A 60948-nucleotide genomic window follows, 5' to 3' on the forward strand; every position below is an offset into this window, starting at 1 on the left:
TGGGTAAGGGTACTTTAGGTACATGCGCCATATATTTTGTCCCGACCTCGTGGCCCTCTTGGCCTGAGGTGTGTGCTGCCTTTCTCTATGTCTCGAACCAGCTGGCCAGAGGCTTTGTAACTGAAAGGGTGGGCCCAAAAGTCTAGGGGTGGTCCTGTGCTGTCTTGCCTACGGGGAGAAGCCAAGCTACTGGAGAATCCAGGGGAGGACTTTTTCAGGAGAGGACCGAGCAACAAGGCTGGTATCTCTGTAAGAGCCTGGAGATTCAGTTGGAGGACACATCCCGGGTCACCTACCACACAGTACCACCGGACTGGCTGAAAGAAACTAGTACTGTGTGATAGTTATTTAATTTCTCAACAAGCTGATGATTGTACCTTCCTGTGTCAAAGGAACAATTTTGTTGAATTGACAAGTCTGTGGTAGAGACTTTGTTCGAGCATCTCACCGGCTGCTAGGTCTGTGAGAGAGGCTTATCCGGTGGTTTCTAGATCCAGCCTGTGGAAGCTGTTTGTCCTCTGGGTCAAGGAAATAGCCCCAAACCCGCAATTACAATGTACCTGAACCCCCTTAACCCTCTATCCCTCTATTGCAAAACTTCATGTTCTTTCAAATAAATCTTTGGAAAAAAGGACTGAGTGTTGGAGCTAACATTCTTTAATCCACTCTACAACGGGACCCCTAAGATGGACACAGTGAGCAGGGGAGGTAACGGTAAGCCCAACAAAAACCAGCAACTCCTTCGGGGGTTAGTGCTACAGGAATAAGCATGTTATGGCCTCTTTATTGAGAGATCAAAACGATCTCAGATTCTATATTTACATTTAAAAGCACTCGGGTTCCTGCCCAGCCCCGTATCAGATTGGCTCCGGTCTAACCGACAGGTCTGGTAAGGCTGGAGAAAATGGGAAGCGACAGGAGGGGGGCACTATCCCGCCACCAATAAAAGTTATCCCATGTCAAGTCCACTGCCGGTGTCTTGCCAAAATATCCAACTCGTCAGAAACTCCAACTACTTAACTTCTGGTTTCTTTAAACCATCAGTAAATGGAGATTTTGCTGAATTAACACATTCGGACTAACAATATCCACTCATAATATCATGTACCGGAGTGTATACCGCTTGCCGGTGTTGTGTCAAAGCAGCAAGTCGTCGAAATCTCCAATTACTGACAGTTTACCGTAAATGGAAGGGACATAATTGGAGATCTTGGTAAATTGGCTATTTTGAGAAAACACCAGCAGAAAGAAAGGTTGGAACAAGAAAGGCTAAAATTATCCAGACATGATAATATAACATCTTCGTCATGTATGAAAATTCTCATCAGTACATCCAGACATTTGACAAATGTCATTCCAAAGTACTTCAAAATATCATTTTCTATTTACACTGATTTCAGAATGAATGGAATTTTCCAAATGGAAAATACAGTAACTGTGGGAAATTGATTCATTTGAGGAAAAAAATTTGATCCTGCCCCTTCAATTTTTCTTGTGATTGCGGATGACGATTTGACTCCACTAATGATTTAAACAATGAAGGAAATTAAATGAAAACTTTTGAACAAAGTAAGTCTAGTCTATAGTCAGCTTAGGCTTCTATTCAATAAATACATGAACCACATATTTAGGTAGGATGTGGATTTAACCACTCCAGCCCCAGAAGATTTTACCACCTTCCTGACCAGAGCACTTTTTACAATTTTCCACTGCGTCGCTTTAACTAACAATTGCGCGGTCATGCGACACTGTAACCAAACAAAATTGATGTCCTTTTTTCCCTCAAAAATAGAGCTTTCTTTTGGTGGTATTTGATCACCTCTGCATTTTTTATTTTTTGTGCTATAAACAAGAAAAGACCGACAATTATGAAAAAAAAAAAAATGTTTTTTTACTTTCTACTATAATACATATCAAAAAAACAAAAAAACAAAAAACAAATGTATTCAACAGTTTAGGCTGATATATATAAAGGAAAATCACAATAGGCGTATATTGATTGGTTTGTGCAAAATTTATAGAGTTTACAAACTAGGGCAGGGATATGCAGTTAGCGGACCTCCAGCTGTTGCAGAACTACAATTCCCATGAGGCACAGCAAGACTCTGACAGCCACAAGCAGGACACCCAGAGGCAGAGGTATGATGGGACTTGTAGTTTTGCAACAGCTGGAGGTCCGCTAATTGCATATCCCTGAACTAGGGGATTGATTTAGAGACTTTTATTTATTTTTTATTGTTTTTACTGATAATGGCGATGATCTGGGAATTTTTAGTGGGACTGCGACATTGTGCCAGACAAATCTGACCCCAAATGTCACTTTTTGGGGACTAGTGACATTATTACATTGATCGGTGCTATAAAAATGCACTAATCAATGTAAAAATGACACTGGAAGGGAAGGGGTTAAGACTAGGGGGCGATCAAGGGGTCCAGTGTGTTCCGTCAGCGTGTTTTAACTTGAAACATGACAGAGATCATCACTGTTACCGATCACTGGGAGCAGTAGATCCCTGTCATGTCACTAGGCAGAAGGGGAAAATGCCTTGCTTACATTGGCGTTCTGTGTCTCCTCACTGTAATCACGGGCCGCTAGTGGACATCAAGTCCGTGGGACCTGCAGACACACACCCGTGGCACCCACGTGCCCACTATCATACTTTTGTGGACTCACATACAGATAGTCAGTTTGCCCAGGTGAGCCATTCTGCAGACATATATCGATGTGAGCAGGTCAGCAAGTGGTTAAACCGAGCATCAGAATGGGTAAGAAAAGTGATTTTATGGGCTTTGAACGGGGTTGTTGTTGCCAGACAGGCTAGTCTGAGTATTTCAAAAACTGCCGATCTACTGGGATTTTCATGCACAACCATCTCTCGGGGTTTACAGAGAATGGTCTGAAAAAGAGAAAATATCCAGTGAGCAGCAGTTGTGTGCAGGAGAATGCCTTGTTGAAGCCAGAGGTGAATGTGCAGACTGCTTCCAGATAATAGAAAGGCAATAGTAACTCAAATAACCACTTATTACATCCAAGTTATGCAGATCACCATCTCTGAACTCACAACACATCGAACCTTGAAGCAGATGGGCTAGGGCAGCAGACGACCACACCGGATGCCTGTCAGCTAAGAACAGAAAACTGAGGCTACAATTCACACAGGCTCACCAAAATTGGACAATAGAAGATTGGAAAAGTTGCCTGGTCTGATGAGTTTCGATTTCAGCTGCGACATTCAGATAGTGGGGTCAGAATTTGGCATAAACAACATGAAAGCATGGATCCATCCTGCCTTGTATCAATAGTTCAGGCTGGTGTTGGTGGTGTAATGGCATGGAGGGATATTTTATTGGCACACTTTGGTCCCCTTAGTACAAATTGAGCATCGTTTAAACATCGCGGCCTACCTGAGTATTGTTGCTGACCATGTCCATCCCTTTATGACTACAGTGTACCCATCTTCTGATGGATCCTTTCAGCAGGATAATGCACCACAAAGTATGTCACAAACCTCAAATCATCTCATCGCTGGATTCTTGAACATGACAATGAGGTCACTGTACTCCAATGGCCTCCAAAGTCACCAGATCTCAATCCAATAGAGCACCTTTGGGATGTGGAAAGGGATATTCGCATCATGGATGTGCAGCCGACAAATCTGCAGCAACTGTGTGATGCTTTCATGTCACTATGGAACCACAATTTCTGAGGAATGTTTCTAACACTTTGTTGAATCTATGCCATAAAGAATTAAGACAGTTCTGAAGGCAAAAGGGGATCCAACCCGGTACTGACAAGGTGTACCTAATAAAGTAATCGGTTAGTGTATACTCATATTCAAAAAATAAATATGTTTAAGTGAGGTGCATGTTTGTACCAGGCACTCACAAGCATGCACTCAGTAGTTGTCTTCTGCTGTAACTTCAGGCTCCCTAAGAATGATATTTGGTGTTAAGAGAGACAACAAAATTTTGTTTGTGTAATTGTGTAAAGTTGATTGAATATAAAAAAAATAAAAAAAATAAAAAGGACTAGGTCATCTCTTTATCAATACAACATCCCCCCTCCTCATGGTCAACCAAATACTCAATAGCCAATATTGGATGTATAAAATGTAATAAGTCATTTAAGAGAGTCAATAAGTCAAGTTTAAGTCAAAGAGTATAATTAAATAGATAACTAATATACAATAACCTCAGAACCTTAAACACATTTGACAATCTTAATCATTAAAATATGCCATTTTGGTTCATCAACTGGGTTAAAATAAGAATAATACATCCTAAATAAAATAAGAATAATACATCCTAAATAAAATAAGAATAATACATCCTAAATAAAATAAGAAAAATACATTCTAAATAAAATAAGAATAATACATCCTAAATAAAATAAGAATATTACATCCTAAATAAAATAAGAATAATACATCCTAAATAAAATAAGAATAATACATCCTAAATAAAATAAGAATAATACATCCTAAATAAAATAAGAATAATACATTCTAAATAAAATAAGAATAATACATCCTAAATAAAATAAGAATAATACATTCTAAATAAAATAAGAATAATGCATCAAAAATAAAATAATAACATAATGGGAACAAGAATAAACTATGGGTCAAATAAAAATACAGTATGCTCCTAAACAGAATGAATAAAAAAAAAAAAAATCAAAAGCTGGTGGCAATTGACAGCACTGAGTGAGGAAAAACACATGGATGAAAAAAAGATAAAAACAGTATTTTATGAAAACAAAAAAAAATAAATAAATAAACATTCCGATCGTGCATGATATAGTGCAGGTGTCTCCAAACTTTCAAAATAAAGGGCCAGTATACTGCCCTTCAAATATTAGGGGGGGGGCAGACTGTGACCAGTGGAAATAAACAATATCATAGGCTTGGCCAGTGGGAATAAAATAAAAATACATTATTTACGCCAGTGGGATGAATGGCACCCCATCACTGGTGTCAGTGGGAGGAATGGTGCCCCATATTTGATGCCAGTTAGAGAATTCATTTCCCATCTCGGGTTGTCACTGGGAGAAATAGTACCCCAATGTTGGTGTCAATGGGAGGAATAGTACCCCATTGTTGGTGTCAATGGGAGGAATAGTGCACTATCCTTGGCGTCAGTGATGGTAAGGTGCCTCACGTCAAGGGAAGGAATAGTGCCCAAAGGCCAGATAAAGGAAAGCAAAGGGCCACATCTGGCCCCCTGGGCCACAGTTTGGAGACCCCTGATATAGTGTTTAGGAAACCTAAAGGTAATGCAATGGGAGGGTTGTTTCTACATCAATGCCTTTGTAACAATTCTGTAAAGTCAATCTGTTAATATTTTCTTTTTTTCTCTTCTTTTTGGGGTGGGTGAATGTTAGAAGTAAGATCGTGTATCTGGAATAAAATGTATGTATAAATGTATAAATTGTACTGTTATGAAAAGAATGAAAAAAAAAAAAAAATACTGAATCAAAAAAAAAAATAAGTACACATATAAAATAAATATCAAATCAGATTCAGGTACTGCTTTCACTGCCTGAGTTAAAAAAAAAATATAATGATGTATTAATAAATACAGAATTGCAATAATGTGTGCATTTTATAGCTCCATGAAATTCTAATTCATTTGCTATCTGCCTGGTTGGTATAAAGCTGTGCAGAGCTATTTACCTTCTTGGCTTAATGGAAACAAATGATTATCGGCAAAAGGATCCGCACTCTACTGTCTGAAATGTTGTTAGTTGCTTTGATATTTTTATAGTTAAGGAATAAATGATGGCGTCCTATGGGATTACTATCAAAGGTTCTTCTGTGCATGACATTCTCAGCTGGGACTTCATCTCTAAAGCCGTGCAATTACCAGTAATGAGTAAAAGACAATTCCAAGGAAGTCAATGGAGTTTTAGGATAAAAAACAATGGGGTTGATTTACTAAAACCGGACTGTGCAAAATCTGGTGTAGCTCAGCACAGTAGCCAATCAGCTTTCAGGTTAATTTTTTTTTTGGTCAAAGCTCAATTAACCACCTTCAGACCGGACCATTTTGCTGGCTTAAGACCAGACCACTTTTTGCGATTCGGCACTGCGTCGCTTTAACTGACAATTGCGCGGTCGTGCGACGTGGCTCCCAAACAAAATTGGCATCCTTTTTTTCCCACAAATAGAGATTTCTTTTGTCCTTTTGACAATTTTGAAAAAAAACATTCTTTTTTACATTTTGTTATAATAAATATCCCCTCAAAAATATATAAAAAAATATTTTTTCCATCAGTTTAGACCGATACATATACTTCTACCTATTTTTGGTAAAAAAAAATCCAATAAGCGATTATTGATTGGTTTGCGCAAAAGTTATAGCGTTTACAAAATAGGGGATAGTTTTATGGCATTTTTATTAATACATTTTTTTACTAGTAATGGCGTCGATCAGCGATTTTTATTGTAACTCGACATTATGGCGGACACATCGGAGAATTTTGACCATTGTCATTTATACAGCAATCAGTGCTACAAAAATGCAGTGATTCCTGTGTAAATGACGCTGGCAGTGAAGGGGTTAATCAGGAGGTGGCAGTGTAGGGGTTAAGTGTTCCTAGGGGCGTGTTACTAACTGTGGGGGGCTGGGCTTTGTGTTAGTGAACACTGATCTCTGCTCCAATCACATGGAGCAGAGATCAGTGTCATTTGTTGCTAGGCATGAATTTGATGTGGTAAAAGCAGAAAAAAGTGGGAATCGCAGTTTGTTATGAAGCCCACAGTTACCTGTGTCCACAGCCAAAAGCTTCTACAATGGTCACATGAACATCAGAACTGGACTACGGAGCAATTGAAGAAGGTGGCCTGGTCTGATGAATTGAGTTTTCTTTTACATTATGTGGATGGCTGGGTGTGTGTGCCACACTTACCTGGGGATGCTAGAGATGTCACCAGGATGCGGTATAGGAAGGTAAGTCGACAGAGTGATGCTTCGGGCAATGTTCTGCTGTGAAACCATGGGTCTTGCCATTCATGTGGATGTTAATTTGGTGTCCATACCTCAATGGGTCAGGGCTGTTTTAGCAAAAGGGGCCATACTCAATATTAGTTGGGTGGTCATAATATTACGACTGATCAGTGTGTAGTCCCTGGATCAACAATCTCTGGTGTTATTACCAATAAAAGTTAATACCAATTATATTTTGTGCATTTAGGAAGCTTAAGGGAGCCCATTCCCCATGGTCTATTCCATAGTTGGCCTACTGTGGTTTTGCGATAACAGTGCCCTGCTGCTCTGTGAGGTGCAAACATTCACATTGACATTTTCCCACTTTAGGGTTGAGCACCCCATGGACAAATTAACCCATGGAGGTTAGAGCACCCCATAGACAAAGCAACCCATGGAGGTTAGAGCACCCCATAGACAAAGCAACCAATGGAGGTTTGAGTGTGTAATGTCTGATCTATCCACTGGGAGCTCAGTCATCTCCACTATCTCCATAACACGTTGATGATGTCACAGTCACATCACCTGACTCCTCCTTAATTCCTATTTAAACGGCTGCCGCCAATTACTCATCGTTCATGCTAGGAACCTGTTACCAGATGAAGATCGCGATCCGCTTGTTAAAGGTTACTATACTATGTTTGGGCCAGACAGAGCCCCCTCTCTCTACTCTTCATTTGGGCCAGACAGAGCCTCGCTTCCTACTCTTCATTTTGGCAGGACAGAGCACCGCTTCTGACTCTTCGTTTGGGCCGGACAGAGCCCTGCTCCTCCTCTCCATTTGGGCCGGACAGAGTCCCCACTCACTACCCTTCATTTGGGCCAGACAGAGCCCCCACTCACTACTCTTCATTTGGGCTGGACAGAGCCCCCTCTTCCTACACCTAATTTGTTTGGGCCAGTGAATGCCTCACCAACCTCTCTCCACGTAGGCTACCAGGACATCTCTTTGGAAAGCACTGAGTGTCCCCATCATTGTATTTCTTCTCACTGCAAGTATACCTGTTCTGCATAAACTTTATACCTTTGAACTGCTTCTGCCTATTAGTTTCTCTCAAATACCCACATTACCACTGTATATAATCACACTGAATAAAAACAAATCAATCCTAACAACATTAATTTGTACCTGTATGTTATACTTGCCAATATGGTGTAACCAATTAGCAGTATAATATGCATGTACGTCCGAAGCTGTGATCCACACTAATCACTCCTGGCACACTGCCTGAAGCATTACAGAGTTCCTCATATACAAAGCAACCCATGAAGGTTAGAGCACCCAATATACAAAGCAACCCATGAAGGTTAGAGCACCCCATATACAAAGCAACCCATGGAGGTTAGAGCACCCCATAGACAAAGCAACCCTTGGATGTTAGAGCTCCCCCATAGATGTTAAAGCACTCCATGGATGCCAGAGTGACCTATAGACATTAGGGCAGTAAATAGAAAGGGCTCCCCAAATTTTACTACTTGTCTGTGGTGAGCAGCGCTCTCTAACCCTTTTGGGATGTGTCTTTCCCTTTTTTTAGACATTAGAACATTCCATAAACAAAGCAACCCATGGAGCTTAGAGAGCCCCATAACCTTTAGAGCACCCTGTGGATGCTACAGTGATCCAATAGACAGAGTACCCTATGGATGTTAGAGCACTCCAAGGACACACCCCATGGAGGTTAGAGTGCCCCATAGGCAGAGTACCCCATGAATATCAGAGGGACCCATGAAGGTTAGAGTGTCCCAATAAACTGAGCAACTCATGGATATTAGAGCGACACCAGAACACCATATAGAATCCCTCTCCCTGGGATTCGCCCAGACAGTCCAAGTTTTGAATTATGTTTCTTGGTTTCAGTCTGCCTGAAACCAGGAAAACATTTTTCAGACTGGACTGTGGCTCCCTAAGTAAATGAGATAGTCACACACAAATCTGTTGCCATCTGATAGCACTATTTGATCACACCCACTGTTTGCCTTGGCGCACTAAGCGTGCCACATTTCTATTCTCCCTGGGACACCCAAAGGTGTGCCAGGTCTTTATGAATCCTATAGTTTATACTACAAAAAAATTGCAGCGTGTCTCTAAAGTGTTTGGGTTTGGCATGAAGAAAAGGTGGCAACCCTAGGGGAGTCCTGGACAGCCGAGTCTCTCGTGCAATATCGCTGGATAGAGATGGGGTTCAGGTATGTATTAGTGGGGCTGAGGAGGGCTGCTGAACACCAAAGGTGTTTTATTTTAGTCCATAGAATGCATTAAAATATATTAAAAAATTGAATTAAAAAAATGAAAATAAAAAATAAAATAAAAAATCAGCCTTTACAACCACTTTATCCACTTCAGCCCCAGAAGAATTTGCCCCCTTCCTGACCAGGCCATTTTTTTGCGATATGGTACTGCATTGCTTTAACTGACAATTGCGCAGTCGTGTTGATGTCCTTTTTTCCCCACAAATAGAGATTTCTTTTGGTGGTATTTCGATCACATCTGCGGTTTTTATTTTCTGCGCTATAAACAAAAAAAGAGTAACAATTTTGAAAAAAACACAATATTTTGTACTTTTTGCTATAATAAATATAAAAAAAAAAAAATTCTTCATCAGTTTAGGCCGATATGTATTCTTATACATATTTTTGGTAAGTTATAGTGATTTATGGCATTTTTATTATAATCTTTTTACTAGTAATGGCAGTGATCTGTGATTTTTATCAGGACTGCGACATTGCGACGGACACATCAGACACTTTTTTGGGATTAGTGATATTTATACAGTGGACAGAGCTAAAAATAGCCACTGATTACTGTATAAATGTCATTGGCAGGGAAGGGGTTAACACTATAGGGCGATCAAGGGGTTAACTGTGTTCCCTCAGTGTGTTTCTAACTGGGGGGGGGGGATATGGCTGGCTAGATGAGGAGAGAGATCATTGTTCCTACTTAGTAGGAGCACACAATCTTTCTCCTATCCCCTTATACACACAAATCCCAGTTCTCGCTCTGTCACAAGTGATTGCGGGTGTCCAGCGGTCATTGCACCCGCCCATCACATGCATTGGCTCCGGGAACATGATGCGGGTGTGCACGCGTGCCTCTGACAGCGCACGCGCGCCTGCTACATCATCTTAGAGAACCGGGGGAGGGGTCATGAAGAAGGGGGTCATAAGAGGGCCAATGAGAGCTGCAGAGCTAGAGGTGTGTCTGTGTAAATCTAGGAAGTGAACAGGCAGCCGCTTCAGCTGCCCAAAGGCCACAACTAGGGATGAGCCAAACACCCCCCGGTTCGGTTCGCACCAGAAATTTCGAACGGACCCCAAATTCGTACAAACTTTAGAACCCCATTGAAGTCTACGGGACTCGAACGTTCGAAATTAAAAGTGCTAATTTTAATGGCTAATATGCAAGATGCTGTCCTAAAAAGGGTTTGGGGACCTGGCTCCTGCCCCAGGGGACATGGGTCAATGCCTAAAATGTTTTTAAAAATGGCGGGAGCACTGATTTTAATGACGATTAAAGTGAAAAAAGTGAAATATTCCTTTAAATATCGTGCCTGAGGGGTGTCTGTAGTATGCCTGTGAAGTGCCACGTGTTTCCCGTGTTTAGAAGAGTCCCTGCACAAAATGACATTTAACGGAAATAACATAATTTAAAACTGCTTGCTGTTTTAATGTTATATCTGGTTCCTGCAATATGGTTGAAAATCATTGAGAAAAATGGCATGGGTAGCCCTCCCTTCCCTTCCCTTTGGGTCTTGTACGCATATTAAGGGGAACCCCGTACCCATATTAAAAAAAGGAAATGCGTGTGGCCCCCAGGCCCTATATACTCAGAACAGCAGTATACAGGCGGTGCAAACAAGACAGGGACGGTGTAGGTTTGTTGTGTTAAGTTGAATCTGTTTGTAATTTTCAACTGGTACATTTTTAAAGTGTAGCTCCAGTCAAAAAAACAATTTTTAAGCTTTTTGGAAAACATAGGGAAGGGTTATCACCCCTGTATAATTTGTTTTGTCGTACATCTTTTTTCATCTCACTTGCTGTTGTCTCCTCCCGTTTGCAAGTAGGAGATGTTTGTAAGTTGAATGTTTGAAAGTAGGGGCCTGCCCTATATGCTCTGCAGAAATGGCGGAACAAGGTGTTGGTTTTGCCACAACATTGTAAGCCCTGAAAGTGACTCTTGGTGGGCGCTGGAGCACCCTGCTGTGAACAATTATATCAAGAATTGTAATTACATGCCATTGTTAAACAGTAGTAGAAAAATTGACCTTTGGTGGTTGTGGTGCTGGTGCCACAACACTTTAAGTCCTCACAGTTACTCTGGGTGGGCACAGGAACGGGCCCTGCTGTGAAATATTATATCAAGAATTGTAATTACATGTCCCTGTTAAACAGGGGCAGAAAAATTGGGCCTTAGGCACTGGTGCTGGTGCCACGACACTGCAACCTCTTCCATATACTCTAGTTTTAGTGCAGGAATTAGACCTGCTGCAAAGCATAGCATCAAAAATTGTAATTAAATTCCCCTGTTAAACAGGGGCAGAAAAATTGGGCCTTAGGCACTGGTGCTGGTGCCACCACACTGCAACCTCTCCCATATACTCTAGTTTTAGTGCAGGAATAAGCCCTGCTGCAAAGCATTGCATCAAAAATTGTAATTAAATGCCCCTGTTAAACAGGGGCAGAAAAATTGGGCTGATGGCATCACCCAGAACCAGAAATGTTCTTCCAACATATCAGTGGAGGAAGAAGAGGATAGACAATCAACATAACAGGACAGTAAAAACAGGACAGAGAAAATTTGAGGGGACTCGGACGTCTGTTTCCCCCCCCTTTTTTTTTCCTTTGTTCTTCGTAACAAATTCCCCTACAATCCCTTCTTTTTTGTAAATTTAATTGTATATTTCTTTTGATCTTGCTTATTTTGCGATATATATCTATATGACTGTATAAGTATATGAATAGGTATGAATTTTCTAATGTATATTTTAATTCTCAGACTACCTCCAGATGAAGCAGATAAATTCCGCGAAACTAGTCGAGGAATCTCCAAAATGTACTCCTAGAACGGAACTCGATTATGAGTAACTGTACACAAGAAATCTGGGATACACTAGCTTTTTAAATATAATATGTTTCGCTGTATCAATATATTGTTTTTTGTTTGTGAAAAAATTCTTTCCTTGTATTAAAATTTGTACTATTTTATTATATATTTTCTGAGTTTTATGTATTGAATTAAGTACCGGTATAGTCCAACATGCTTTTGGTATGATTGAATTTGGAATTGGTATAGTCTTTATCACATCTCCCCTACCTTCACAATTTTCAATCTACCTCCTTTCCCCTTGAATAACAGGACAGTCATTCAGCATCAGCATAGGCAGTCTTTAAGGGATGTGATATTTCCAAAAAAAAATTTTGGTTACATCAGCTTCAGGTGCTTGGTAGCTGTGGGTGATCCAAGACTGATTCATCTTGATGAAGGTCAGTCGATCAACTGATTCGGTGGACAGGCGCACCCTGTGATTGGTAACAAAGCCACCAGCAGCACTGAAGGTGCGTTCCGAAAGAACGCTGGATGCAGGACAGGCCAGTAGCTCAATTGCATACTGTGCAAGCTCTGGCCAGTGATCCATCCTCAAGACCCAGTAAGCCAGAGGATTTTCGGTGGGAAAGGTGTCCAAGTCTGACCTTGCCCCTAGGTATTCCTGCACCATGTAAATCAGACGCTGGCGATGGGTGCTGGAACCGATCATACCTTGGGGCTGCGGACTAAAAAATTGTCTGAAAGCATCAGTCAGATGGCCACCTTCTCCGCTGCTCCTTCTGACCGATGCCTCAGCAACACGTTGTCCAGGACCAGGAGTTTGTAACCTCCCAGTCTCTGAGAACGCGTTGCACAGACCTTTCTGCAAGGCCTCCCGGAGATGTCTCATCCTCTGCTCCCTCTGCGATCGCAAGATAAGGTCGGCAACCTTACCCTTGTACCATGGATCAAGGAGAGTGACCAGCCAGTAATGATCCCTCTACTTGATCCGAAGAATATGAGGATCCTTCCGCAGGCTTTGCAAGATCATGGAGGCCATGCAGCGTAGGTTAGCTGAGGCATTCGGTCCAGAGGCCTCTGGGTCACTAAGGACAACATGATCCGCAGCTACCTCCTCCCAGCCACGTACAAGTCCACGGGTTTCTTGGGACTGTAAATCATCCCTACAAGATTGCTGCTGCTGCTGATGCTGAGTGCCAGCCTCCACCTCCATGCTGACACAATCATCCTCCTCCTCCTCTTCCTCCTCCTCATCCTCTTGCTGTGTGATGGGTGGCACAGCAGGAACACTGTCTGGATAAAGGGGGCCTTGAGAGGAAAGGAAGTCCTCCTCTTCCTGCCTCTGTTCTGCCTCAAGTGCCCTGTCCATTATTGCACGCAGCGTATGCTCCAAGAGGTGGACAAGAGGTACAGTGTCACTGATGCATGCACTGTCACTGCTCACCATCCTTGTGGCCTCCTCAAATGGTGACAGGACAGTGCATGCATCCCTGATCATGCGACACTGGCGTGATGAAAAAAAAACGAGCTCCCCTGACCCTGTCCTGGTGCCGTAGTTGCAAAGGTACTCATTTGCTGGCCCTCTGCTGCGTGTGCAGCCGCTGCAGCATGGCCAACGTTGAGTTCCACCTGGTGGGCATGTCACATATAAGGCGGTTCTTGGGCAGGTTCAACTCCTTTTGGAGCTCAGCCAGTCGAGCACAGGCATTAAATGGTTGGCGGAAATGCACACAGACTTTTCTGGCCTGCTTCAGGACATCCTGTAAGCCCGGGTACCTGCCCAAGAACCGCTGCACCATCAGGTTAAGGACGTGAGCTACACAGGGCACATGGATCAGTTGTCCCTGTCGGAGGGCGGAGAGGAGGTTGGTGCCATTGTCGCAAACCACCATTCCTGGCTTAAGCTGGCATGGCGTCAACCACCTCTCGGCCTGCCCCTGCAGAGCTGACAAAGCATCCACCCCAGTGTGGCTCCTGTCCCCCAAACAAACCAGCGCAAGCACGGCATGGCATCGTTTTGCCTGTGTACTTGCGTAGCCCCTGGAACGCCTATGAAGCACCGCTGGTTCTGAGGACAGAGCACTGGAAGAGGCCATGGAGGAAGAAGAAGAGGAGGGGGTGGAGGAGAGAGGTGTGTCACAACCAATAGTAGCATTTTTGAGGCATGGTGATGGAACAACCTCCAACATTACTGCACCTTTTCTTGCATCCTTCCCAGCTGCCAGAAGAGTGACCCAATGGGCCGTGAAAGACAGGTAACGTCCCTGTCCATGCCTGCTGGACCATGAGTCAGCGGTAATATGCACCTTACCGCTGACCACCCTGTCCAGCAAGGCAAGGACATTGTTTTCCACATGCTGGTAGAGAGCCGGAATCGCCTTCCGTGAGAAAAAGTGGCGTTTGAGGACCTGCCACTGAGGAACCGCACATTGTACAAACTCACGGAAGGGGGCCGAGTCTACCAACTGAAAAGGCAGCAGTTGTAGTGCTAGCAATTTAGCCAAGCTAGCAACCGCTGGGCATGTGGATGGCTGGGAGTGAACTTCTTTCGCTGGTCCAGCAGCTGGGGCAGGGACATTTGCCTGCTATAATGGGACATGGGTGTACTGCTAGCAGAGTGTCCGGAAGCACTTGGCTGTGACACGCAAAGTGGTTGGAGGGAAGTTTCAGAATGGCAAAGATGTTTTTATCACAAATTATGTGAGCAGACCGCAGTTCCTCTTTAACTACAGGACCTCAGGACGATTTGCCCCCTTTATGACCAGGCCATTTTTTGTGATACAGCACTGCGTTACTTTAACTGACAATTACGCGGTCATGCAACGTTGTACCCAAATAAAATTGATGTCCTTTTTTTTTCCTTTTCCCTTGTGGTGGTATTTGCTCACCTCTGTGCTTTTTATTTTTAGCACCCTAAACAAAAACAAAAAAAACATAATGAAAATAAAACAATATTTTTTACTTTTTGCTATGAAACATATCCAATAAATTTTTATTTAAAAATCTAATTTTTTCATCAATTTAGGCCAATATATATTCTGCTACATATTTTTGATAAAATAAAAAAATCACAATAAGCGTATATTAATTGGTTTGCGCAAAAGTTATAGCGTGTATAAAGTATGGGATATTTTTTTTTTATTCATTTTTTTACTAGTACCACAGATCAGCTCCCGCAGTGTATAATCACAGCGGGAGCGAGCCAATTGGATTGCATATATATATATATATATATATATATATATATATATATATATATATAAGCGATTCGGTGCACAGGTGCCACCCTGAGGCAGTATAACTGCTATGGGGCAGACCTTAAGTGGTTAAAGGCCTTTATTTAATTACTACACAACTTTTCTATGCTGTATATCAGAAATATAACTTCTGGGTCAATATTAAGGGTGCGAAATCTATACTTTTTTTCACCTACACTCATTGTTTTTATAGTAACACTGGTGTATTGTTTTGTTTTGACCTGACAGTGGGCGGTTTAACACACAATCCGGTTGCAGCCACTGGGATTGTGTTTGAAACTGAGATGGTATAATATAGAGTCACCAGACCAACTCTATGACTAAAGCTTCGTACACACGATCGGATTTACACATAATTGGATTTTCCGCAGACAAAACTGCAGACTTTTATTCGAAGGGCGTTGGCCCCAAACTTGTCTTGCATATAAACTGGATACACTTGTCAGCCAACAAACAAAAACATATTGACTTACTATGTGTTTTTTCAGCTCTTTAGAGTCACCCTTTAGTCTGCTTCTGCTAATTTCATGTTAGTAGAAGTTTGGTGAGTGTTGATTCGTGGTTTTCATTTCACAATTTAATTTCACGCTTTTCATTTCGCACGTTTCAGTTAATTTCTGAACGGCCGTTGGTCAACCAGCCATGTTGCAGAATCTGAGGTGATAATGTGTTATTTATTATTGGCCTTGGAGTTAATGCTTTGACCCAAGCCCAGTCCAGGGACCGGAGGAGGAGGATTTCTTGGACCAAAAATTGATTGCTTTATTAATCGTGACCAATTATGACATATGCCTTTGCTGTGGGAGCTCCAGGAGAATAATCCGGATGATTTTCGGCATTATCCCCAGATGATGGACCCCTGCTTTCACCAACTCTTGGCATGGTTGATCCCCTATATTAAGAAGCAGATTTGATTTGATTTGGTATATTTTCTATATTTTTGGATGCATAGAATGTACTTTTTGGTTAAGTTCTATTGGCAGATATCATGTCTAAGTTTATTTGTTTTCTTTTTTTAATGCACAATAAAATAACAACATGTGGAGAATAATACTAGGCTATGCGTTTTACGTCAAATGACAGTTTGGAAGTAGGCAGTTACATTTAAAAAAATATAATGTAAAATTATCAAGGGACACCAACACAGTTGTATAGATAGCCACTGTCAGAAGTTTTCTGTCAGCTTAATGCATAGGATACATTAAGGTGAAAAAACACAAGAGTTTACAACCCCTTTAACAAGGCATGTCCGAATCCATGTTTTGAAGCCGGTGTAGACTAGCCCTTATACCAGTGGTCATCAACCCTGTCCTCAGGGCCTACTAACAGGCCAGGTTTTAAGTATTACCTTGGGGAGATACAGACTAGAATACTGCAATCACTGAGCAGCAAATTATATCAGCTGTGATGTATTTCAGTTATCTCACAAACCTGGCCTGTTACTGGGCCCTGAGGACAGGGTTGATGACCACTGCCTTACACCACTCAATAAATGACAGTAGGACCTTTTGTTAGATTCCACACACTGCAGTGAAGGCTGGGGGTGGGGGCAAATAAAAGTTCTGCGTTGTCAGATAATGGGGAGGACTGAACATGTTGACACGGGGGCATTGGTTTCTGAGCCCAGAACAAATAATATATGATGAACCGGTGATCCCAAAAGAAGATAAAACTTCATTCCAACCTTAATCGCTTCCCATCCCCCCAATGTCATATGATGTTGTTGACTTTGAGCGGTGATATCTGAATGATGGGTGCAGTAACAGGCATCATTCAGATATCTTCTTTTCCAGCCTCTTGACTATTCTTACAGGCGGCGGGATTGGATGCCCCCTCCTCCTGCCACCCTCCGGTGCTTCTCCCTGCGATTGGCGAACCAGAGAAAGAACCAACCACCGCCAGATGATGACCATAGAGATTTCCCATGGGCCAGATGGTCCCCAAAGTCTCTATGACCTTTTAGAGGCCGGGTCGCAATGTTATGACATCACACCCGGCCTCTGCATTTGAAAAATTCCTCTGCCTCGGCTAGGAAGCAAGGATCATTTTTTTATTTTTTTATTTCAGGCTTCTCAGCCTTGAGGTGAGATGCGGGAACTTATTGACCCCAGGTCTCACTGTAGAGAGGACCTGTCATACTTATTAGACATGTGCATTCGTTTTCGTCCGAATGCATTTTCATCCGAATTTCAGCTATTTTCGTTTTCGTTTTGACAAACGATAACGAAAGCACAAAATCCGAAAAACGAAAGATCCGACATAAATAAATGCTTTATTTTCGTTTTCATTGTTACAACAGTTCGATATAGAATAGGAGATTCGACATGACTCTGACAACAATCTGTGTCTATAGAACCTGTGGTCGAATGTGCTTAACCTTACCTCTATTAGTCCAAGATTATATAGAGAAAATATTCGTCAGAGAAAAAAGATTTGACAGAGAGAAAAGATTCTGCAAGTTACTGTCCTAAAAAGTGTTTGGGGACCCGGGTCCTGCCCCAGGGGACATGTATCAATGCAAAAAAAAGTTTTAAAAACGGCCGTTTTTTCAGGAGCAGTGATTTTAATAATGATTAAAGTGAAACAATAAAAGTGTAATATTCCTTTAAATTTCGTAGGGGGGGGGGGGGTTGTCTATAGTATGCCTGTGAAGGGGCGCATGTTTCCCGTGCTTAGAATTGTCCCTGCACAAAGTGTCATTTATGCAGGAAAAAAAGTCCTTTAAAATCACTCGCAGCTATTATGAATTGTCGGCTCCGTAATACAGAGAACACTCATTGAAAGTCATTGATAAAAAAATAAATAAATAAATTAAAAAAAAAAGCGTGGGGGTCCCCCAAATTCAATTACCAGGCCCTTCAGGTCTGGTATGGATATTAAGGGGAACCCCGCATCAAATTAAAAAAAAAATTGACGTGGGGTTCCCCCTAAAAATCCATACCAGACCCTTTATCCGAGCACGCAACCTGGCAGGCCGCAGGAAAAGAGGGGGGGACGAGAGAGCGGCCCCCCCTCCCTCCTGAACCGTACCAGGCCACATGCCCTCAACATTGGGAGGATGCTTTGGGGGTCTGTGACCCCTCAAAGCACCTTGTCCCCATGTTGATGAGGACAAGGGCCTCATCCCCACAACCCTGGCCGGTGGTTGTGGAGGTCTGCGGGCGGGGGGCTTATCAGAATATGGAAGCCCCCTTTAACAAGGGGACCCCCATATCCCGGCCCCCCCCCGTTTGAAATGGTAAGGGGGTACAAAAGTACCCCTACCATTTCACAAAGAAAGTGTAAAAAATGGTTAAATAAAACAAACACACTTTTGAAAAATTCCTTTATTAAAAATAAAAAAATAAAAAAAAGATTCCAGCGGCGGTAATCCACTCTTGCTATCCAGTGACGGACGGTCATCTCTCCAGCGATGTCTCATCTCATCCAGCGCAGCGAATACATCCTTCTTCTGTCTCCTCCACGGAGACACTGCAGGCATTCCGGCGGCTGACGTTTCTTATATACGGAGGGCGGGGCAACCCGTCACCTGACCCCGCCCCCCTCTGACGCAAGGGGAAACCCGGGGTTCCCTGTGACGTAGGGGTGACCCGCACCCCTCTGATGTAACACAGGCAGGTTTCCGTTACATCAGAGGGGGGCGGGGTCACCCATACGTCACGGGGAACCCCGGGTTTCCCCTTGCGTCAGAGGGGGGCGGGGTCAGGTGACGGGTGGCCCCGCCCTCCGTATATAAGAAACGTCAGCCGCCGGAATGCCTGCAGTGTCTCCGTGGAGGAGACAGAAGAAGGATGTATTCGCTGCGCTGGATGAGATGAGACATCGCTGGAGAGATGACCGTCCGTCACTGGATAGCAAGAGTGGATTACTGCTGCTGGAATCTTTTTTTTATTTTTTTATTTTTAATAAAGGAATTTTTCAAAAGTGTGTTTGTTTTATTTAACCATTTTTTACACTTTCTTTGTGAAATGGTAGGGGTAATTTTGTACCCCCTTACCATTTCAAACAGGGGGGGCGGGATCTGGGGGTCCCCTTGTTAAAGGGGGCTTCCAGATTCTGATAAGCCCCCGCCCGCAGACCTCCACAACCACCGGCCAGGGTTGTGGGGATGAGGCCCTTGTCCTCATCAACATGGGGACAAGGTGCTTTGAGGGGTCACGGACCCCCAAAGCATCCTCCCAATGTTGAGGGCATGTGGCCTGGTACGGTTCAGGAGGGAGGGGGGCCGCTCTCTCGTCCCGCCCTCTTTTCCTGCGGCCTGCCAGGTTGCGTGCTCGGATAAAGGGTCTGGGATGGATTTTTAGGGGGAACCCCACGTCAATTTTTTTTTAATTTGACGCGGGGTTCCCCTTAATATCCATACCAGACCTGAAGTGTCTGGTTATGGATATTTAGGGGGAACCCCACGTCAAATTTTTTCTTAAATTTGAGGCAGGGTTCCCCTTAATATCCATACCAGACCTGAAGGGCCTGGTAATTGAATTTGGGGGACCCCCACGCTTTTTTTAAAATGTATTTATTTATTTTTTTATCAATGACTTTCAATGAGTGTTCTCTGTATTACGGAGCCGACAATTCATAATAGCTGCGAGTGATTTTAAAGGACTTTTTTTCCTGCATAAATGACACTTTGTGCTGGGACAGTTCTAAGCACGGGAAACATGCGCCCCTTCACAGGCACACTATAGACAACCCCCCCCTACGAAATTTAAAGGAATATTACACTTTTATTGTTTCACTTTAATCATTATTAAAATAACTGCTCCCGAAAAAATGGCCGTTTTTAAAACTTTTTTTTGCATTGATACATGTCCCCTGGGGCAGGACCCGGGTCCCCAAACACTTTTTAGGACAGTAACTTGCAAATTAGCCTTTAAAAGGAGCACTTTAGATTTTGAACGTTGGAGTCCCATAGACTTTAATAGGGTTCTAAAGTATGCTATTTAGTTAGCTCCGTCGAATCTTCTTTATACATTCGACAGACACCATAAGCCTTCCAAGACAGATTCGACCGTAATTCATGTGGATTTTCGGACGAATGCAATTTTTGAACGAAAAACGAAATAAATAAAAATGAATTTTGGGAGTAACTAAATAAATTAAGTTTTCGGACGAAAACGAAATTCCGAAACGAAATATTTTACTCTGCACATGTCTAATACTTATGCATATTACAAGGGATGTTTCCATAAAAGTTAACAACAACAAAAAATAAATAAAAAGAAAGCAGCTAACTATAAAAATAAAAATAAAATTAACAATAAAAAAAAATATGAAAGCTCCCCTGTCCCAGAGTGCTTGCATGCAGAAGCAAACTTATACGTAAGTCGTGCCCACATATATAAACGGCGTTCAAACCACACATATGAGGTATCAATGCGAACGTTAGTGCGAGAGCAATAATTTTAGTCTAATACCATGTACATACATAGCCGATTATCCGGCGGACTTCCGATCGGGCTACTTGCCCACACAAGGCACTTTTTCAGTGGACTAATAAGGCGTTCTAATTTCGCCGGACTATCGGCCGTGCAGCCCCCCACTCCAAAGCACCTTGTCCCCATGTTGATGAGGACAAGGGCCTCTTCCCGACAACCCTGGCCGTTGGTTGTCGGGGTCTGTGGGCGGGGGGCTTATAGGAATCCGGGAGCCCCCTTTAATAAGGGGGCCCCCGAATACCGGCCCCCCACCCTATGTGAATGAGTATGGGGTACAATGTACCCCTACCCATTCACCTGTAAAAAAAAAGTAAAAAAAACACAACACACAAGGGTTAAAATCGTTTATTGCACAGCTCCGGGGGTCTTCTGTCCTCGGGGGTCTTCTCGCCGGACTCCTCTGCTATCTTCTGCTAGCTCTTTTGCTAGCAGAGGAGCCCGGCTTTCTTCCTCGCCGCCACCCTCTTCTTCCAACTTCGGGGGTCTTATCCCCCTCTTCAGGGGTCTTGTCCCCCTCTTCGGTTCTTCTTGCCAGGCCACCGCGCCTTCTTCTAGCTCTTTTACAGGCGGTGGCCCAGTCTTCTGTCGCCGCCGTCGCCGCCTTCTGTTCTTCTGTTCTTCTGTTCTTCTCTTCAGATGTTGCCTCGTCGCTCTCTCTGCTTACAATGACGGGGACAAGGTGTGCGGCGACTTATGTAGAGACATCACCGGATGATGTCCCCGCCTATTATGATGTGACACCATAATGGGCAGCGACATCATCCGGGGATGTCCCTATATAAGTCGCCGGGTGTCTTGTCCCCGTCATTGTGAGCAGAGAGAGCGACGAGGCAACATCTCAAGAGAAGAACAGAAGTACAGAAGGCGGTGGTGGCGGTGACAGCGGCAACAGAAGAACGGGCCACCGCCTGTAAAGTACAAGAAGAACCGAAGAGGGGGACAAGACCCCCGAAGTCGGAAGAAGAGGGCGGCGGCAAAGAAGAAAGCCGGGCTCCTCCGCTAGCAAAAGAGCTAGAAGAAGATAGCAGAGGAGTCCGGGGAGAAGACCCCCGTAGATGGAAGACCCCCGGAGCTGTGCAATAAACTATTTTAACCCTTGTGTGTTGTGTTTTTTTTTTTACTTTTTTTTACAGGTGAATGTAAATGTAAATGTCACTTCCGACTCCTCCGTCTAGCCTTCCCTCCACGCTTCGCTGGAGGCTGTGCCTCTGGTGGTGGACTTGTGGTAGGAGGAGGAGGAGGAGGAGGAGCAGTAGGGTCTGTGTTATACAGTCTGGTGGTCGGTGTTAGCTCACCCTTCAGACCCCGTTGAATGGCATAAAAAAAAATGGCTTTGCACAAGTTGCGCTGTGCTTTTTCCATTTCTAGTAACTTACTAGCCAAATAAGTACCGTAGGCCTCCTCAGGATTGGGGGGTTTGCTCAGCACTTGGGTGGCTTGGCGTATAAGTGCCAAGGACTCCTCCTCTGTCCGTGTCATCCTCCTGGGCCTTTTGCTGGCTAGGCGGAGGGGAGGGACCTGGCTTTCGGTCCGACTCCTGCTGGGCCCAGCTAGCTCCTGCGTGTGGCTGGTCTCCTCCTCCATACCACTGGTCCCGGCCTCCTCCTGGGTGAGCTCATCCTGTGTAAAAAAACAAAGAAATCAATAAATAAAATATGTCTATATTTTGAAATCATCAATCACTAACAATTTTACAGTTCTCACTTGCAAATACATTTGTCTTGAAATACAAAAGGCTATCATTTTGACACCATCATTTTTCCATCAGTTCACCAAGATTTGAGCCACATTTGTGTAAACTACTGTATCCTTCTATCTAATTTAATTTGTGATGAAATCCTAGATTTGGAAGCAATTCAAACATTGAACTTTACATCATTAATATTTGAGCAATCCAAACTTTAGAAACTAAAATATACCTGGCTCCAGCTGGGCGCATCAACTTCGTCCAGCAAGGAAGGGTCTGGATCTTCCAGGGATGGCTCACCTGAGGTGGAGGGAAGGGTAGACGGAAGAGTAGAAAGTGACTGCCTGGCTTCTGACGTGTCATCCAGAAAACGCAGCCTGTCGTAATACCACAGCCTAGGTACATAGACCTGACCTGCTGCTGATCCTGATGTTTGGGACTCTAGGATCTTTTTGCGCTCCCGCCTATACACGCTACGCAGGTTCTGAATTTTGTTGCTCACAAAGTCAATGTCTGCCTGGGGGAGTCGGGTTTTCACAAACGTCAAAACTGTCTCCAGTGTCTTCCTCCAGGCAGCACGGCAAGAATATTGTGGGTGTTTGGAATCCCAAAGGCTCCTGTGCGACTCTATTATATCAATAAATGTGGAGAGGAAGGCTTCCTCCTTAAAGGGGTCTGGGTTATACTTTTGCATTTCGATTTCTGAAAAACAAAAAAAAAAAATTAATTAAATAAATAAATACTAAAAAAAAAAAAAAAAATGTCAGACCAAATGCACACTATTTATATTGTGACAATGTAGGCGAGACACACACTACCACACACACTACCCCCCACACACACACACACTACCCTCCCACACACACACACTACCCCCACACACTACCCCACACACACACACACTACCCCCACACACTACCCACCCCCTCCCCACACACTACACCCCACACACACACTACCCCCCCACACACACACACTACCCCCACACACACTACCCCCCACACACACACACACACTACCCCCCCCCCCCATACACCCACCCCCACCCCCACACTAACACACAAAACACCAACCCCACTCAACCACCAACCCACAAAAAAATCAATTAACCGTCAATAAGGTGAAATTTCACTATACACATTCCTAACGCAGGCTTAAAATTAAAATAAAATAAAATGATAACTATCTTACCGTCGCGTGTAGCACTCGCTGCTTCCGTTCGGACAAGCGTACGGCCTCACGGTAACGCTTTATATACAGCGCATGCGTTCAAGCTCCGCCTGCGTCGCCCGCCCCTGACGTTCCGTGTGACCGTATTTCCCCGCCCCTTTTACCCTCGTTCCGCTGTGGGAGATTGATAGTTGAAAATGGCGGACGTAAATTCAATGAGCAGCGCGGAGGAAAGCCCTGAACCCCATGCTTCCGGAGCAAGGAAGAGATATAAGGCCACAAACATGGCCTTTGAAGAGATGGTGGAGATGGTGGCTATATTGAGAAGGGAGGATTATGATGGGGAAAATGGCCCGTACCCCCAACCCAATATCCGGAAAAGCGGCATCATGGATATGGTCGTAACAACTTTGCAGAGCAAATTTGGGGAACGAAGAGGCAAGGATCAGCTCCGGAAACGATGGACCGACATCAAGTCCAGGGAGCCGGACCAATATCATCGCATCAAAAAGGCCCTGAAAAAAAGTGAGTAAACTCCGCGTTTATCGTGACTGTCGGACATAATCGTTCGTATAGGTATTATATGTAAATCTGGCGAATTTGATCGTTTGTGTGGTTAATAGTTCATGCAATGAGCGAATATGCTTGTTCGTATATGTGGACGTAAATAGCATGAATTTGTATATGGTGTAAATTTATCTGGTGTTGGATTAGATTTTAATTAGTTATTAATTTTTTTGTATTGTTCATGATAAACTGAATTGTCACACTCAGTTTAGGATATAAATTTTTAATAAAGTTTCATAAATGTATTCAGTGTAATGTAGTCTCAATAAAAAAATGAGATAGATAGATAGATAGATAGATAGATAGATAGATAGATAGATAGATAGATAGATAGATAGATAGATAGATAGATAGATAGATAGATAGATAGAATGCTGGTTCAACATCTGTACTGGGAATCATTTAGTGTAGTTTGGGACATCATAGAACATTTTTTGACATAATCACACACAGGTACTCCAGGGGATGATTCGAGTGTGTCCGTCTGTGAAACTTGGACAAAAGATTTAAAGTATCACAGTTTGGTTAAAGGCTAGGTTCACATTGCTGCAATGTACGAGATCAAATGTGATTTGCACCGCACTGCAGTGCAAATCACATGTGATCTCTGTGTGATGCGATTTCAGCCATACATATAGTATGGCTGAATTTGCATCGCATCCGGCCCAAACTTGTACATGGCCCTTTTTTTAGTCCACAGCCGAATCGGATCACATGGGTGTTCACACCATGTGGTCCGATTCCTGTCCGAGTTTAAAGATTGCACTGTGATATGAGAACTAATTTGGAGGTGTCAATAAAACTTTACACTGACACTCCCAGCAGGTCACATAGGGCAGTGTGAACTGCCTCCGGGAGGCATGCGATGCGTGAAACCACAGTAGATTTGCAGCGTTCACACATCGCAGCAGTCTGAACACAGCCTAACTAAAAAAATGTAATTTTAATGATGTATTAAACTAGGAGCTTGTAATAACCAGCTAATAATTGTACACCACTTCAAACCAATGTTTCATATTCAAATTTCTGAACTCAAATATCACTATGCTTAAAAGTATCCCTTTTTTTTTTGTTTTTTCATTCTCATAGGGGAACAAAGACTCAGACAAGAGGCGGAGCAGCCCAGGACCCCCCGACCTCGCCAGCCTGATTGGGCAATTAGCCCCAGCCCCGTGTCGGTGATGGAGCTGCCCAGCCCTGTGTCTGTGAGGGAGCAGCCAAGCCCCGTGTCCATGAGGGAGCAGCCAAGCCCCGTGTCCGAGCTGGATCAGCCCAGCCCAGGGCTAGATGTGGAGGAGGAAGAGGTGGTGGAGATACACACCCCACAAAGTGAGTGTCTGACAACCAAGCTTAAGGTAAACAATTAATGGCTGTATATTTTAAACAATTTTTTATCTACACATGTTTTTAGGTGATGATCTGGTTGTGGAAGGACAAGCCGCGAAGCCATTTTCCACGGACAGTGCCCAGCGATTGATTGGTGAGATCATGGCCTGGAATGGCCAGATTGATCGAATGGAGAACCAAATTCGAAACATCCAACGAGAACTGGACACTATGAGGCAGGGAATGAAGAACATGATCGATGTTTTAGGGAGAATCTAAGCCCCTTTTCCCTAAAACCCAATCGATCATGTTCTTCATTCCCTTGTAAAAAAAGTTTTTAATGTTTGTATCACATTGTTTTTAGAGGCCAAATTTTGAAGAAGCACACGGTGTGTCAACATGTGCTATGTGCCATCAGAGGATCGCAATGGACGCATTTGGTGTTTGCAAACCCTTCCTCATTCTAGTATGTGAGAGGAAGGGATTGCACCCACCAAACACGTCCATTGATCACTCATGATGGTACATAGCACATGTTGACATTACCAATGTTACCAACTTCAAAATTTGGCTTTACCCCTTGTTTTCTGTAAATAGTTAAAAATATGATTTTATGTATTTTTTTGATAATTGTATTTTATATATAGATATATCTTTATATTTCTATGTTTCCAAAAAAAGAAAAAAAAAAGAAAAATTACAAAAAAAAAACAAAACAAAAAGAAAAATATCTAAAAAAGAGGCACTGGTTGGAATGTGCACTATTAAAAAATCCAAAAAAAAGATGTGTGTGTGTGTGTGTGTCTACTTCTTTCAATACTCAATACCAGTTTGGGAAGTCATTTTGTGTTTTCTGTCACAAAGGGCCTTATTTACTATTGGCAAAAACCACTTTGCTATACAAATGCACTAGGACAGGAATATGCAATTAGTGGAAATCCAGCTGTTGCAGAACTACAAGTCCCATGAAGCATAGCAAGACTGACAGCCACAAGCATGAGACCCAGAGGCATGATTGACTTGTAGTTTTGCACCAGCTGGAGGTTGGCCAATTGCATATCCCTGAATTAGGACAATGTAGGAGACAAGCACCGTGAAAAGCAAACAAGTACGAGTACGTCCACTCTCCATGGCTTTGAAACGGTCGGCTGGACAAACAAGCTCAACTGAACGCACTGAAGAACAGCCAGACCTATGAAGAACGACCTGAAACCCAGAAACGAGCGGACCAGAAGCACCTAATAACAGGTACAACTGATCCACGCGTACCAAAAGACAGATACAAACCTCACAGGTAGACTGCGCCGCAGTGAACGGACAAATTAAGCTGAAGTCTGAAAAGCGCGAATCGTCTCTAACCAAACTTCTACTAATGCAAAGTCAGCAGAAGGAGCCCAAAGGGTGCTTTGCTGTGTCTTGGACTTCCTATTTCTAGTCCCGTCGTACGTGCCGTACGTCATCGCGCACGCTTTAAGCGGACTGTCTGTTCATCGTGTGTGGTCAAGTCCGTTCATTCAAAATTTGGACGGACTGTCTGTCGGATTGTCTGACGAACTTAGTTGGCCAGACAATCCGCCCGTGTGTACGCGGCCTAAGAGTAAAATAACGGCAAATAAAATGCGGTAAAATAACGCTTGTGATAAATCAGCTGTGAAAGTTTTATTCATTAAGAATTTATGGATATCATTGTTCTCAACATGTTTCACGTAGTTCTACTGCTACATCTGTAATCAATTATTATGACAGTAGACATCAAATATCACAATATGTGAAAAAAATTCAACAACCAATAAACCAGTAGAAAAGAGGGGAGAAAGAGAGCAATGACACTTACCCAGGCCCCAAGCCTAGCCGGAGTCAAAGCACCACCAGCGTTCCCCCACTGCCACTATGGGGGACGTGCAAAAATGGATCGACTTCTATATTGGTTAATGACAATGTATGAGTGGAGAATATTAATAACACAGTCTTTTCCTTTCTAATTGGATGATGGTGCACCATACTTTGCCCTTGTACACACAGTCAGAGATTCCGACAACCAAATCCGTCGGATTTTGTCTGTCGGATTTTGTCCGAAACTGTTGTATACACAGTCGGATTATCCGACAAAACGGTCTGATCGAACACATTCCGTCGGAATCTCCGACCGTGTGTACAAGGGCTAAGTCTATATGTAAACTACACCAACAGAGGCTTTAGCTTCAAATATCAGCTGATGTTAGCATTTAATTTGCACTGCACGTCAGGCCTTTTGATTTAATAAAAAAAAAAAAAAACTTGTGTACTCGGGATGTATAATGCCACATTTTTTTGTGTCCACTGCTGGTGGAATAGTGACAACTTTCTGTGGGTCCTCTGTGGGTGGAATTAGACCCCTCTCTGAGGGTAGTGTTGCACCCCTTCCTGTGGGTGGAATTAGGCCCCTTTATGTGGGTCTGCTGTGGTTTGATTTAGGCACTCGGTGGGGGGAATGCCCCTTTCTGAGGGTTTGAATTGTCCCCTCTTTCTGGTAACTGCCACCAAAAGGGTGCTGTTAAACATTGCACCTTTTTTTAGTTCCTGTTTCGTTTGTGAATTGGATTTAACAGATTACTGCATGTTTTTTTTTTTTGCAATATTTACCGACAATTTTTTTTTTAGTTTACCGCAAAATCTGTATTTTTTTTGTTATTGAATTGGACTTTATTTACTGAATATGATAATTTATGCAAATGAGTAACATGATACCCTTACCGCATGCGGTAAAGTTTAGTGAATTGACCCCAAGATGTGTTACGCTCAAGGAAATGGGGGGGGGTGTCAATGTTTTACTTCTTGAGTTTTAATTTTGTTAAACTGTTATAGACATTAGTCCACGAAAATGCATCAACAATTTGGTTATTATATGCTTCATAGACCCTATTAAAAGTATAAATCTTGGGATGCTAAACAGTAATGCCGCGTACACGCGACCTGACTTTTCGATCGTGTGTGGGCTACATCGGACCTTTGCTTGCCAAAAATCCAGCGGACTTTAGAAATAGAACATGTTTTACATTTTTCCACCGGAACTCCGCCGGACCGAGAAATCCGTTCGTGTGTATGCTAGTCCGATGGACAAAAACCGACACTAGGGCATCTATTGGCTACTGGCTGTGAACTTCCTTATTCTAGTCTGGTCGTACGTCATCACGTTCAAATCCATCAGACTTTGGTGTGATTGTGTGTGTTTAAGTCCATTCATTCAGAAAGTCCGCCGGAACTCCGCCGAAAGTCCGTCGGAAAGATCGCCGGACCTAGTCCCTCGAAAAGTCCGGTCGTGTGTATTATTGATTTAGCTGATTTTTGGCTGATTAGAAGCTGATTAGTGGAATGTGACTTATCAATGATATTGATTATTGATTCAATTACCACTGCACATATGTGAATGTATTGTTCTCATTTTAGACTGAAATCTTTGGGGTTTGTCTTATACGAATGGAATCGTTTTTTTTTTTTGGCCCCTGTGCTACATTCTCTCTCCACCTTCTCTTTATCTCCTTTGTCTTTCATCTGATTTCTCTCTTTCCCTTTTCCCATTGCACTATTTTTGAGTTGGGCAATAGTGTCCTGGCCTCTACTGACCCCCAAAAGCACCATGCAACTCCACTGTTATGACCAACACATTTACTGCATATGTAACTCATTTGGAAATAAGCTGACACATGTGAAGTTTTAATTTCTATTGACATGTTTTAATCAAATCTAAGACAAATCTAAGAATGCTTCCTTTAAAAAAGAATTTGTCTCTCATGTTATAGCATGACTGAAAAAAAAATGTATTATGATTGCCGAAAAAAGAAGAAATAATACATTGACTTAGAAAAAGATAAAATAAGTGATATCTTGTGGTACACAGTAAAAAACCTGGACACATGCCTTGGGTGCCAAGGTCTGTTAACTGCCCTGGTCATCATTACTTATGTTTCTTCTATATTACCTTTCTTCTCAAAAGTTCTTCAACTATTTTATGAAGAGCTTGTCTAATTTCATGGTTTCTCAGGCTATATATGATAGGATTCACCAATGGGTTCACTACAGTGTACAATAAAGAACTGTACTTGTTTACGGAAGGTGACTTCTCATCCTCTGGAGTCACATAAATCGTAATTATGGACCCATAATATGCAGCCACAGAGATCAGATGGGTACTACATGTAGAAAAAGATTTTTTCCTGCCAGCGGAGGATGCAATTTTGAGAATGGTAATAAAAATGTAGAAGTATGTCCCAATGATAAATGTAAGAGCACCGAAAAAGAAAATTACAGAGCATGTAAGGTCAAACCATTGTAACACAGATGTATCTGATGTAGACAATTTCACAATTGGACCTACATCACAAAAGAAGTTATCAATGTCTCTGAGGCCACAAAATTCAAACTGAGCTATTAAAATAATTTCAGTTGTAGATAGAGTCCATGTTATTGCCCAAGAACTCAAACCCAACAGGAGGCAGATTCTGCGGTTCATGATTAAAATGTAATGTAAAGGATTAGAAATAGCGACATATCGATCATAAGACATTATAGCAAGGATGAAACATTGTACAAAACCAAAATTCAAAAAGGAGTACAGCTGCATAATACAGCCGTCAACAGACATTTCTCTCTTTGTCTTTAATATAACCTCGGCCATCAGTGGTATGACACACGTGGCAAGGAGGACATCTGCAAGAGATAGGTGCTGAAGGAAGAGGAACATTGGAATTTTGAGATTACTATTGGTGGACACTAGAAGGATGATTACAATGTTGCCGATAACTATTGCAATGTAAATTAGAAATAAAAGAGCAAAGAATAGAGTTTTTACATTTTCTAGACCTTGGAATCCAAGAAGATATATCTCTGAGACTTTTGTTTGATTGTCTTGACACATATTAAGAAACTTGACCCATCAGGAAAGATAGTATTAAAAATATGTATATGGATAATATAAGAAGAGAATGTCTAAAACACAAGTTATAAATCAATCACTGAACTTCTCCCCTTATTATATTACAAGTATGTTTACCATAGACGTTTATTTTAGGAAGTTTACTCAATGAACTATTAGCCAAAGTTTTACATATGAGGCACTGTAGCTCAATTAGCCAGACCCCTAACACATCTTCTTGGAGAGTCCTCTGTTCCTTCTGTGCTGTGTAGCCTGGATCTCAATAGACTTCAGAGGGAGACACATGGAACTTTGAATTTTCCCTTGTTGAGATTCACTGCAATTTGGAAAAAGAGTGTTATCAAGAATTGCACTGAAAAGGTAGACCATTACCATTAACAAGACAAAGACAATTAACACCTGTCTGTCTGATGTTAACCGCATGCCGACCAGCCGCCGCAGTTACACTGCGGCAGCATGGCTCAGCTGCGCAAATCACCGTTATGCTATGTCGGTAGCATAAGTCGGCCACGCGCACCCCTCGCTCGCTCCCCGAGCGATGCTAGTGCCTGCCGCTCTTGATCCCCGCTCCCGCGATCGCTCGGGGCACACGGAGAACTGGCAGCTGTGTGTGTAAACAAACATTTTCCGGTCCTCTGAGCAGGGAACTGACAGATCGTCTGTCCATAGAGAGTATAGACAGCGATCTTTTATTTTCCCTGCACAATCCCCCCCCCCCTTCAGTTAGAACACAAAATAGGATACATATTAACCTCTCCCCTGCCCCCTACCGTTAACCCCTTCACTGCCAGTGACATTTTTACAGTAATCAATGCAATTAAATCTCACTGATCGCTGTATTAATGCCAATGGTCCCAAAAATGTGTCAAAATTGCCCGACGTCACTGCCATTACTAGTAAAAAAAAATAGGAATAAAAATGCCATAAATCTATCCCCTATTTTTTAGACGCTATAACTTTTGCGCAAACCAATCAATATACGCTTATTGCAGGTTTTTTTAGCAAAAATATGTAGAAGAATACGAATCGGCCTAAACTGAGGAAAAAAATGTTTTTTATATACTTTTGGGGATATTTATTATAGCAAAAATTTTAAAATAGTGTGTTTTTTTCAAAATCGGCGCTCTTTTTTTGTTTATAGCGCAAAAAATAAAAACCGCAGGAGGTGATAAAATACCACCAAAAGAAAGCTCTATTTGTGGGAAAAAAAGGACATCAAGTTTGTTTGGGAGCCACGTCACAGGGCCGCACAATTGTCAGTTAAAGCGACGCAGTGCCGAATCGCAAAAAGGTCTTTGGCCAGCCAAATGGTCTGGGGCTGAAGTGGTTAAAGCAGTTTTAAATCTCTGAAATAAAGAAATTAACAAAGCACATCCCTCTTTAGTGTGTACTAGCCTCAATCCAAACTACTTGGTATATTTTCTCTCTGATCTCACCTCCCTATGCTATCTGCATCCATCCCTTTTGATAGGTTGGTGCCACCCTTCCTCCAGCACAGAAAAGGTGATTGACAGATTCAGTTGTACATGTTTCCCTATGAGACTGTATAGAGGAGGGTACGACATCAGATCTCCACCCTCTGCCTCCTGGAACTGAGAAATAGTCTTTGATCTGTGACATTGAAAAGCAAAGGAGAGAGGGCTGCAGATAAGTTTCATTAAATTCTCTGTAGCCATCGATGGCTCCCTCTGAAGTTATTGTTGGGACGGAGCAGCCATTGGGACCAGCCATTTCTCGTGCCATGGGAAGGAACGCTATCCTGTTATTTTGGGCCATACACTCACAGTGTGTACTTTTTCCTGACACCTATGATTAGCTCTGCAACTGTGTCAGCTGAGAGTTCACACTGCCCATGTGCAGCCTAAAAGAACAGGATAGAGCTCCCTCCTGTGGCATTTGGGGGTACTGATCCCAATGGCTACTCTGTCCCTACAATAATTTGGACTGGAGCCATCACTGGCTGCCAAGAATTTGACTCACCTAGCTGTCTCGACTCTCCCAATCCTATGGAAATATAATTTGTCCTCTAGCATGGAGTGCTGTCTCTTGGGTAGAGCATACCTATTTCCAAACAGGAGCCCACACCTATCCCTTGATGGGGGTCCTGTCTCCTGGATGGAGCACATACCTGTCTCCTGAAAGGGGCCCTGAGTTATGTCCAGGCCTCTCTTATAATGAGTGTGCACACCTGCTCAATCACACAGCCTGCAGGTCTCCAGGAAAACTTGGCATATGATTGGAGGCTTCTTTCCACCCAAAACATTTTGAAGCCTCCAAAATAAAGACCCTGATCTGGGATAACAAAAAAAAACCCCAACCTTCTTTGCTCAGACACAACACTCCAGAGCCGCTCAAGCTGCATCTTTGAGGACCCTTTATGTCTTCTCAGGTGCAGGGCCTAACACTTACTTATTGTGCAAAATATAAAATGTGGTGTTACAAGCTGTATTCATTTGATGTTACCAATTAAAATATAATATCATTGTGTAAAATTATAAAATCTGGTCTGATGGTATAAATTTAGGTTTATTAGTTATATCTTATACTGAATATACAGTATTGTACATTTTACAGACAAGATAAAAAAAAATGTATAGTAAAAAATGGAAAGGATAACAACTGACCTTGAACAGCTGATTAATCTAAAATCAGAGTGAAATTCACTAGAAAACCCAATTTAAGACTATAATGACAATGTGGAACATAACATAGAATATTAAAACCCCTTCCACACCGGGGCAGTTATCAGTGGCTTTAGCGCTGGAAATAGCCTCTGTTAAGTGCCTGAAAACCACCTCCCACTCATTCCAGTGTGACTTTTTACACTCAAGCGGTGCGATTGCGGGATGTTTAGAAAAGTCCTGCAATCAGCATCTTTGGGGCGGGTTGGGAGTGCTCCCAAAACGCTCTGCCCATTGGAATGAATGCCTGAAAAGCACTTTGAAAGCACCACAAAACTGGAGTTTGGGGTTAAAAGTGGCCCGCAAGTGGACAAACTTAACACATAAGTGCAGCTTAAACAGCGGTAAAGCACCGCTAAAATGGTTACGAGCTTTCCCCGACTTTTCAATCAAATTCCACTATTGATTAAAAAATTGGAACAAAGGAAATTAAAGCCTTTGAACAAAGTTAGTCTAGTCTATGGTCGGCTTAAGGGAAATACATAAGAGTATAAACAGAAGAAGAGAGGCTGCCAGAGATATTCGGGACTGTTTGGAGGTAACAGAGTGTTGGCTGTGCCTGATACTTCTATTCAATAAATATCTAAAACAAATTTGAAGTAGGTGATCTCAGGCATGCACTCAGTAGCTGTCTTCCATGGTGACTTTTAGGTTCAAGATGGTTCCCTGTGGCATAGTTTGACGAAAAAGGGAACTCAACAATCTTCTGCCTGAATGAACTGTGCCTGGCACTTACTGAAAGTCTCCCTAAATCTTTACTGCTTGGAAGGACAACAAAATTTGGCTGTAAACTTTGGTTGAATTTAATAATAAAATAAACAAAACAAAATAAAATAAATATATATACTAGATATATCCAACCAGTGCCTGGACAAGGTCATCCAGAGCCCAGGGCAAAGATGCCAAACTGCATCCCTCCATTTTCTTATGCCGTGTACACACAATCGGAATTCTCATCGGAAAAAGCTCTGATGGTTTTCCCGATGGAATTCTGATGGAATTCGGCTCAAGCTGTCTTGCCTACACACGGTCACATCAAATTCCGATCATTTATAACGCGGTGACTTACAACACGTACGACGTGACTAGAAAAAAGGAAGTTCAATAGCCAGTAGCCAATAGCTTCTGTCTCGTAGTTGAATCTGACCATGCGTGATTTTTGGCATGTCGGAATTGCATACACACGATCGGAATTACCGATAGAAAGTTTTTCCGTCTGGAAAATTGAGAACATGCTATCAATTTTTGCCTGGCGGAAATTCGGACAGCTAAATTCCGATGGAGCATACACACGGTCGCATTTTCCGATGAAAAGCTCTCATCTGTCTTTTTCTGGCCGGAATTCCGATCGTGTGTACGTGGCATTAGGGTTAGGGTCAGGACGTCTCCATCCCTGCAATAAACCTTTGCACCAAGGACAGATGTCCCTCCTACCCACCCCTTGTCCCAGCCCTGTATCCAATCCCCCTTCATTAGGACTAGGACAACTCCTTATTAATGCAATACCAGTACAGTATGCCCTCCTCAAGGTCATGGATAAAAACAAATACCCAATAGCCAATAGTCTTGGGTGTATAAAAAAATAAGTTCGTAAACATTGAAAAGATAACTAATATACAATAACCCCAGGCACATGTGAGAATCTAAATAACATATACCATTTTAGTTCATCAATTTAGTAAAAAAAAAAGTAAAAATAATAATAATATTAATAATAAAAAAATCCAGATTGAAATAATAACATAATGAAAATAAGCATCAAATATGCACCTAAAGAGAGTGGCTGAAAAAAAGCTGCAGGAGATCGATCAACAGCACTGAGATGGGAAAAACACATGGTCGAAAGAAAGGTAGAAACAGAATTGAAAAAAATAAATAGACATGCCGATTGTGCCAGATTTCTCGTTTAACCACTTTCCACGTGCCCACCGTCAAATGACAGCGGGACAGTGCGGCTTCCGTTCTGGGTGGACGTCATATGGCAGCTTCCCAGAACAACCACACTTGCGCACCTGCTAGGACACGGCACGACCCCAATCTCTGTAAAGAGCTGCAGCTCTTTATCCATGTGATCGGCTGTGTCCAACCACAGCAGATCACATGTAAACAGGGAGATGCTGTTAATCAGCGCTCCTCGCCTCACACTGACAGAGTGTGAGGAGCGGAGAGCCGATCAGTGGCATCTCCTCGCAGAGGACATCTAGGTATGTAATCAGGGCACTGATCATCAGATTACAAGTAAGTGCCCACCACTGAGGGCAATCAGTGCCCACAAGTGCCAGCAATAAGTGGCCTCAAGTGCCAGCAATCAATGGCCATTAGTGATGCCAGTCAGTGCCGGATATCAGTGCTGCCCATCACTGCTGCCCATCAATGCCCATCACTGCTGCCCATCAATGCCTATCAGTGTCCAATAGTGCTGCCTATCAGTGCCCATCAGTGCCGCCTATCGGTGCCAACCAGTGTCACCTATCTGTGCCCATCAGTGCTGCCTATAAGTGCCCATTAGTGCCCACCAGTGCCATCCAGCAGTGCCACTTATCAGTATAGAATGCCTAGAAGTATCAGAATATTCGTGCCTCCTCATCAATGCCCATCAGCGCAGCCTATCAGTGCCCATCAGTGCCGCCTCATCAGTGCCCGTCAGTGAAGGAGAAAAATTACTTATTTACAAAATTTACTGACAGAAACTAAGAAAAAAATAGAACCCCCCCCCCCCCCCCGAAGTTATTAAATACCACCAAAAGAAAGCTCTATTTGTGTGAAGAAAATTATAAAAATGTCACATGACTACAGTTTTAGCATGACCGCGCAATTGTCATTCGAAGTGTGACAGCTCTGAAAGCTTAAAAATGGCCAGGGCAGGAAGGGGGCGAAAGTGCCCAGTACTGAGGTGGTTAAAAAAACCTGAATACAATGCAGTGGGGGGGGGGGGGGGGGGGTGTTGTCTCTACTTTAACAATCTGTGCAACAATTCTGACAGGTCAAACTACTAGCAATTATGCCATGTGCCTACACAAATACTTATTCTATTTTTTTAATCTTGAAAAAAAAAATACAGCAGGTTTCCAAATTGTATTAAAGATGACCTCCAGGCAAACAGCTAAACACACCAATAAATACATATAATGGAGCTGTTTTACCTTCTAAAGAATATTTTTTCTGTCCATTCAGTCCCAAAAATGACACGGCACAGCCCTATGGGACAGGGACCGAGACTTAATGTTTCTCTGCTGCAGGTAAGTAATACTTTCAGGTCTTGTTCCACCCCCACCACCAGTACAAACAAATGGCCCCACCACCCCAGCTAATGACTGAACAGTGAATGGAGGAGCAGTACATTGATTAGCTCAACTCTCTTTCGTGCTTCTTCCATCAATATGTTCCTTGCAAGCACACAAGCATGGCAGCACATTTTATTGGCTCATTGTGCTGCTTCTTCTTTCCCCCATCTGAGTTCTGCTGTACATGGACTGCAAAAGCCTGATATCAGATCAGATTCAGGTACTGCTTTCACTGCCTTTGTTAAAATGAAATGTAATGATGTATAAATACATACAGATCTGGAATACCTGGAATTCATTTCATATCTACGTGGTTGGTATAAAGCTGTAAAGAGCTACTTACCTTCTTGGCTTAATGGCAATAAAAAAAAATATATATCAATGATGAAAATGTGCACTCTACATAAATCATGTGAGTTGCTTTGATATTTTTATAGTCAAGGAAATAATTATTGCATCCAATGGGATTGCTACCAAAGGTCTTTCTGTTCATCATATTATCAGCTGGGACTTCATCTCTAAGGCTGTGCCATTACCAGTAATGAGAATTTAACACAATTCCAAAGAATTGAAAAAAAAAACAAAAAAAAACAATGGGGCTGATTTACTAAAACTGGAGAGTGCAAAATCGTGTGCAGCTGTGCGTTGAAACCAATCAGCTTCCAGTTTTTTTTTGGACAAAGCTTAACCACTTGCCGACCAGCCGCAACAGTTTTACTGTGGCAGAACGGCACGGCTGGACGAAACAACGTTGCCTTACGTTGCTTCGCCTTTTGGCCACTAGGGGCACGGCCGCGCTCCCGCAATGTGTGTACCTGACCCCAATGCGAGTGCCCGGTGGGCACGATGACCGCCGGGCTCCTGCGATCGCTCGTGACAGAGCAAGAAACGGGAACTGTGAGTGTAAACACACAAATATCGCTTCTTTCAGGGGAGTAGAGACAGATCGTGTGTTAATACTATGTATGAACACCGATCTCTCTCTCTCTCTCTCTCTCTCTCTCTCTTTCTCTCTCCTCCTAGACAGTCCCATCCCCCCACAGTTAGAACACATCTAGGGAACACAGTTAACCCCTTGATCGCCCCCTAGTGTTAACTCCTCCCCTGCCAGTGTCCTTTATACAGCAATCAGTGCATTTTTATTGCACTGATCGCTGTATAATTGTCAATGGTATCAAAAATGTGTCAAAAGTGTCTGATGCGTCCGCCATAATGTTGCAGTCATGATAAAAATTGCAGATCACCGCCATTACTACTAATAAAAATGCCATAAATCCAATCCCTATTTTGTAGATGCTATAACTTTTGCCCAAACCAGTCAATATACGCTTATTGTGATTTTTTTTTTACCAAAAAAATGTAGAAGAATACGTATCGGCCTAAACTGAGGAAAAAATTATTTTTTTTGATAAAAAAATGTGGGATATTTATTATAGCAAAAAGTAAAAGATATTGGGGGGTTATTTACTAAAGGGAAATCCACTTTGCACTAAAAGTGCACTTGAAAGTGAAGTCACTGTAGATCCGAGGGGGACATGCAAGGAGAATAAAAAACAGCATTTTAGCTTGCACACAATTGGATGATAAAATCAGCAGAGCTTCCCCTCATTTCAAATCTACTCCTTAGATTTAGAGCGACTGCACTTCCAAGTGCACTTGCAGTGCAAAGTGGAGTTGCCTTTCGTAAATAACCCCCAAAGAGCCCATCCAGTTCAACCAATAGAAAAATAATTAATCAATAAATAAATAAAAAAGATACAGAACTCTATACCCACAACTGATCCAGAGGAAGGAAAAAACAAAAACCTCCAAAAAAAAAAACATGGTCCAGTTTGCTCCTTGGGGGGAAAAATAAATTCCTGATTGCCAGATGGTAATCATATAATCCCTGGATCAACAATTGGTGTTATTACCTATAAACGTTAATAGCCAATAACATTTTATGCATTTAGGAACAGAGATTTGCACGCCGGAAAATTTTTTGTTTCATTTTGGATGCATTCTTTCATTGAAGAATTTTGTTTCATCATATTCGTCGTGTTGAGCCAATTTTTTTTTGGAATGAATTTTATATTTTCGGCATTCATTTTGTATATTCGTTGGTCTGGGTGGATTCAAAAAAATTCTGCAAGAAAGCTATGAATTGGATATACCGTATTTATCGGCGTATAACACACACTTTTTCCCCCCTAAAATCAGGGGGAAATCGGGGGTGCACGTTATACGCCGATCCCGCACTATTTTTTACCCTTTCTGCCGCTCTCTGTGGCTTCCGGGTATTTTTGACCACACTCGGCCGTTCTCGGCTATCGTCGGCTGTTCTCAGCTATTTTCAGCCACATTCGGCCATTGTCGGCGGCTTTCGGAAAGCCGAAAGCCGCAGAGAATGGCCGAGTGTGGCTGAAAATAGCCGAGAACAGCCGAAAATAGCCGAGAACGGCCAAAAATAGCCGAGAACGGCCGAGTGCGGCCGAAAATACCTGAAAGCCGCCGAGAGCGGGTGAGAATTACCGAGCGCCGCCGAGATACACAGGACATCCGCTCGGTATCTCGGTGGCGCCATTTTTAAATGGCAAAGCCACAGACAAGACTACAAATGACTGACAAGGCTAAATGCAGGGCTGCAAATGACTGACAGGGCTGCAATGGAAGGCTGCAGATGGACACTGATAAGGCTGCATTGATGGGCATTTAAATGTAAGTTTTGTTTCCTTAAACTTCCCTCCTAAAAGTTTTTTTCTTTTAAATTCCCTCCTAAACTTGGGGTGTGTGTTATACGATGGCTCGTGTTATACGCCGATAAATATGGTACCCCGTTTCCCCCCAAAATAAGACCTAGCGGGATTGTCGGTGATGGCTGCAATATAAGCTCTACCCCCCCCCCCCCCCAAATAAGCCCTAGTTAAAGTCCTTGTAGGTCTTATTTTGAATGAAGGGTTTATTTTCGGAGAAACAGGGTAGGGCTTATTTGGGGGGTAGGGCTTATATTGCAGTGCATCACCGACAATCACGCTAGGTCTTATTTTTGGGGAAAACAGGGCATTACCGAACCAGGAGAATTTGAATCAAAAGGATTCAATATTTTTGGTCCAATCCACCAACTGATAGGACAATATCTACTGGTGTACTTTGTATCCAAATAAATGAACGTAACTAAATTTGGGTTCCATTCTTTATCTGAATCCGAATTATTAAACAAATTAGAAAATGTTATACATTTCCCCATGGGCCTGAACTAGTGAAGTCTTCTGATTGAAATGAATGAAACAACTTTTTTTTTCGGATTCCTTGACATTCGTTACTAAGGATGAGCCAAACACCCCTCCGATTCAGTTCGCACCAGAACCTGCGAACAGATCTAAACTTCGTGTGAACTTTAGAACCCTATTAAAGTCTTTGGTACCCAAACGTTCAAAGTCTAAAGTGCTAATTTTAAAGGGTAATATGCAGGTTACTGTCCTAAAAAGTGTTTGGGGACCCGGGTCCTGCCCCAGGGGACATGGATCAATGCAAAAAAAAGTTTTAAAAATGGCAGTTTTTTCAGGAGCAGTGATTTTAATAATGATTAAAGTGAAACAATAAAAGTGTAATATTCCTTTAAATTTCGTACCTGGGGGGTGTCTATAGTATGCCTGTGAAGGGGCGCATGTTTCTTGTGCTTAGAACTGTCCCTGCACAAAGTGTCATTTCACAAGGAAAAAAAGTCTTTTAAAATCACTTTGAATTGTAGGCTCCCATAATACAGAGAACACTCAATGAATGTTCTCTGTATTAGCCGACAATTCATTCATTCACTGATAAAAAAAAATAAAAAAATAAAAATAAATAAAGCGTGGGGGTTCCCCTAAATTGAATTACCAGGCCATTCAGGTCTGGTATGGATATTAAGGGGAACCCCGCGTCAAATAAAAAAAATTAATGTGGGTGTCCCCCTAAATATCCATACCAGACCCTTTATCCGAGCACGCAACCTGGCAGGCCGCAGGAAATAAAGGGGGGACGAGAGAGCGCCCCCCCCCTCCTGAACCGTACCAGGCCACATGCCCTCAACATTGGGCGGATGCTTTGGGGGTTGTGACCCCTCAAAGCACCATGTCCCCATGTTGATGGGGACAAGGGCCTCATCCCCACAATCCTGGCCAGTGGTTGTGGGGGTCTGCGGACGGGGGGCTTATCAGAATCTGGAAGCCCCCTTTAACAAGGGGAACCCCAGATCCCGCCCCCCCTGTTTGAAATGGTAAGGGGGTACAAAAGTACCCCTACCATTTCACAAAGAAAGTGTAAAAAATGGTTAATAATAAGACAAACACACTTTTGAAAAATTCCTTTATTAAAAAAAATAAAAAAAAAGATTCCAGCGGTGGTAATCCACTCTTGCTATCCAGCGATGGATGAGCATCTCTCCGGGGTCCAGCGATGGCTGATCTGATCCAGCGACGGGTGATTTTCAGTCCAGCGCAGTCCATGTATGCATCCATCTTCTGTCTCCACTGCAGAGACACTGCGGGGATTACAGCACTGACGCTTCTTATATTAGGAGGGTGGGGCCACCCATCACCTGACCCCACCCCCTCTGACACTGGTGAGGGAAGTCAGGGGTTCCCCAAGGACGTATGGGTGACATTGCCACCCTCTGATGTAACGGAAACCTGTGTTACGTCAGAGTGGGGCGGGGTCACCCATACGTTACTGGGGAACTCAAACAAACAAAAAAAAATCATGTTTAATAGTTTGTTACAAAATTTTGCAAACGGGTAATTTTTCTGCTTCATTGATATGCGCTGATTAGGCTGCACTGGTGGGCACGGATAGGCTGTACTGATGGGCACTAATAGGCACAGTTAAGGTGGCACTGATAGGCACAGATAGGGGGGCACTGATGGGCACAGATAAGGCGGCACTGATGGCCACTGTTAAGATGGCCCTGATGGGTGGCAAGGATGGGTGGCACAGATGGGTAGCACAGATGGGTAGCACAGATGGGCACTGATAGGTACCACTGATAGATGGCACAGATGGGCACTGATAGGTGGCAGTGATGGGCACTGATAGGTGGCACTGAGAGGTGGAACTGATAGGTGGCACTGATGGGCACTGGTAGGTGACACTGATGGGCACTGATAGATGGCACTGATGTGCAGCACTGTCCAGACACTGATTGTGGGCACTGATAGGTGGTACTGTGGGCACTGATAGATGGCACTGTGGGCACTGACAGGTGGCACTGTGGGCACTGATAGGTGGCGCTGGTGGGCACTGGTAGGCGGCACTTGTAGGGGGCACAGGGGGGCACTGAGGATCTGGCGGCACACCGCATTGATCAGGACTGATGTCCCTCTTTTTGAAAAAATAGCTGATTACCAGCTGTGTTGACATCATTGGCTGACAGCTGATCACATGATAAGGGGTCGGGATCGACCCCTTACTCCGATCTGTGATCCAGCGAGTCTCATAGACTCGCTGATCACAGACCGCACCACGCACGCACCACGCCAATGCAGGTCCGCGCTGTAGCCATCATTCGACTCTAGCACGGATCCCTAGTGGTTAAAGCACTAAAACAGCTCTCTTATATAATGCTGGGAAAAGCGTGTTTGTATATCTCCAAGTAACACAGACACAGATGCTGGTATCACATTGGGCTTAGCAGAATCCTCCAGAGAATAGATAGCTCTGTTGATTTATAGTATAAACATGAATAACAAAGGAAGGTGGTAGCTTCAGAATCAGCCAATCAGAGACTTGTATTCTTTCAAAAGAACCAATCACACACATGTATGTATTCAAATAGAAATACAGTAGTGATGTGTGCAGATGGTCGTGTGCAAGGCGGCAAGCATCTTGTGAGACACAAAGTGTCTCACAATTTGAACGCTACTTACATGGTTCTGAACACAATCGTGTGCACATCCCCACTGCTACCAATGACACAAGCCATACTCTATCATGTCTCAGTGGGCCATCATTTTGTATGGTTATGCTATGGTTCCCATGTACGCAGATCTGCTTACTTAGGAGTGTAGATGCAGTCTCTATGAAGTGGCCAATCCCTTGGTGAGGCATAAACAAGCATCCTTAAAAGAGCAAACAGATCTGCCATGTCCACTGGAAGGTTTCCGCAGCCAATGGTCTTCCACCAATGTCTGTATGTGCGAATAGGCTCGCATGAGCATATTGCGGCAACACTGACACTGGAGGACATCTGACAACATACATTAATAAAAATCTCCACAACAAAATGTAACGTAAGGAAATATCATATTGGATAATTATAATGCATCAGGTCCGGCCACATCTTGAGTATGCCATTCAGTTTTGGGCACTGGTCCTCAGGAAGGATGTGCTTGGACTGATGAGTGTCCAGAGAAGGGCAGCAAAGGGATTGGAGAACCTTAATTATGAGGAACGACTACAAGTATTAAACATATTCTCCTTGGAGAGAGAGAAGAGAAGCTTGAGAGAAGGTATGATAGCAATAGACAAATACTTCAATGATGATTCTAACATTGGAAAAAACTATTGAGTTTCGGGTCGCATAAGAAAACATGTGCCCACTCAATAAAAGTGGAGGAGAAGCAGTTTGACCTTAAACTGCATAGGGGGTTCTTTACTATCAGAGCGGTAAGGATGTGGAACCCTCTTCCACAATCAGTGGTGTCAGTGGAAAGTGTCAATTGCTTCAGAAAACATTGGGCGTCTTAGCGAACACAATATACAGGGATATGGGAAATGGTATTGACGTAAACAAACACACATATCCACACCCATTCCCACACAGGTTGAAATGGATGGAGTTGTAACTTTATTCAACCTTATCAGCTACATGCATTTTTTGCACAGGCATCTCAGGGACAGAAAGTGAGGGAACCTTCCCAAATAGGCTCATAGACAGACATAAACTTCTAAAAAGAGGGAACACAAATTAATGAGTGAGAACAATTCTACATACTGTATGTATGTCCATAACTGCAAATAATGTCAGATAAACGAGCTGACAAGTAAAAAAAAAAAAAAAACCCTTTTCAAAACTTTATTAAATGATTCCTGACCGTGCAGTAGCCAAAAGATGGGTACAGCATGACTCTCCAGGTCTGGGAGAACGTCTATGGACATCATCCCATGTGCGGACATCCCATGTTCCCCCAATCACAGCTAGTCACATGTAAACTGACTTTTTGATTATCGGCAGCCAGCAAGTCGATAACCAGCAAGTCTGACAGGGCACAGTCAGTATATTATTATTATCAGTGAAACCCTATCAGTGCCATCCAGTGCCCATCAGTACAGCCTATTCTGATTTATCTGCTTGTTCTGTTCTCAGGTAAGAGTCTCTATGGGTTAGTTGTTATCTAATTTAGGAATGTAACTAATAAGCAGCCATGTTATTGCAATTATGCCCTATGCTTTTGCATTGGCTATATAAATAGCTATCTACCATTAGATTATTGGTCTGCTTTATAACGAGTACTATGTTATTATTTGTTTTATTTTATTCTATTGGCCCACATTCTATCTAAGTAGACTAACTCTGCCTATTTAATACAAAGACATTATCACTTTACATTATCAGATACAGCAATAGCAGGTTAAATGAATTGCCTATTTTTCAAGCTTAAGCTTCAATCACCATTGATATCAATATCATGTTAAACTTATGCCGCGTACACACGTATCAGACTATCCGGCGGACTTAGTCTGGCGGACAAACCGCCAGACTGTCCGGCGGACAAGCTACCTACCCACACACTGTAATTTTGCAGCGGACTAGGTCCGGCGGACTTAGTCCGCCAGATTATCCGCCGTACTTTTGAAATGAACGGACTCGCCGACACACACGGAAGAAAGTCCCTTCATTTTATTAAAGGGGGCTCCCAGATTCCGATAAGCCTCTCTGCCCGCAGACCCCAACGGGTTGTCAGGAAGAGGCCCTTGTCCTCATCAACATGGGGACAAGGTGCTTTGGGGCCCCCCTTCCCCAAAGAACCCCCCCATGTTGAGGACACATCGCCTGGTACGGCTCAGGAGGGGGGAGCTCGCTCATGCCCACCTCCTTTCCTGACCGGCCGGGTAGCGTGCTCGGATAAGGGTCTGATATGGACCTAGAAGGGGATCCCCACACCGTTTTTTTCAGCGTAGGGCTTCCCCTTTAACTCCATACCAGGTGACAGGGCCAGCGACGCCTCCTTCGCTGGTCCCTGCTACCCGGAGCCGCGCTCAAAATGAGCGGACTTTTCTCCGGGCAGGAAAAGTCCGTTCATTTCAAAAGTACGGTGGATTAGCACATACACGGTCGTATTGTCCGCTGGACTAGCACACACACGGCCGTACACACACGACTCGCATTCCGGCGGACATATTTAGTTGCAAAACTGCTTTCTTAGTCCGCCAGACTTTTGGGTAAAAAAAATCCGCCGGAGCCCCCACACGGCCGGATTGTCCAGCGGACTTGAGTCTGCCGGACTTTTCCACTGGATTGTTTGATCGTGTGTATGCGGCTTTAGACTTTGAGGTGTATTAAGCACCAGTGCTATACATATATCTACAATATATTTTTATTACTTATATTTCTTGATATTTTGTATTATACCATTTTTATTTATTTTTTGCATAATGATTTAATTATTAATTAATAATACTATCTACCTTTTTTGCCATTAATTTGGACCACTAAAATAAAAATAAAAACAAAATATATCCAAATATAAAAAATAAGTTTATGTATAAAGCTAAAAAAATATAATTATAAACACTAATATAGTATAATCTATTTTTTTTTTTTTAAATTACTGTTGCTGTTTACCTTTTGACGGACAGGCACAATCCAATCTCCCCTCTGGCAGCCCAACTGGGATCTGACTCCTAGTGGGAACTGGGTGTGGTTATGTGCGTCGCCTGTGATGTGGTGGAGCAATCAGAGGCGCATATGGTTATTAATTATTTTAAGGACCAGGTAGCCACAATAACTAATATGTATAAAAACAACTGATCATGTTAATACCCAATGTGACCACAATGAAGTTTAATAATATTCTTGATGATGTATTAACCAATGTATTTTATTTATTCTATGTAATATAGATGAAATCTGTGGTATATGCAAAACATTGACGAAGCAATCATGTGAAAGTTAGTTCTGCTTATCAACGCATCAGATTACGATTATCAAGTATTGTCTCATGGTCCATCAAATATGCTATGAATATGTACTTTTATATGTTTTTGATACGATTAACACATTTATATATTTAAAAAAAAAATGGTGTCTTATGTGCCTATCCTATCAATAGACATTGTCTCAATTAAAATCCCATTATTCTTTAAAGAGACTTTTCTTTTTTTTTTTCCCCCCTCAATTTCCCAAGGGTAGATGGGAAGCAAAGATGTCTAGATAGTTGTAAATTATTGAGTTAAAATCTTCCAGTAGGAAAAGTCAACCTTTAGTGATCTTTTTGATATGTTTCAGTAGATTAAGAAGGAATGAAAATTGGCCCACATTACAGTCATTCAATTCAGTGACCATTTGTTTTTTCAAAAATGTTTTTATTGAAAAGTTTTATTTTATTTTTTTAAACATACATACATACCTGCAACCAAAACAGTTGCCCCTGTACAGCGGTAGGGAGCACGTTTCAATAATGTTGCAATAGATCTCAAAATGATGTATTAAATTATTTGCATACATATAGTATTATACAAGCAAGAAGAATAGTTGTAACATGTTAAAGCACATGTCAATATCCACCACTTATAAACAATATATACAACACGTATATAAACCAAAACTTTCTTACTTCTAATAACAAGGTATACAGTGATAGGCAGAGGAGACAGCCCTATATCAGTGCTACTAAACCAATTTAAACCAAAACTAAAACCAAATCTGCCACATTCAGCAAGATTTGTATTTTACACTTGTTAGCTTTTATCATTCGAAGTCTGGACATAGCATCAATTATCTTTAATTTGCCTAACTACACATGACTGAAGCATTACTATAGGCCTTGTAGAATTTGCAGGGAGACAAGTGCCATTGGAGCTAACCCTGGAATCTGGGAAATGTAATAGTTTATTAAATTTGAGAGGGATATCTCTAGTTTTCAAGATATGCTTTTCCCTGAGTAAGGTGGTATTTACTTGTGTGTGTCACTCCTCAAACTTAGGAGGGAGGGGGGCTATCCATTTTAGCAGTATACGTTTGCGTGCCAGATACAGCAGGCGAGTAAAAGCCGTATTCACATGAGGTGTAAAAAGTTCTTCATCCAGAAACCCTAGAACAAAAGTCAGAGGGTTATTTTGAAGGGAGACCTAAAAAGCTTGATTGAGGACTGAAATAATTGTGTTCCGGTATCATACAAGCTTGGGGCACCTCCAGAACATATGCAGATGCTCAGCTGTAGAATCCCCACACCTGGGACAGTCAGAGACCTCTCTACAATGCTAATTAAACAGGTTGGGGGGGGGGGGGGGTCCTATGAATCTGGTGAATAACAAAAAGCTGTGACAAACGCTCAGTAGAGGAAACGGAAACCAATGGGAGCTGTTCTAAAATGAACTGCCATATTTCACCATCAGTAGTTGGGATATCTGATGACCAGTCCCTTCTACCTTGAAACTGCACCCTACTTTGACAACTAAGAGCCAATGACCCATAGGTTGAGGAAATAAGGCCTTTTTTATCAGTAACATTAGCTTTTTGATCTATTAATGGGGTGTCGATCTGTTTTAGAGATGTAGAACTAGCTTGGGTAAGAAATACATGGTGAAGCTGGAGGTATTGAAAAAAGCATGAGTGGGGGACACCAGACTCATCCAGTAAATCTTTGAATGATTTAAGATGATCATTAGCGTATAATTGGTGAATAAAAAGTATACCTCGGTTATACCAGCTAGAAAATCCCTGTAGCTTTCCAAGCTCCTCCAATCTTCCTCTTTCCCAAATTGGGTGAAAATTCGAGATACCCACATATCTCATAATCCTGCCCCTTTTTATTCCAAACCTTAGCCATCATTAGTAAAGTAGGATATTGACAATCAGTCCTATACCCACCCACTTCCAAATGGGCCAATAAGTGGTATTTGGGTGACCTGGATAGCAACATTGCCTGAATGGGGTCTTGGGTGTTCATGGTTCCCCATCCAGAGAAATGTTGCAGCTGGGACGCTATAAAGTAAAGTCTTGTCGATGGGACAGCCAATCCACCATCCTCTTTAGGCAGTTGTAAGATGGATAAGTGGATCCTGGGTAGCTTCCCCTTCCAAATCAGAGTATGGAAAAGGGAATCTGTCTTCTTGAACCATTTTTGCGGAACCCATACAGGAAAATTGTGTAAAATATATATATATATATATTTATGTATATATATATATATATATATATATATATATATATATATATATATATATATATAGTACTTACTCCCGAAGGAGCGGCTGAATTTTTCTGGGCTTACCGATTACCTCCACCAGCTCATACTCGTTGTCTAGAGGTTCCCAGGGTTGATGACCCAGTAACTGTAGAGACCTACACTTGAACTCCTTGTTAGGATTTTTATTTTGCATGAAACAGTTGAACAAACTCAGTCTCTAAGTTGGGAATAGAGGGTATGAGGGTAAAGTTTAGCTCAGGTGCTTGGAACTGCTGACTCCAATAAAAGTCTCTCTCTGTACATAATCCAGGAAATAGCCACTCGCAACTGGATTCTTTAACTGTTGGATAAATCCTTGACCTTGGATCTTGCAGCCAACAGCTAATTCTAGCCTTGCAATGTCTCTCACACAGACTTGGTTGAAAACGTAGTTGTAACCGGAAGGAAAGAGGTAGGAACTTTTCTTACTGTACCAGAATCTTACAGCCGGTCCGGCAATACCATAAGAAATGTGGATTGAATCAATGTCCATGGCAGCTCAGCTTCCAGGCTCTTACAGAGCAGCCAAACTTGTGCGTGGCTCTCTTACTGAAGAGTCCTCCCCTGGTTGCATGTAGAGTTGCTGGGCCTCTCCAAACCCGAGACGGCACTGGAACACCTTAGAATCCTCCTTCCAGTTACTGCGCCTCGAACTAGCCAGTTCCGAGGCTTGGAAGCAGATGGATCCGCACCCCAGGCCATAAGGGCCCCTGGGGGCTGGTCAGGAGGACCAGGACCACGGAATCAGCAACAACTTCTGGACCGAAATTCAGAACCACGTGACTTCAGCACCTTAACCACTTAAGGACCAGGCCTCTTTTTCAGACTTGGTGTTTCCATGTTTAAAACAGTTTTTTTTGCTAGAAAATTACTTAGAACCCCCAAACATTTTATATTGTTTTTTTTCTAACACCCTAGAGAATAAAATGGCGGTCATTGAAATACTTTTTTTCACACCGTATTTGCGCAGCGGTCTTACAAGCGCACTTTTTTTGGAAAAAAATCACTTTTTTGAATAAAAAAATAAGACAACAGTAAAATTAGCCCAATTTTTTTTATACTGTGAAAGATAATGGTATGCCAAGTAAATTGATACCCAACATGTCATGCTTCAAAATTGCACCCGCTCGTGGAATGGCGTCAAACTTTTAGCCTCAAAAATCTCCATAAGCGACATTTAAAAAATTCGACAGGTTGCATTTTTTGCGTTACAGAGGAGGTCTAGGGCTAGAATTATTGCTCTCGCTCTACCGATTGCGGCGATACCTCACATGTGTGGTTTGACCACCGTTTTCATATGCGGGCGCTACTCACGTATGCGCTCGCTTCTGTGCGCAAGCTCGTCATAACGGGGTGTTTTTAAAATGTATTTATTTTTTTTCTTATTTATTTTAATTGATTTTATTTATTTTTACACTGTTTTAAAAAAATTAATAAAATGGATCACTTTTATTCCTATTACAAGGAATGTAAACATCCCTTGTAATAGAAACAAGCATGACAGGTCCTCTTAAATATGAGATCTGAGGTCAAAAAGTCCTCAGATCTCATATTTGGGCTAAAATGCAAAAAAAAAAAAAAAAAAAAAAAATCTGACATTTAAAAAAAATATATACCTTTAAGAGGTATGGGCAGAAGTGACGTTTTGACGTCGCTTCCGCCCTCCTATGGTATAGAGACGAGTGGGGGCCATCTTAGCCTCACTTGTCTCTATGCCCAGCAGATGGAAGGACCCGATCGCCTCCGCCGCTACCGACGGCTCCGGTAAGCGGCGGAAGGTGCGGGAGGGCGGCGGGAGGGGGGCTGGCACCTCTCCCGCTGCCGATAGCGGTGATCTCGCGGCAAATCCGCCGCGGAGACCACCGTTATCGTACAGCCGACCGCCGCCTGAAGAGATGGATAACTCGGTTGTGGCAGCAGCTGCTGCCGTTACCGAGATATCCCTCTTCAAAAATAGGACGTACATCGTCGTGCTGCGGTCGGCAAGTGGTTAAGTACCCCCTCCTGGAATGCACAGCGAGACAAATGCCCACTGACTCAGAGAGAGAGATTGGTACCCAATGCGTTCAACCAGACTACGTTCTAATGCCTCTCACAGGTGCTAACTCCACCTATGACCAGGCAGAACCTTAATACAGCCCAGCCAAACTGATGCCAATGCATCATTTAGAACAATTAACCCCAAAACTCAACTACAGTTTTGGGCAAAAACTAAATTTACAGACATAGCGCATACTCATTTGAAGTAACAGCGCTACATATACAGTAATTGGGGAGCCCAAATAATTTTAATTAGATTTGCCCTCTACACAACCAATAGAGGGAGCTTGCACCATGTCTTACTTTTAGATTTAAATTTGTCTAACAGGGGTGGTAAATTGTATTTCAAATAATCTTGTGTGTTTATCTGGCTGTACCCAGACATTTAAATCTAGAAACAATTTGTATTTGCTGTGAGTCAGCAGGGAGATCCACCTGTGTATTATCTAATGGGAGGAGCACAGATTTGTTCCAGTTAATCGTAAAACCCGAGAAGGATCCAAGTGTAGTAATAGGGACATAAGGAAAGAAAGGGATTATTTAGAGTCACCTAGAAAAAGTAATACGTCATCTATTATTATTATTATTACACAGGATTTATATAGCACCAACAGTTTATGCAGAGCATTACAATATAGATGGAGACAATACAGTTACAATACAATAAAATACGGAGAGGATTAAGAGGGCCCTGCTCAGAAGAGCTTACAATCTAATAGGGTGGGGCAGGTGGTACAAAAGGTTGTAACTGTGGGGAATGAGCTGATGGAAGTGGTAGAAGATTAGTTGGAGACATGGTAGGCTTCCCTGAAGAGATGAGTTTTCATGGATCGCCTGAAGGTAGCGAGAGTAGGGGATAGCTGGACCAGTGGAGGTAGTGAGTTCCAGAGGATGGGAGAGGCTCTGGAGAAATCCTGGAGATGAGCGTGGGAGGAGGAGACTAGAGAGATTGAGAGTAGGCGGTCTTGAGAAGAAAGGAGGGGATGATTTTGGTGATATATGGAGACAAGATTGGTGATGTAGCTCGGGGCGGAGTTGTGAATGGCTTTGTACATTGTGGTTACTGGTTAGTATTTTAAATTAAATTCATTGGGTGATTGGGAGCCAGTGTAGGGATTGGAGGAGAGGGTTGGCAGACACTGAGCGGTTGGCAAGGTGCATAAGTCTGGCAGCAGCATTCATGATAGACTGAAGAGGGGATAGTCTAGTGAGAGGTAGGCCAATGAGAAGGGAGTAGCAATAGTCAAGGTGAGAGATAGCAAGGGAGTGAATGAGGAGCTTGGTGGTTTAATTTGTTAAAAAGGGGCGAGTTTTAGAGATGTTACGGAGGGGAATTCTACAAACTTTTATAGAATATAGAGCTAGTTTATCTTTCTTTTACAAAAAGTTTTATTAGTATGCAATCCAACAGATAAAGTGCAATATCTAGGAGGTTACAGTACGTAAGAGGTCAAATAAAACTAAACATGAAAGAAAAATGAAATTGCTCTAGTCCCATAGGCCGTGTCCCTCTATAAGGAAAGGTCATTCAAAAAATCCAGGATCCATTCATTGTTTATTGCAGAAGACAAAGAAACAAAAGTATCCCAACATAGGATTAGGCTTGACTAGGTTTAAAGCATTTATCATAGGAAAATGTTTTTAAGAGTGAATAAAAATATAATAAAAACAACAACAACAAAAAAACAAAACCCATGAACATTATAAAGATAACCAAGTAATTACCAGGTAAAAGCTTGGCAGACTAGTAAATTGTTATGCCGCGTACACACGGGCGGACTGTATGGCCTACTTAGTCTGCGGAAACACATTTCAGCGGACAGTCCGTTCGTGTGTGGGCTTCAGCGGACTTTTTCAGCGTGCAGTCCGGCGTACTCGGATTTTTCGAAATACTGTCCGTCGTACTCGCAGTCAGCCGTACTTTTGAAATGAGCGGACTTTTCCCGCCCGGAGAAAAGTCCGCTCATTTCGAGCGGGTATCCAGGTAGGGGGGGCCCGCAAAGGAGACGTCGCTGGCCCCGCCACCTGGTATGGACTTAAAGGGGAACCCCAATGCCGAAAAAAATGGGCGTGGGGGTCCCCCCAAGTCCACAACAGACCCTTGTCCGAACACGCTACCCGGCCGGCCAGGAAAGGGGGGCGAGTGAGCGCCCCCCCTCCTGAGCCGTACCAGGCCGCATGCCCTCAACATGGGGGGTGCCTTGGGGAAGGGGGGCAGCGCGCCCCCCCCACCCCAAAGCACCTTGTCCCCATGTTGATGAGGACAAGGGCCTCTTCCCGACAACCCTGGCCATTGGTTGTCGGGGTCTGCGGGCGGGGGGCTTATCAGAATCCGGGAGCCCCCTTTAATAAGGGGGCCCCCGGATACCGGCCCCCCACCCTATGTGAATGAGTATGGGGTACAATGTACCCCTACCCATTCACCTGTAAAATAAAAGTACAAAAAAAAACACAACACACGAGATAAAATACTTTATTGCACAGCTCAGGGGGTCTTCCGTCTTCGGGGGTCTTCTCGCCGGACTCCTCCGCTATCTTCTTGTAGCTCTTTTGCTAGCGGAGGAGTCCGGCTTTCTTCCTCGCCGCCGGCCTCTTCTCCCGACTTCGGGGGTCTTGTCCCCCTCTTCGGTTCTTCTGCCGGTCCACCGCGCCTTCTTCTAGCTCTTTTACAGGCGGTGGCCCGGTCTCCTGTCGCCGCCGCTGTCGCCTTCCGTTCTTCTTCTTCTTCTTCTTCTCCAGGAGACGTTGCCTCGACGATCTCTCCGGCCGGAATGCCAGGGACGCACTGCGCGGCCACTTATATAAGGACAAGGGGCGGTGTCACATGGTTTTATATCACATGGGTTGGTGTCACATGGTGACCCCGCCCCTTTACGATGTCATAGTCCCCATGTGACATCAACCCATGTGACCAACCCATGTGACATAAAGCCATGTGACACCGCCCCTTGTATAAATCCTGACTGGTTAGGATGTACCAACTACTTCATCAACTTACTAAGTCTATTGGCTAACATCTATGCAAGAATTTTGACATCCAAATTCAGCAAGAAAATGGGGCCATATGACTCAGGGTATAAACAGTCTTTGCCTGGTTTCGGATACAGAGACCAATTTGAAGATAAATACAGTATCTATTTGTTCTTCTACTGGGAAACTCCCCTTCGGATGTTACTCCCCCTCCAATGCCCAGAAAAATAGGGGCCCTTCATATAATGAACCACATAGGGGGTCATTTACTATAGCGCCAAGAAGTACTGGGCACTATGGCAAATAATAGCGCCCATTTTAGCCAAATAAAATTTCAATAGGCTTTTGAAGTCTTTTTTTAACCCTTTTTTGACATTATGACATTATGAACATGATCACCAAAACATACTTGCAAGGCCTGTGTGGGCACTGCAACAAATATACTACATTCCAGGAAACACAAGTAATAAATTATAAAACCATGCACGTTTTAGGGGTGCTATTTGATGAGAAGGAAACTGACTTCTTATTGTGTTCACGTAAAGTTTGTACACTACACATTTCTTGCAAGGATAAAAGCTTTTCAAATAATAAAAAAATGGATGCCCTAATGGATTGTGCAACAAAATTTGGTGCTACCTTAAGCCGCGTACACACGGGGCGGACTGTCTGACCAACTTCGTCCGTCAGACAATCCGACGGACAGTCCGTCATACTTTCGAATGAACGGACTTGACCACACACACCACTTTTTGAGCGGACTAATACGGCGTACTAAGTCCGCCATACTATCCGCCCTACTTTTGAAATGAACGGACTCGCCCACACACGCGGAGGAAAGTCCGCTCATTTCGAGCGCGTCTCCAGGTCGATTTTTTTCGGCGTTGGGGTTCCCCTTTAAGTCCATACCAGGCGGCGGGGCCAGCGACGTCTCCTTCGCGGGCCCCGCCTACCTGGATACCCGCTCGAAATGAGCGGACTTTTCTCCGGGCGGGAAAAGTCCGCTCATTTCAAAAGTAAGGCGGACTGGCACACACACGGGCGGATTGTCCACCGAAATGCGAGTCCGACGGACAGTATTACGGAAATTCCGAAATACTTAGTCCGCCAGACTGCACGCTGAAAAAGTCCGCTGAAGCCCACACACGAGCGGACTGTCCGCTGAAATGTGTTTCGGCGGACTAAGTAGGCCAGACAGTCCGCCCGTGTGTACGCGGCTTTATCCTTTAAGTTCGGAGCCCTCTTAAATGTTATAGATGAAAAGTTGGGTAATCTGAACCCTAAAACTTTCATTTTTGAGGACTGTACAATTGTTTTTAAAATTCTTTTAGCTGCATTAGTGTTGTGATGAATATGAGATCACCATGGGCCAATCAAATGCACTGGTCCTTTGGTCCACTTTTGGTTTGTCCTGTAGTAATAGTTCTCTGTCTGTCAATTGGACGTCCAAATTACTTTATCCAATTCACCAGTTTAGTACACGTTTTCCTTGAACCTACTCTTTAAGATCTCTGCTTGTATGTTATAATTTTTCACTGAAATTCAGTTATTCCATAACCAAAGCAATTGACCTTTGATGTGGACTTTATTTGATAATGGCAACTATCCACTGGGATGTAGCCATTCCTGTTGCTACTCTTAAAAAAAGATCCAGTACAAATAACTCCATCTACAATATTTATAAAAAAAGGTCTAGAAAATGAATTGGCAATATACTGTACTGTATAGTATTAGTATTATCATAGTTTTAATTAACCAGAATTTTTTGCTATCTAAAATATTCCCCTAGTGAGCCTTCATGGAATTTCCATCATAAGTAATTCCACTAATTAATTCCACAAGGATTAAAATTGTTAGTTACAAGCTGGAGAGAGTTTACTATAAAATGATACAATTTTTCTTGTGGAACATAGCTGAAAATAAGTGTTGCATCTTCTAATATGTCACTATGGGAAATTTCATTATGAGTGCATCCCAAGGTGCTGGCTCAAGAAAGAAATATTTTAATAGGACAGCCGAGACACAGAATATATCAAACATTATGCTTTAATATTAGCATGGGCTATACTGATGTGCAATGAACTTTGGCAGAAATATTTATGTATCAGTATGATCAACCGAACATTAGCCAAGGAATTTCTTCTTCTGGGTTTTGAGGGACATCAAAATATAAGAGCTCTCCTCTTTACACTCTTCTTCCTTGTGTATGTAATAATTATATCTGGCAATTTGCTAATAATCGGATTAGTTGGGACAAACCAAAGCCTCCATTCTCCAATGTATGTTTTTCTTAGTAACTTTTCTTTCTCTGAAATTATGATCACTACTAATATTGTTCCGAACATGCTTGCTGTCATTCTGGAAGGAAGTAAGACAATCTCTTTCAGTGGCTGTTTAACCCAGCTCTTCTTCCATGGCCTGTTTGGTTACATGGAGTGTCTTTTCTTAACCGTGATGTCTTATGATCGCTACCTAGCTGTCTGCAACCCACTTCACTATATCTCTATTATGGACGTTATGCTCAAAAGATACATTGTTTTAGTGTGGATTTTCAGTTTTATCTTAGTCATTGTTCCTACTATTCTTTTGCTCCAGTTATATTTTTGTGATTCCAATGTCATAGACTTCTTCTTTTGTGACCTTACTCCCCTTTTGGCTCTTTCATGTTCAGACACATTCAAGGTTAAAACTGACGCTATTGTCTCCTCAGTCTTGGTGGCTCTCTGTTTATTCTTGATAGTTTCCTCATATGTTTGTATTCTTCTCACCATCCTCCGAATCCCTTCAGCTCTTGGTCGTCAGAAAACCTTCTCAACGTGCAGTTCCCACCTGCTTGCGGTTTTCATATTTTTTTTGACCATTATTAGTGTTTACGGCAATCCAACAAAAGTTTATTCCTCCACGATCAGCAAGTTACAATCTTTATTATATGTTTTGGGGACTCCATTTCTCAACCCAATCATATACACCCTGAGGAACAAGGATATAAAATCTGTTCTTCACAAACTGAAGAATTCTCTGAAAAACAGGAACTGTTAAATGCAAATGTACCGATGGAGAAATTATATTTAATGTAATGTAATTAAATTAACAAGTTTAACTTTTTGGATGTGCTACGTACACCCAAAGAGTGAACTGTTAGTCAAAAGCTGCAGTAGCAGCCATGAGCTTGTGTGGATTTTGTTCAGTTGGCTCCTGGGTTGAAAGAGAAAGTGATGCAATGCCTCCATGGCTCCTGATCACTTTCACAGATCGGGCAGTAAGGTGTCACCCCCTCACTAGCACCCCCCTACCCCTCATGGTTCCCAGAATATCTGCTTTTACTGGAAGCCCACCAGCTTCAGGAGGGAGAGTGATATGAGAGCTAGGCACATCCATGCCTCAATCTCACATGTAAACAATGAAAACCTGAAACAACAATGATTTCAGTGCTTTTTGTTTCAGATCCACCCTTTCCTGTCATTTCCTGGTCTAGTAGACCCCTAATGTCTCCATAAAGAGTACCTGTCACTTGCCCAATGCTATAAAATTGGGCTTTATTAACCCCTTGTGATAGCGATCATGTAAATATAAATAAATAAATAATTAACTAAATAAAATAAAAGAGCTTCAAAAAATCGAATTACAATAAAAGTATTTAAAAAAAATAATTGCCATAACCTCTGTTTCCCTGCACACATGTGCAAATGCAAGCACAGCTTAGTGTGTGCACGTGTATGCAAACCACAGTCATACCACACATGTGACATATCGCCATAAACATCAGTTGAGAGAACGATAATTATAGCACAAGACCTCCTAGTTAACACTAAATTTATGAGCTGTAAAGGCTTTTAAATCACTATCTATGCCAGTGATTCTCAACCAGGGTTCCGTGGAACCCTAGGGTTCCTTCAGAGGCTGCTAGGGGTTCCTTCAGCATTGGGCAATTTTACGCAGTGCTTTACAATGTATAGGGGGAGAACAACACAATTACAGTACAGTTCAATACAGAAGGGACAGGAGGGCCTGGCTCGTAGAGCTTACATTCTAAAGTGAGGGGGCGGTGGTACAAAATGTTATAGCTGCAGAGATTTCGTGTTTCAAACTTTATCATACCGGGCTGTCTACTAGACTCTTGTTTGGACAGATTTAAGTGCGTTATTCCTAAGAATTACAGGCCTACAATATAAAATGCCAAATTTCTATGCAAAACATTGTACCACTTTGAGCATCAAATATCTGACATAATCATACCACTAAGGAGGTTGAATTGCTTCCAAATGGTGTAGTTTATTTAAAATGGATCTGAGATATGAAAGTTTTGCCAACAAAAAGCCCAGTTACTAGTAAGCTCCCTGCAGATTTTTTTTCCTTACCATGCCTTGGCCTGCACTATGTCTCTACGTGGAGGCAACCATCTTGGTACGGCCCTATTTTGCATGGTTCTGCACACAATTCCTAGAAGCTGAAAATATCCCGGTCCTTGCATGGCCATCATACTCACTGGACATGTCACCCATTGAACATGTTTGGGATGCTCTGGATCGGCGTATTTGATAGCGTGTTTCATTTTCTGTCAACATCCAGCAACTTTTCACAGCCATTGAAGAGGAATGGACCAAGATTCCACCGGCCACAATCAACAACCTGATCAACTCTATGCGAAGGTGCTGAACTGCGTGAGGCAAATGGTGGTCACACCAGATACTGACCGGACCCTCCAATACAGTAAAACTGCACATTTTAGAGTGGCCTCTTATTGTGGCCAGCCTAAGGCACACCTGTGCAATAATCATGCTGTCTAACCAGCATCTTGATATGCCACACCTGTGAGGTGGATGGATAATCTCGCAAAAGATAAGTGCTCACTAACACAGATATAGACAGATTTGTGAACAATATTTGAGAGAAATAGGCCTTTTGTGTACATAGAAAAGTCATAAATCTTTGAGTTCAGTTCATGATAAATAGGGGCAAATACAAAAGTGTTGCGTTTGTAATTTTTCTCAGTGTATGTATATATATATATATATATATATATATATATATATATATATATATATATATATATATATATATATATATATATATATATATATATTTTTTTTTTTTTTTTTTTTTTTTTTTTTAAGAAGCTCATACTTCTCTTTTAAACATGCTACAGGATAACATAATGCCATCTCTCTTAAATTAAGATGGAGAGAGTTTCCATATTTTCAACACAATGGGACACCAACTTATTATGGTATTAATGTATAGCGATGGATGGATGGATCAAAAGTTTCCACATTCATGGATTGGTTGCCGCAGCCTTATGAAATGTTCTGCGCGATCCTTGATCTTTCCCAACTGTACTTTTACTTGTGGCCCCACTTAAAAAGCTTTGGTGTAAAAGGAAAAGTTTAGAAACATAGATAATTTAAAGGAATGCATTCAAAATATAATTATTTCCAGAATAACAGACATCTTGGGGCGTGTTTGTCATTAAGTGGGGAAGAAGACATTTTATTTTTACAATATGTTTATTTTATTTTTACAATATGTTTATTTGATTTTCAAAAGGACATACATACTTATATAGAATCACGGGCGCAGCCGCCATGGTAGTAAAGTCAACAAGGTATAACAATACAAAGTGGTGATGTAATAATAACAAACGATCACATTGTGATAAAAAAATCAGACAACAGAGGAAGACATCTAATTAACTACAAGGCACAAATTAAAGCTATGATGCTGTATAAATCATACATGGAGCTCTAGGGTCCTAGGAGGGATGACAAAGGCTCCACAGTTTCCAAACAAGAACAAATGCATGGAAGGAATTTTGTTCAAGACTTTTCCCATAGAAAGTGTTTGTGAGTAGTATTCACCACTTCTGACGGGCTGGGAGCCACGTTTTGCTTCCAATACCTGGTGATGGTCAATTTGGCAGACAATAAAATATTAGCTATTTTCAGAGGTTAAGATCCCAGTTACTTCTAATGTTATTTGAAATGTTTTCCACTAGAAACTGAATGCTGTTACAGGACCATAAGATATGCATGATGGTACCTGAGACACCACAACCCCACCAACATAACGGAGAACATATATCAAACATTGCGGCCAATCTGCATGGGGTGAGGTACCACCAGAGTGAGACTTTTAACCACTTACGTACCGGGTCTCTTGTTTAGATGTGGTGTTTACAAGTTAAAAACAGTTTTTTTCTTTTGCTAGAAAATTACTTAGAACCCCAAACGTTATACATTTTTTTTCTAACATCCTAGAGAATAACCGCTTGCGGACCAGCCGTCACAGTTTTACTGCGGCAGGTTGGCCCCGCTGCGCAAAATTGCGTTATTGTACGTGATCTCACGAGGCCTGGATAGCATGCCCGCCATGAGCTCTGTGAGTCCAACCGCGGGTCCCGTGGACTCGATGTCCGCGGGGATACCTGCGATCATGAGGAAGAATGGGGAGATGCTAATGTAAACAAGCATTCCCCCGTTCTGCCTAGTGAAACTGACACTGATCACAGCTCCCTGTAATCAGGAGCGATGATCAGTGTCGTGTCACATATATACAAGTAAATGTGCAAAGACGGGATCAAAGATTTTCCACAATGTCAAATGACATGGATCTCTCAACAATCGAAAACATAAATTTAATCATATAATATCATATATAAGAGTTCATGATATATAAAATCCATATAGTAATAAAACCACCGTTCAATGAAACAGGGGACAATCAAAACCAGGAGCTCCACATCCAGGGCTGCCATCAGAGAAGGGCAGAAACCATGTTCCAAAGTCTTTAGAAAGAAGGAAAGGAAGTGGCGCCTCTGGGTGTAGAAGTAGCAAACACTTTAATCATAAAAGCATGTTAATACAGGCAACTCACATTTTAGAGGTAGTAAATGAGCGTTGAACACATTAAAAACTGAGCATGGATGTGGTCATCATCAAGTCCGTCAGGCTGAGGCGCTGCAACCACTAGCGGCCAGGAAGCAGTGCAGACGCCGGCAGTGGAGTGCTGTTTAACCACTTTAGCCCCGGACCAATTTTAAGCCTAAGGACCAGAGGTCTTTTTACAATTTCGCACTGCACTGCTTTAACTGGTAATTGCGCGGTCATGCAATGTTGTACCCAAACAAAATTTGCGTCTTTTTCTTCCCACAAATAGAGCTTTATTTTGATGGTATTTGATTGCCTCTGCGATTTTTATTTTTTGCGATATAAATGGAAAAAGACCGAAAATTTTGAGAAAAAAATATATTTTCTACTTTTTGTTATATGAAAAATCGAATAAACTCAATTTTAGTCATACATTTAGGGCAAAATTTATTCAGCCACATGTCTTTAGTAAAAAAAATGTCAATAAGCGTATATTTATTGGTTTGCACAAAAGTTATAGCGTCTACAAACTAGAGTACATTTCTGGAATTTACACAGCTTTTAATTTATGACTGCCTATCTAATTTCTTGAGGTGCTAAAATGGCAGGGCAGTACAAACCCCCCCCCCCCAAATGACCCCATTTTGGAAAGTAGGCACCCCAAGGAAATTGATGAGGGGCATGTTGAGCCCATTGAATTTTTTTTTTTTTGTCCCAAGTGATTGAATAATGACACAAAAAAATAAAAAAGGTTTACAAAAAGTTGTCACTAAATGATATATTGCTCACACATGCCATAGTTATATGTGGAATTGCACCCCAAAATATATTCTGCTGCTTCTCCTGAGTACGAGGATACCACATATGTGGGACTTTTTGGGAGTCTAGCCGTGTACGGCACCCCGAAATCCAATCACTGCCTTCAGGATTTCTAAGGGTGCAAATTTTTGATTTCACTCCTCAGTACCTATCACAGTTTCGAAGGCCATAAAATGCCAAAATAGCACAAAACCCCCCCAAATGACCCCATTTTGGAAAGTATACACCCCAAGCTAATTACTGAGAGGCATGTTGAGTCCATGAAATATTTTATATTTTACCACAAGTTGCAGGAATATTAAAAATTTTTTTTTTGCACAAAGTTGTCATTAAATGATATATTGCTCACACATGCTATGGGCATAAGTCAAATTACACCCCAAAATAAATTCTGCTGCTTCTCCCGAGTACCGGAAACCAAGCACTGCCTTCCGGATTTAAATATAAAATGCTACCAAAAAAAACTGTTAGCGATCGCAGGGATCAGGCCTGACTCTG

The 60948-nt window shown here is 42.4% G+C and overlaps 3 protein-coding genes across 3 annotated transcripts in view; 1 reads left to right on the plus strand and 2 right to left on the minus strand.

The window, feature by feature from the left end:
* The window catches only part of LOC143963919 (olfactory receptor 11L1-like), a 22619-nt gene extending 16896 nt beyond the window's left edge, over positions 1–5723 (minus strand). Inside the window, exon 1 of the mRNA XM_077473654.1 lies at positions 5676–5723. The gene's annotated coding sequence lies outside the window, so the exon portion shown is untranslated. The remainder of the gene's footprint in view (positions 1–5675) is intronic.
* A 19520-nt stretch (positions 5724–25243) lies between these two features.
* Positions 25244–25787, plus strand: LOC143963920 (uncharacterized). The gene is made up of 2 exons (XM_077473655.1): positions 25244–25479; positions 25562–25787. The coding sequence occupies exons 1-2, from the start codon at positions 25332–25334 to the stop codon at positions 25753–25755; spliced, it is 342 nt and encodes a 113-aa protein (XP_077329781.1). The 5' UTR covers positions 25244–25331; the 3' UTR covers positions 25756–25787.
* A 3480-nt stretch (positions 25788–29267) lies between these two features.
* Positions 29268–36800, minus strand: LOC143963921 (olfactory receptor 1M1-like). Its single transcript, XM_077473656.1, has 2 exons — positions 36697–36800; positions 29268–30704 (listed from the first exon to the last, which is right to left on the minus strand). The coding sequence occupies exon 2, from the start codon at positions 30368–30370 to the stop codon at positions 29426–29428; it is 945 nt and encodes a 314-aa protein (XP_077329782.1). The 5' UTR covers positions 30371–30704; positions 36697–36800; the 3' UTR covers positions 29268–29425.
* Between the last annotated feature and the right edge of the window lie 24148 nt (positions 36801–60948).

Source organism: Lithobates pipiens, unplaced genomic scaffold, assembly GCF_037356315.1.
Source record: "Lithobates pipiens isolate NorthernLeopardFrog02 unplaced genomic scaffold, aLitPip1_a1.2 Scaffold_8, whole genome shotgun sequence".
NCBI classification, from domain to species: Eukaryota; Metazoa; Chordata; class Amphibia; order Anura; family Ranidae; genus Lithobates; species Lithobates pipiens.

Excerpts from the sequence above, each read along its gene's own strand:
- LOC143963921 (XM_077473656.1), bottom strand. The coding sequence starts at position 30,370 with ATGTGTCAAGACAATCAAACAAAAGTCTCAGAGATATATCTTCTTGGA.
- LOC143963920 (XM_077473655.1), top strand. The coding sequence starts at position 25,332 with ATGGAGCTGCCCAGCCCTGTGTCTGTGAGGGAGCAGCCAAGCCCCGTG. Across the intron at positions 25,480-25,561 it reads GGAGATACACACCCCACAAA|GTGATGATCTGGTTGTGGAA; the intron begins GTGAGTGTCTGA and ends ACATGTTTTTAG.